Source organism: Vigna unguiculata, chromosome 3 (assembly GCF_004118075.2).
Source record: "Vigna unguiculata cultivar IT97K-499-35 chromosome 3, ASM411807v1, whole genome shotgun sequence".
In the NCBI taxonomy this organism is placed as follows: domain Eukaryota; kingdom Viridiplantae; phylum Streptophyta; class Magnoliopsida; order Fabales; family Fabaceae; genus Vigna; species Vigna unguiculata.
In genome coordinates, this window is record NC_040281.1 from 38473104 (window position 1) to 38545192 (window position 72089).

At 31.1% G+C, this 72089-nt stretch overlaps 7 protein-coding genes across 8 annotated transcripts; 3 read left to right on the plus strand and 4 right to left on the minus strand.

The window, feature by feature from the left end:
• Positions 1-1405: 1405 nt before the first annotated feature.
• Positions 1406-7987, minus strand: LOC114179131 (GLABRA2 expression modulator-like). The gene is made up of 4 exons (XM_028065355.1): positions 7528-7987; positions 7344-7445; positions 6296-6567; positions 1406-1879 (listed from the first exon to the last, which is right to left on the minus strand). Exons 1-4 carry the CDS (start codon positions 7787-7789, stop codon positions 1685-1687), a joined length of 831 nt encoding a protein of 276 aa, XP_027921156.1. The 5' UTR covers positions 7790-7987; the 3' UTR covers positions 1406-1684.
• Positions 7988-14504: 6517 nt separating this feature from the next.
• On the plus strand, positions 14505-15204 carry LOC114176921 (classical arabinogalactan protein 4-like). Its single transcript, XM_028062124.1, has one exon. The coding sequence runs from the start codon at positions 14577-14579 to the stop codon at positions 15015-15017; it is 441 nt and encodes a 146-aa protein (XP_027917925.1). The 5' UTR covers positions 14505-14576; the 3' UTR covers positions 15018-15204.
• A 2511-nt stretch (positions 15205-17715) lies between these two features.
• Positions 17716-19666, plus strand: LOC114175420 (protein MAIN-LIKE 1-like). Its single transcript, XM_028060185.1, has 4 exons — positions 17716-18003; positions 18080-18736; positions 18839-19411; positions 19484-19666. The coding sequence occupies exons 1-4, from the start codon at positions 17716-17718 to the stop codon at positions 19664-19666; spliced, it is 1701 nt and encodes a 566-aa protein (XP_027915986.1).
• Positions 19667-19869: 203 nt separating this feature from the next.
• On the minus strand, positions 19870-21040 carry LOC114175421. Its single transcript, XM_028060186.1, has 3 exons — positions 20426-21040; positions 20145-20336; positions 19870-20034 (listed from the first exon to the last, which is right to left on the minus strand). Exons 1-3 carry the CDS (start codon positions 21038-21040, stop codon positions 19870-19872), a joined length of 972 nt encoding a protein of 323 aa, XP_027915987.1.
• Positions 21041-21585: 545 nt separating this feature from the next.
• LOC114175422 (PKS-NRPS hybrid synthetase CHGG_01239-like) lies at positions 21586-22800 on the minus strand. The gene has a single exon (XM_028060187.1). It carries the CDS (start codon positions 22798-22800, stop codon positions 21586-21588), a length of 1215 nt encoding a protein of 404 aa, XP_027915988.1.
• Positions 22801-41090: 18290 nt separating this feature from the next.
• On the plus strand, positions 41091-44397 carry LOC114179518 (BTB/POZ domain-containing protein At1g67900). The gene is made up of 4 exons (XM_028065885.1): positions 41091-41482; positions 41584-41653; positions 41807-43078; positions 43703-44397. The coding sequence occupies exons 1-4, from the start codon at positions 41424-41426 to the stop codon at positions 44198-44200; spliced, it is 1899 nt and encodes a 632-aa protein (XP_027921686.1). The 5' UTR covers positions 41091-41423; the 3' UTR covers positions 44201-44397.
• Positions 44398-46261: 1864 nt separating this feature from the next.
• LOC114178991 lies at positions 46262-47100 on the minus strand. Of its 2 annotated transcripts, none has more exons than XM_028065168.1 (2): positions 46872-47100; positions 46262-46772 (listed from the first exon to the last, which is right to left on the minus strand). In XM_028065168.1, exon 2 carries the CDS (start codon positions 46744-46746, stop codon positions 46450-46452), a length of 297 nt encoding a protein of 98 aa, XP_027920969.1. In that variant the 5' UTR covers positions 46747-46772; positions 46872-47100; the 3' UTR covers positions 46262-46449. The 2 variants fall into 2 exon arrangements, with proteins under 2 accessions (XP_027920969.1, XP_027920967.1); XM_028065166.1 differs by having other exon boundaries at positions 46858-47095.
• Between the last annotated feature and the right edge of the window lie 24989 nt (positions 47101-72089).

Consider the following 72089-nt stretch of genomic DNA (forward strand, 5'->3'; position numbering starts at 1 on the left):
ACAAGTTCACAAAATTAAACAAAGATTTTGGAAAGTTGAATGATAAATTGATAAATATAATGTTTTCATCATATTCATATTTATACTCTGACATGAACGATGAATTCTTCAAATTTTAGCATATTCAAAAATAAATAACACTTGTTTTTCAACTCATACAGGAATTTGGAATGTCAATGCAAAAATATAGAAGAAAAGTAATCATCATACACAAGTGAAAGTTTTATTTATTTATTTTTCTGCATGTGCAGGCCAACCTGTCCCATCCCGCCTTTGGCCCGCATGGATTGCGAGTTATGCAGACAGAAATTTGCAGGCCAGCATGCTCAATATGTTGACCCACCTCGCATATTTTTTTGACATACCTACGAGCTGGCTCGTTGGACCAAACCAACATTGTCACCGTGCAATAAATCTTATTGCGAGATATTGTGAAAAAAAAATTGAAATAATTAAAAACTAATTATGCATTACACATTTTAAAAAAAATTATTCGGAATATATATAGATATATTTATAATACTTTTGAATACATTTTTTATAACATTTTCAGGAAAAAAAAAACAAATTATGAAATGTTGGTCCTGGAAAAAAAAATTTAAAATCTTCTGGAATGCTTTTTTCCAATCTAGTTTGAGTCTTTAACTAAATGCCCTATGATGGAGATTGTTCCTCTTCATTTGTTCAAATCATAACGTGTGGTTTGATACTCCAAATTGTTTTCGTCCAAGTTTTGACAATGGTAAACACTTAAGGTACCTTAATTGAAAATATTTTTTATTATTACATTGATTCCATTAACCCTTGTAATTTTTTTCTTTTAATAACTAACAACAACTGTTAATTTATTTTTCACTTTCGAAAGATAATCAAAATAACATAATGTAAGTGTGTTTTTATTAACTGTTTCTGAAATAACTTTTTATTAGTTGTACTGGTTTTTTAACAGTTTCTTGAAATTGTTTTTACTCATTTTTTCTCAAGGCCAATTCTGTAATTTAATTAGATAGGATATTAAATATTCGTAGATTATCTCTTTACCTTCACCCCCTCGATATAAAAATGTATTTACCATTAAAAATCCATTATTAATCTTTCACTACATAATGTCTTGCTTGTTGATCAATTAATTTGTTTCGAGCTGGATGTTTTGAACCATTAAATTTGTAAATTTTTGTTGAACTACATCAAAGAGGGAAATGTTCATACACATTTGTACTTCCAAACTGAACAAAATGTTTTGGAAAAACGTTCAGGATAAAGTATTTCCAGATAGCCAAATATAAGAACATCAGATGCCATGTTCTGGAAACTTTCACAAAAAAACTCAAGTATTGAGATAAACAATAGGTATTAGTAAAGAGAAAAAGATCGATGCAGTAAGTAAAAGTTTAACAGTTAAAGGTAATATGCAGTGTACGTCTTGATTTTAAAGTATTTGTTCATTAGAGTTGCAAACTAGTTTCCCTGAATAACTCTTTTGCACTATTCTAATGGATCCCCTACTGTAAATTCATATCCACAAAATAGCCAAAAGTTGGCTGAATATTTATCAACAGTTCCAAGACCATATCTATCACATCTACAAACAAACCTTTTGTGGAAGGGAAAAATATAATTGGGGGTTTGAAACTCTAACGTATGAACAGACTATACTTCTTTTTCTTTAGATCCATTGGACAGACTATGCTTCTGATTGTATATGTCTGCCAGCTTCAAGAGCTTCTTGCAGGCACTCCAGAGCACCCTCATAGTTCAAGAAGCCCATAAACCAAAATTCATGATTGTCAACGGAAATCACCTGGACGTACTTTTCAGCAGGATTGGTTGTGTTTGATGAAGGATGCACTGCTTTTAGCTCGTGTAATGGGATGATCACCTACACGCAGCATAATTTCCCATATCAAGGACAAATATAACAATTGGATACAATATTATTCAAGATCAGACAACTTAATTAAATAAGGTAAGAGAACAGGAGAAAAAAAGAGCTAAGAAGTGAAAACGGAAAGTACGATTTGAAAGATTCACAAAGAAAAGAATGGCGTTAAAGCAACTATTTTGCAGACAAGAAATTGCAGAAAAGAGAATAGTTTAAGCAAATTGGAATATTGAATTCCATAAATGCAAAACTAAAGCTGACATGGCAATGTTATTTGCCTTTCGTTCCTTATACAAAAGATAATTATTTAGTTTAATTCAAGTCTCACACTTGAGCTGGTCACATGCTTTGCGTAGCAAAATGTTCTCAATTAAAGATGTAGCAAAAATATTAGTACCCACTCTCTAGCAGCTTGTAGGCGTATACATCAGTTAACAGAAATGAACCAACCTAATTTTAGTCAAAATAACTATCCCTTTCTAGAACATATCTACTCGCTAACTACATGAAAGTGGATGCAATCCCTTTACAAAATGCACCATACAGCCTACCCCAGAGTTAATTCAATACGAGATCAGATATAGTAATACTCAATGTTAGGATCTAGTTGCAAAGTATGGGACTGGAGCACCACATTAGTTATGAGATTGTAGTGTGGGATTTGTAAGGATTTGGACTCTCCAACTACAATAGCTAGGTTTTGTGGTGTTGCTCTCCAAAGAGTTCTTCAATTGGTATTATAGCCTTCCATCATGTCTCGGTTGCAAACAAGCAGCATGGGTGGTCTGTCAGCATTGTAATATTTGCTCATAACTGGTCAAAGGGCTAGTGCACAGCCACACGGCTGAGGCTTGGGACGTGATGGGACGTTAGGATCAAATTGCAAGGAATGGGACTCGTTCCACATAGGACGTATGTCAATGTCATTCTAATGTGGAATTTCTAAAGCTTTGAGCTCTCCAACTCCAACTGTTATTTTTTGTGCTGTGGTTCTCCCAAAGTTACTATCCAGCTGTTTTTTCTTCCCCTAGAGAAGTTTTTCATTTGAATAAACAAAAAGCTGGCTTTAACAGGCATATGTGAAAACTATGGTAATTATCTTATAGAGAAAGATAAAAATATGCATTCTCAAACTTCCTCAGTGCGATCAAATATGTTAATTATTTATAGAGAATAATGCACTCTTCAAGTGAATTAAAAACCACGGCAGTTGGACCCCAGAAATATACGTAGCTGATCTTACAGCATATATAGAACGATTATGAACACATGTGGACCACTGCTGAGAAAGTTATCTAGAGGTGGATAGTAGATCCTTCAGAAACCCCAGACCGGAGTGAAATGGATCGGAGGCCTACTACTGTAAATTGATGATAGGATGTTACACACCCAACTTCATACACATGCTCACAATAGAGGCAAAAAGGCTAGAGTGCATAAGGATGCTCAAGTCAAGCAAGGTGTCAGGTAATCTGCAAGCAGTGCTTCAAGTGAAGACTCTAGTGAAGTTGATGGGGTCGATGGAAGTGAGGAAGAAGTCTCAAAGCATGGGTCTTCTAGAGAAGAAGTGGGCCGTTCCACAAACTTAGAGGGAGGATTGGGATATTTGATTTGAGGGCAACAATCCAATTCACAACAGCTCAGGTAGCTTCAGTTACTTTGAGGGTTAGTCAGGAGTTGCCAGTCACGTGTTTGGGCGGTGAGCAAATTGCCATGGCAAGATCCTTGTGCCCCTTGGCATTCACTAACATCTTGATCACATATTTTAGGTTTAAGTTCATGCTAACAGACATTAAGCACTCATCAAAGATGAGTCGTGTCAACATGTTGCACTTGTGACCCAAGTTGGACTTGCTCATGCTCTCCCAAATATTGTCTACCCCAACACCAAGGTCCTTCCGGTGAATGAGGTCATATGGGGACACCTCCAACATCTCGCTTGTACCCTCCCATGCCCAATTGCCATGGATCTTTGTCGAGGGGATTGTGTCTATCTTTACTCCTAAACTGACAGGGACACTCCACTTGTACCTTAAGGGCAAGGTGGCCTGTGTATGCATGACCTTATCTACAACCTAAGGATTTGGGTCCTCAACTTTTCCTAAAACTCTAACATGACTTTCTGGTCCACAGTATTCTCTTTAACAATTTGTGTTATCTAGTTCACCTTCGTAGTAGATGAGGACACGTCCAAGGCAGGCAATCCTTTTGTCCAACTAGACAACCACACAAGCACGATCATGAATAGAGCGTAGCATGGGACAGGTGGCATGGAGGCACTTGTCCAACATGATTGGTCAGGAGATCAAGATTTGTACAACTAGAGTTGTCAAGCTAACAAGACCTCAAAGGGTGTCAACATGATGACACTTTATTATAGCTTTGACATTTCAAGGTGGCCTTTGAAGATGCCAACCAAGCCATAACGCATCAATCATGCCATTTGAGCAGAGCTCTATGAGGGGCACCTATACACCAGAGCAACTGAGTTCAATGAAAGGGCACACATCTACTTATTGTTAGACACTTATTGGGAGTGGTACAAGAACACTCACTTAATCCTTTAAGGGTTAATGGCAAGGAGATGACCATGACTATCATTGGAATGCTCTCTTTGTCTGTGAGAAGGTGGAGAGCCAAGGTGGTTCTGCTAAAGAAAATGTCAAAGGTACACACTAGAAAAGTAACATGGAGAGGCCACACTAGTAGGTCATGTTTGTGGCATCAACCATGGTCAGGGTTTGCGTAAGAATGAGTGAGCATGACCAAGCAAAAGGTCAACATAGGTTGTATGGTTGAGTCGAGTAGGCGCATGGCACATGGGGACAAGGTCTAGTGTGCAAGGGGTATCAGAGACCATACATTACCAACCTAGCTAGACTGGTCAGGCCATTATCACTCAGGAGTTTCGATAGTTGGTCAAGGAGGTATAGGAGAAGACAACGCCAAGGATCTTGGTTGTGGCAGGCTTTTTGTCTTTACCTTGGGGGCAAGTACATTGCAAGCTCACTAAATGCATCTATGGTCTTCAAGATTTTCCCTACTATCAACATGTCCCTAGCCACCATGATGATGGACATGATAGCACAAATTGGCAACGGAAATGTTGTGGACACGAAAAATCATGCTACGTTTAAGAAAAAGTTGAGAACTGAAATCATTAATACGTACACAAGGTCATACACAGGTCACCTTGCCCTTAGGGAAGGAGTGGAGGTCTTACTTGGTTAGGAGCTTATCCTAAAGGACAGATGGACGGGGTCCCGTCAGTAGAGAACCATGCTAATTTGTCAAGTTGGCATGGGATTATACAACAGACCCCGTTCACTAGAAAGACTCTGGTATAAGGGCAGATAATATCTACGAGAGCACGAGCAAACCCAACCTGGGTCACAAGAGCAACATGTTGGCGTAATTCATCTCTGACAAGTTGTGCCCAATGCCTAGTAGCATGGACCTAAACCTAGAACATGTGATGAAGATGTTCATGGAGGTTGAGGGACACAAGGACCTTCGATCCAAAAACCTTAAGACAATGATTTTATGGGTCATCTTCTTTATATGTTGTTCAACTTACTTAATTTTTACTCAATGTGGGACTCAAACACACACTTGGTTTTATAACAAGATGAAGTCAAGCTTAGGTTACAAGTTGAAATCGTTCTCTTTACGGTTTAAAATCTCATTGAGCAAAATCTAGTATTGTTGAGCTAGAATTTGGTATGACTCAAGGGAAATCTAATCATTTAGTTTTCTGCCAGCATACCATGTGTTGGTCACTTTATTTGGTAGTTTATATGGATGATATAATTAAGGATGAAGAAATGTTAGTTTATTCATTGCCAAATCAAAGACTTATATGGTTCACGTATGGGTAGGCAATCTACTTAGGGATACAAGATTTATTTTTAGTAATCTTGTATCCCTAGAAGCCAATATTTGGTTGCCTAGTCTAATGCAGATGATAACTATCAGGCTAGGGAATGGTTACTTGTGAACTTGTGGGGGCAAAACAATTACTTGGGGAGTTGAAATTTGCAAGTGTTGATAAGATAAAAATGTAGTGATAATAAAGTTGCTTTTTGTATCGCATCAAACACAATACTTCATGAGAAAACCAAGCAAAGAGAACCATTTATCACTTTATTAGAGAAAAAGTCCTCTCCAGGGAAACTACCATTGAGTTTGTTAATTATTGAACTTCAGGTCCATATTAACAAGCTTGGTGAATATGATTTGTATGCTTCAACATGAGGGAGAGTGTTGGAAAGTATTTCTTATTTTGGGAGAATATAACCGAGTTAGGAGCTGTCAATTTCTCAGTTCATTAGTAATTGCAAATTTTATATATAATAATGCTGAGGTTATTTTCCACTAGCAATTCAGTAAACAAGTTCTAATTAGAATAAGTACCTTATAATAGCTCCATTCTGTTTGGTTGTTATTTTTATAGGAAATAGGATTGTCACTAGAATATGCAATCTTTGCAGTGGATATATACAAAACTCCCATCACTGGACCAGCTGATGTGGACAAATAACATGCAAAAGAATTTTGAAGCCGTTCCTCTGGTCCTGTTTCAAACGTGTTCAGGAAAATCTTCTCATATCCGCCTTCGGCCAGAACTTTTGTTCCCTGGGCAATTCTCCCCATAGCAGCTTCAGCAAAGCTAGGACTTGTTTTCACTTAAGCACAATGTAACAAAAGAAGTAAATTTTAATTGCGGAATGTAAAAGGTTCATTGTCATTAGCATGATCCAAGGGGAGAAAATAACAAGAAACAGAAGATCCATCAAATCATCAAGTACACTAATCATTATAACACAATGAACAAATCCATGATGTTTGATAGTCCAACAACCAGTTGACATGATGATGATGAAACACAGGAAATGCTTAATAAAGTATACATATCAGAAAAAGAGCATCCAAGGTACATGCCAGACACACCAAGGGTTAGTTTGGTAGACCCTGTTGCTAAACCAACTTAAATAGATAATAAAGCCTTTATGGGACATTTAAGAGAGAACCGTTAGCGACACACACTATAACACACTTTCTATTCTTGGTTGAAAGGTATCAGAAACAATGAATTTTTGGTGGGTTACATTTTCTCATTTAATGAATCTCTTCATACAGTATGCATCACACTGTCCTATTTTATCCAACGTAAATGTGTTATGGCAATGGCACCATTTCAATCGTTAGTTTAATTTAATGGCTTATAATCCTGCAAAGTAACTGAATCCATTCCCATGTCTGACAAATACATAACAATCGAATTCCCACTTAATTTTATACAACTCTAGCACCAGTTTCCTTAAAAACAAAATTCCTATTAAATTCCCATATCTGGTAACTCAAGGCACCACCAGCACCACTCCATGTGCACCCACTTTAGAGTTGTAACCGATACACGACAATAAAAGAAAAGAAAAGAAAAGAAAAACAGAAAACTTACAGTGCTGCCACGTGTTTCCAGCGAGACTCTCAGCCTTCCTTGTAGCCTCTCCCACCTTCCTACCCCATCTCCCCAGCACATTGCGAACGGTAACCATCGTCTCTGGACACAGACAAAACCAAAAAAATACGCATGAAATGGAAAAGAGGAATTTGAAAGATAGAAAATCGAAAATAAAACTAACCCATGAAATTGGGAGCAGGTTGTTGAGAGTAGGAGGAGGAAAAATATGGATTGGAGTGCGATTCATTAGGGGAAGAGGCGAAGGTGGATTCGGTGACCAATTCGGGGCTCCAGTGGACGGATTTTTTGGTGGTACCGGTGGATGACGTGGTGCGTTTCTCCTTGGGAACCTGCTGTTCCGATCCCGATCCGTTAGGGGTGGTGGTGGAGTGGCCGTTGGAGACATGGGATTGGGATTCCGCTTCGGGCTTGGGGGGTTCCATTGTGGGGGTTGGTTGGTTTGGATTTTGGGATTAGGTTGGGAGCTAGGATTGTGAAACGGAATTTTGGAGGCGAAGGGAACGAGAGGGTGGTAATTTGGTTGAATGCGATCGCTTTTTTTAGCGCGCGGACCATGGAGGGCGCTTTTCCTCCACCAAGTTCAACCTTTCGATGGTCGAGGACAGGGGAGGAATTTTCATAAAAGTTCCGGGATGTTCATAGGAATTTCACATCTTCTGCTCTCTCTTTTTTCTTTTTCTTTTTCCTTTTTTTTTCTCCATTTTTTATTAATTTACAACATTGTAATAAAAATAATGAAGATTTAACATCCTAATGAAATGTTTATTTTCAAATTGTTCGATTATAAAAGAAAACTACTCAAGTTATGAAATGTCACATTAATATGAGATGAGGTAGTCATTTTTTAAAAGTTTACAAGTTTATCATATTTTTTTATTTTTAAAAAGACAGTTAACTCTTTGTGTTTCATTTTCATAGAATGAATATTTGCATGATAGAAATATAATATTAATATTTTAATTTATCTGTAACTTAATAAATTAATTGACACAATTGAGTTGATAATAGTTTTCAATTCGGCTGTTCAAATAACATCATCTCTCAATTTTATTTGAGATTTTTATAGTTATATAAAATCGAATTAATTTAAAAATATATTAGTCCTGGACAAAAGATAAATTTAACTTGTAAGTACTATTTGAATTCACCATAATTTTAAAAGAGATATATATGTTATATCTACTTATTTATATAGTTTTTTGGTAAATTGTTAAAATATCATTAGTTATTAGATCACTTACAAAATTTATTTTTAATTATTACCTTTTTGTCTCCTATTTTATTTTATTTGAAGAACTATACATTTTCTCAATTCCCTCTTTAATTGTTCTACTTGTTTGATTTACACCAAATTCACTTCAACTCATACGGAATTTGTATCTCATAATAATCTCATTTGCATTCCATTAAAAGATATATTGTATTTGAAGAAACATAAACTTGAATTTTTATCATATTGAATTGTTCATAGGTGTTAAACGTATGAAAATAACACGTCTTCAAAAATCTTACATCGTCTAGAATAATTTAGACGTGGATGTTAGCAATTATATAATAGGTTCTAAGTTTATGATATTTCTTGTCTCAACTAAAATACACTTTGAGCTAATATTTGACTTTTATTATATTATTGTAGTGTTAGGTGTATTTAAATACTTGTTCTAAAGAGTGTGTGTGGTTGGAATCAAAGAGTTGAAAGTGTTTTCTGTATGTTATATAAATTTACAATTAGTGTTATTCTATGTGATTGTGATTTTTTTTCGTATTGAAATTTCCAGGTTATATTCTTGTATATTGTATTCATCTTGTTTTTATTTTATTTATATGTTAATAGGGTAATTATTAGAAATAAAAACTGTGATACTTTTAATTGAATATGCGTGTTTCCCGAGCATAGGTCCATATGTAAATATTGTTTATCTTTTGTAATATGAGAATGTATGAATCTTAAGTATTTATTTGTATAATGTTACACGAACTAAAACAATATTTTTTTCTTATTAATTTCATATGAGTTATAATTTGTATTTTTTATGAAGGATTCAGCTAGTTCAATATTATACCAAATTTAAGTTATGAGATATTTTTTTGTCTCATTTATAAAAATAACAATAACAGATACTATAATTGTCATAAAATTTTAATTATGTATCATTTTTTACTTTATTTTATACTTATTTAATATTTACATAATTATATTATTTTCTTAAGATCTAACATCAAAGAAAAAAGATATTATTTTTATTTAAAATTATTCATAATATCATTTTTTCTCTTTATAATAATTTTTATTTTTATTTTTAAATTATTTAATTAATAGTAAAATAAAACACAAACATATATATTTCCCGTTCGATAAAAAAAGAAGTGGTATAATATAAATTTTATACCTTACCAAATTAGAGACGATAACAATGATAAGATTGATTTTTCATTTTAAAGGTAAGAATAACTATAATCAGGCATGATACGTAAGAACTAGGAAATATGGACCATAAACTCTAATACCATCAATCATGTTTTGAAAGCTCTTCAATGTAATAAGATAGAATAACAAGCCTAATTTATACTGAAATAAACAATATGTTAATGAACTAAAACATTCAAATTTTTGTCACTTGTCTTTTTTATATTAACTCTTTTTTTTTTTTCTCTTCTCTTAAACAAGAACGAGATTCCTACCAAACATACTTATTTGCCTTTTTTTCCACCATTCTTTCTATTACTAGCGATTAAAAATTCAATCTGATCTTCATTATTATTAGTATTCCAAGCTTCCTAAATCATCAATAGAATTTATTGAAGTGGTTGCCTTCTACCTAAATATTTTCAAACTTTTTCTTCTACTCAAAAATATGTTTTTCGCTATTGTTGTTCTGTGGCGACATTTTGTCATGCGAAAATCGTTTCGAAGGCACCTTGTTGTGGCAATTGGCAACAAACCTGCCACTGAATTATGCAATATGCATAATTTAAACAAAATCAAAAATCAATTAAATATACAAATTAATATTCACTTCACAGTTATAACAAATAATCACACAATTCATTAAAAATAGAAGAATAAAAAAAGAAAGAGTATTTTTTTTTCATTTTGTTTTTTAGCTTAACAAAAATTGACCTGTTTGAGCGAAAATTTCCTAACTTGAGTGAGAATATAACTAAACCAAATGTTAAGTTGTGGTACTACTTTCGCCTCAGCGAAAATAGGACCAAAAACATGGTTTGAAACTTTGCTCTATTTTTTCATAAGCAAAAATCTTTCACTTGAGTGAAAATGTTAAAAAATTAACCTCTTATAGAGCAAATCAATTTTCAAAAATTTTATTCAAAGCCCTTTTAACAAATGCAACTTTCAAACAATTCAAAATGATCATTGTAATCTATAATTTGCTCAAACATCATTCTTCATCCATTTCAATTTAACCTTGACCATTCAAATCCAATGTGTTTGTGTGCATGTATATTCATCAACGTCAACTAATATGTGGAAGATGGTTAAATATGTTTTTGGTCCCTTAACTTTCAGTGAAAATTTGAATTATTTCATATTGGAAACTTTTACCCAATTTAGTCACCTAACTTTATAAATTCGTGAATTCAGTCATTTTAACCGAATTTTGTTAAGTTTTATTGATGTTTCAACTGTGTTTCATAATAGTATTTGAGTTGTTTAAATTGTTTGACACATTTATACTTCGATCTTAGTTGAAAAACGCATTTGAAATGTTAATAAATTTAACAAATTTCGGTTAAAAGGACTAAATTTACACATTTTTAAAATTTGGGGATAAAATTGTCCAAAATTTTAAGGAGGGATTAATTCCACTTTTCACTTGAAGTTAAGATACCAAAAACCTATTTAGTCCTTTGAAAAACAATATAAAATTAACTTTATTAGTTCAAAACTTAGACTAATAATTTACATATTTTAACACGAATGATTCATCTAGTCAATCAATTGTTTATTGAGAGTGTTCAATTCGAACATTCTAGAATCAATAATCTATTAGCTCAAAATATATAACATCTAATTTAAAACATGGTTTTCAAACAATATACCATCATTGCATAAAAGTCAAAATCTTGTTACTAATTCACCTTCGCATTCAAATCATATATCCTCCTAAGGTTCTATAAAAAAAAAAAAAAAAAAAAAAAGCATAAATAACTCCCTTTACTTATAGTTTCTACTTTCAGAAAAAGTTATAGTCCAAAGATAAACTTTCTCAAAATTTGGGAACCTAGGACAAAGTATCCACACAACCAAATTTTAGTATGACTTTAAATAATTTGAGATATTTACTTTTTTCAACTAATCCGTCAATATTAATGACAAAATCATGAGGAAAAGAAAAGAATAATTTTTTTAAATAATTAAAAATTATTCTGTTCAAAAATCTAATAGGTCATAATTTGTGTTTAAGGAAATTGAGAAACTATATATTTATTTAATTTTAATTTTAGAAAATGGTTACGCTTGAACTGTTTTAATTATAAAATGTCGCTTTGTAAAAATATTTAATATATTTTACAAGATAATTACATTAGTGTATAAACACAAACGGTATCAGAACTACAACGAAGCTTGCACAAATAAGATCATAAAAAATATTTGCCAGCTTTTGACAGCTCTTTTACGAACTCTAATTCAATCCAAAAGAACAAAGATTACATTTAATTAATGGATTATATTTATATTTATTTTGACTTTACCATCTAATCCAAAATAATAATGATTATATTTACTTGTCCTTTGCCAACTCGATCCTCCTTAAACTGCTACAGAGTGGTGGTTTCCTATTGTCTAGACATTACTGTCACTGCAATTAAGAAAATGAATATACTAAACATTTTTTTTATTCTCTGAATTCTTTTTGAACTATTATTAATTTGTATATTTTTCTTTGTTCATTATTTAGTCTTTTTGCTTAAGTGACAACAATTATAGATATTAAGAACAATTGATAATAGATACAACAATTGAATAAAAGTGTACAATCTTTATACAACTATTATTTTAGTTTAAAAAATTGTAGATATTAAATAACTTACAATAAATAAAATGAAAGTTACAATTTTAAAGAAATTGAATCATCAAATTCTCCACATATATAAAAGATTAAGTGATCTTATTAATGGAGAAAAATAAAAGGACTTAAAAAAATGTTCATAAACTTTAGGATAGTAAAAGGGTATTATCTATATTATTATATGAAGAAAATATAGATTTAAACATGTCTTAAGTTTATGTGAATATTCTTGTATCTTGGTTTAGTCTTATCAAACTATTTTACTGCTATTTTAAATTTCCAACAGTTTTTTAGTATTTGTTTTTGTCCTTATTTTTAGTTTGGTGCTAAATTAGAGAATATGAACCAATATATAATAAGTAATTCTTAAATTAAGACAAATGCATTATTTTTAAGTTTTTTTTATTAAATTAATAATTATTGAATACTTTTCTAATTAATTTATTGAGTAATTTTTTACATTGATGAACATTGAAAAAAATGTTGTTTTAAATAGGAAGACTTTGTTCATTTAAAAATTAACAGTAGAGAGAACCGATTCCGGTCTATAAAGTTCTTTCCTCAATCATTTTGTTGCACGTCACGAACATGCGATACACTACATACTTTTTCTTTAATAACAAACTTGATGATTTAGTGTACTTTTAAGAATATGTTATTTATTCAAAATAATTTGACCAAAATAGGAACAATTGAAAAGTGTTATTTTTTTTTTTGTGCTAAAAAATATTTTTCCTATTAATCTTTATAAAATTATACACAGCACTTAAAATCTCTATCAATTTCTTACATATAATGGAACTAAAAAATTAAGTAAATTTTTTTCTTTTTTTTTTGGTTAAAACTAGCATTAGTATAGTACCTTCCATATTTTATTAATACTTTTTTAAGAAAAGTAAAAAGATGAAATGTAAAAGATGTTGTACTTTAAATATTAAATAAAGCATTCAAAAAGAAGACTCAATTTGGTAATTTAAAATAGAATAAAATGTCATGTGAGAAACATTCTACTTTATTAATAACTTATTTTATCATTTTTTTATAATTTAAAAGATAAAAAAATCACAGTAAGAGGTAAAACTTTTATACACCATAATGATAGCCGAATGTATTCAAGTTTTGAAAGGTTATCTGATCACATTTAAAACAACTTAACTCAAATTATGCCCCAGCTCAGAGGTAAATTTTAGAAAATAAACTATAGATGATGACAATTTAACTAATAAAAAAATTGTTAAATATATTTTTGGTCCAAACTTTAGTGAAATTTAGAATTATTTTCTCTTCAAAGTTCTTGATTAATTTAGTCATTCATTTTTAAAAATGTATAGAGTTAGTTCTTTTAATCAAATTTTGTTAAGTTTACTTAACATTTTAAATATATTTTATAATAATTTTTGAGTTAAGATTAAAATGAAAATAGGTGAAGTAACGTAAACAATTCAAATACTATCTTAAAGTACGCTTAAAACGTCAGATGATATTAATAAAATCTAATAAAAATAACTAAATTTATACATTTATAAAGATAAAAAATTAAATAGGTGAAAAATTTCAAAGAGAAAATAACTTTAAATTTTACTTAAAATTGATTAACCAAAAATATATTTAATCCACGAAAAAATTGTTTTTTGTGTTGAGCTAATAAGAATTTGAAATTGTGTGGCAATTACAATCGGAGAAGTTTCATTGAGAAGGAGAAGTTTGGGTGTTTGACCCGATCCATAAAACCAAAGGAATGAATCAATGATTGGAACTTGAGAGGGTTACGTTGAAAAATTGTAATAAAACAGTTGTGGAAATTCGAGAGCAGAAAGGTTAAGAACGCGTAAAGACAGTCTGGGAATTGAGAAACAGTAGTTGGAAGTAGGCTGGAAAACCGCCACACACAGACAGTGATGCCTCCCTCAACCTCTAACCGACAAATGTACTTAACAACAACAACCTCTGACCTATTATTCAATATTTTTTATTACCAAATCATACATTTATTTCTTATTTTCCCTCTATTTTCTTATTTCTTCTCATTATTGTTCCCATAACTTAAAATACGCGTCCCACACCGTCCAAGCCAATATACATTTGTTCTCTCTATAAATACATGTTATTATTAGGTCACTCCTACACAACATAAGCAACAACAAACAATCCTCTTTCTTGTGCTCATAAACATAGAATGGGTTATACCGCAGTTAAAGTTTTTGTCGTGTTTGGGCTTTTGGCCACCGCATGCTTAGCGCAAGCCCCTGGACCTGCACCCACCCAACCACCATCAGCAACCCCATCACCACCCACGTCAGCACCTGCTCCATCACCCACCGCCAACGCGCCTCCTCCTGCGGCTGTACCTACACCAGCACCAGCCACACCCACACCAACACCAACACCAACACCAACGCCACCTCCTTCAACTCCTCCACCAACTCCTTCTTCTCCCGCACAGGCCCCCGGCCCAAACACCTCATCCCCTCCCGCACCAAGCCCATCAGGCCCAACACCAGGCCCAGCTCCAGAGCAACCAGCTTCTGAGCCTCCCTCCGCAGCATTCTCCATAAGCAAGGCTTACATTGCTGCCACCGCTCTTGTGGGAACCTTCCTTGCCGTGACTTTGGCTTAATTACAACTTTTAATTATGATTAAGAGAAAATATTTTATTTATTTCGGCTTTGGTAGCTGTTGAGTTTCTCTGCTTCATTATGTTTTTTCGTTTGTGTTTTCTTTCTTCATTGCTACATGATTCGGTGATTCTTCTCATTCCTGTATCTAGATCAATGTAAAAACGCTTCATTCTTTTGCTCTCATAATTCTCTCTTCTTTCCTGCAAGAAATCGCTCAAAATCATTATTTTCAATTCCAGTTGATTGCGTTCATTAATTGTTATTAAATACCTTTTAAAATTCTGTTTATTAAAAAGATTCCTAAGAGATATACTACAATATAAATCTAATGCTAAGTAGTGGACAACTACTTTAGTTAAAATATGAAAGTCACAAATTAAAATAATTAAATTTATATATTTTTTTAGAAACAAAAATAGTCAATAGTATTTAATGCTTATATTTGCTTAAAAAAAAATACTTTAGAATTTCTAATCTATCAAGAATCAAGAAAAAATATTTTTTTGAGGCTTGAAGATCGTTTGAATATCATCTATGGATGGAAGCTTAAAATGTTAGAAATGTATGATCTTTATTTTTTATAAAAAATAACAAAATTTGAAACTTTTAGTCTTTTCCAAATTCTCCTGTAATAGAAAGATTGCACTTTTTTATGAAATTTTTTTCCCTTTCTTCATATTATTTTCTGTCATTTCTTTAAATTATTATTTTGTTTGTTTGTTTTGAATATGCATGAATGATAAATAGGATGATAATTTTTATTTCACTTTTTATATTACTTTTGTTTATGTCTAGCTGGATTGAAAAGAAAAAAAAATCACAAGTCTTAATTTTGAACTTTGAAGTTTGATTGGATATTTCGATTTTATCAATTATGTTGTATAACATTTATAAATACTTTAATTTTATAAATAGAATAAAACTGCAACAATAATAATTATGAAAGTCAAAATTTATTTATGGTCAAATTTAACTATGAACTGTTCTAAAATTTATTATTTATTAATTATTCTTAATCGTTACTATTTAGGTAGTGATAACAATTTCAATATTTTAATTAAAAAATAGTTAAAAATAATTATATTTTATCATTTATATTATTGCATAACCTTTTCTCATTGTATTCGTATTAGAAGATTTTTTTGTGTTCATTAGGTTAGTTTTGCTCTCAACACAAAGTCAAAGTTCAGAAATTGAATTGGGCTTGACTTTCATTTTAAGTCCACTAAGGTAAGCCCAAGTTGATCTTAAATGCTTGAGTTGGCAAACCACATGCTTCGGTGAAGGGGCTTCTCCCTACACCTCCAAGAATCTCGTCTGTACCCCCAAAACCAATTTTATTCCCATAATTGCCCATGGTTAAATATAAATTTACTGTGTGTTTTTTACCCCATACCCCTGCACCCCCAAACCCTGACGCTGCACCCCCTAATAAAACCCCAAGAACGCATACCCCTGCACCATTGCACCCCCAAAACAAACCCCAAGACAGAATCTGATTCCCTGCACCCATCATCAGGAATCTTTGACCTAGCCACTTCTCCCTCATTGTCCTCTTCTCCCACACAGCCTCCACACACTCTTCCTCAGTCTTCTCCGTTTGGTTTTCTCCCATTTGGTCTTCTCCCACTTTGGTCGCACACATCCTCCACCTCCACCACACAGTTCTTCTCTCGAGCGTGCACAACACAGTCTTCATCTCTGCTCCCTCCCTTTTCTGGTCTTCTCTTGCGTAACACCACAGACGCACCCGCATCTTCTCCAAGTAATGTTTTGAAATTTATAATTAATTTCAGGAATGTTGTCGGTTTATTTTAATTGATTTTTGCATCTTGGTTTCGTTTTAGGAGTGCACTTCCAGAATGGTGAAACGGAACACACTTGCTTTGTTTTTTTTTTCCAATTGTTTGTGAAACGGCTTTTGTAAGCCGTGTGGGAAGTGAGAAACGGAATACACATTCCGTTTGGGCATTTTTTTTTTAAAATTGTTTGTGAAACGACTTTTGTAAGCCGTGTGGGAAGGGAGAAACGGAATACACATTCCATTTGGCATTTTTTTTTTTTTAAATTTAACTGAAACGACTTTTGTAAACCGTGTGGGGAGTACATGAAACGGAATACACATTCCGTTTCATTTTTTTTTTCAATTTTATTGAAACGGCTTTTGAATGCCGTGTCGGATGCGTATGAAACGGAATACGCATTCCGTTTTTTGTTTTTTTTTTTTTATTTTGGTGAAACGGATTTTAGTATCCGTTTTGTGTTTTTTTTGGTGTTTTTTTCGTGAAATCTAGTTACTTGTTGAATGTAATTAAAGGCTGAGTCTTTGGAGATTATGTGTGTGTGAAATGGAAAAAGAAAGAATGGTTAGAGAGGTATAAAGAAGAGAACACACGGTAGCTGGCATTAAAATGAGGTGATTCATGGTTGGTACTAATAACTATATGATTAACTTTAAACTGGTCCGTCACCAATTTAAGCATTAAATTCAACAAACATTTCTTCCAAGTCTAGCATGTAAAATTTACAAACCAGTAGAGGAAATTGCCTTCATCAGCATCAATAATTTACCTTTCCTATTATTAGACAGAAATTGCATTTGGTAACGGAATTTAAAATCATGTTGTTTATTTCATTTAGTTATTTTTCCAGGAAATTTATATTGGATTCTAATGTTTCAAACTTTGAATTACAGATATGGTTAGAACACGAGGAAATTTAGCTAGACGCGGTTCAAATGATGCACCAGAGAGTTCTAGACAGGGTGATACACGGAAGAGACCCACAGCTTCGGCTCGTAGAAGGGGTCAACATGAAGCTAATGTGATTGAGGATGATATTGTTCAGAATGAGGTTTCTGACGTTCCTCGGGAGGACGAGCACGGCATTGATAACGATGGTGGAGGATTTCCTGGGGGTCCATATGATACATCTTTATTGACCCGGTACCAGGATCATGTTGCACGCATGATATGGGATGGTCAGGTCAGTAAGAAGTTTTTATATAGGTTTAATTTTGTTGTTGTTAAGTATTTTTAGTCTTTTTTGTTTCTTTTGTTAGGATCGAGTTGTGAAAGTGGTCTCTCATATTAAAAAGGTGAAGAAATTAGGACGTCCTCATCCTTCTGTTGCACCTTTTGTGTTAGCTTCTGGATTATCGCCTCTGTGCGATATTTTATATGAATATATCGATCTTGGGTTAGTATTGGGTTTCATGGAGAGATGGCATCCCGAGACTAATACTTTTCATCTACCCATTGGGGAGATGACCATCACTTTGGATGACGTATGGTCACTTCTCCATCTTTCCATCAGTGGAAACTTTTGCTCCACTGAAAATCTTGAATATGAAGAGTCTGTTGAGATTTTGACGAAACTTCTTGGTGTTGACCGGGCCATGGCTTGTGCGGAGCTTAATCAAAGTCGGGGTGCACAGGTCCGACTTAGCTGGTTGAGAGAGTTGTATGACAGCTGTTGTGAAAACGAGCTATGGGAGTTTGCTGCACGTGCATATCTTTTGCACCTTGTAGGGTGCACGATATTTGCTAACAAAAGCGCGACCTATGTTCGTACACATTATCTCGAGCTATTTAGAGATCTCTCCAGATGTCGTACATATGGTTGGGGAGTTGCTGCTCTTATCCACTTATATGAGCAGCTAGGAGATGCCAGCTTTGCAAATACAAAGCAATTAGCTGGATATCTACCTCTTCTGCAGGTACCCATTTATATAACATTTTATTCTTTATTTCACTTGTTTTTAGTTTTATATGACAATGGTTAAATGAAATGTTATTTGATACATGCTTGGATATACGAGCACTTCCCTACATTGGGAAGGAAGCAAGTACGGGATACATATGTGGAGACCGAACCCCGTGCTCTACGTTATGTCACTGGACGCGCCATTTCCGCTATAGCTGATGTTAGAGTCCAGTTGGATGGCTTGACATATGATGGGATGATTTGGAACCCATATGTAGCACATAGAGCTGCTCGACAACTTGTAACACATGGCATGTTTTCTGGCTTCCTGAGGGTTGGTACCCTCGTACACCATCATATGTCGGAGCGTGTGTTGCGACAATTTGGCTTCATGCAGCCTATTCCACCGCCGCCCAGTTCGCTTCCCATGATGGACTTTGAGGCTATTGATGATCGATGGAAGAAGCACGAGCAGTTTGTTGTACATCAAGTGGTCCAAGCACCAGCTCCTTTTTCATGTGCAGATGGATATTTGCAGTGGTTTAGGAGAGTCTCCCATCCATACATTTTACGTGGAGCTGAGGCGGACCGACCTAGCCTTGTCATTGTGCCCCGACTTCGTCGGAATTTGCCAGATGACATACCAGTTCAGAGGACGTCACCGTCATCATCTTCCAGTGGTTTATTGGTATGTTATAAATTTAGTTGTTCGTTTTATTAATAACTTTTAATATTTGACATTAACTTGTTATTATCACAGGGTCTCGTAAAACGCATTGTAGGCGGTCTTCAGCGGATGATAGACTATAGAGACGTTACTGAGGGCACAGTTGCTTGGGATCGCACTCGTGAGTTATTACAGATGGCTCAAGAAGGCGTTGAAGAGGAAGAGAGTAGAGGAGGACGTAGAGTTCGAGGCCGACGACCATCTACGTCTGGATAGTCCATTTACTATTTATTTGTATTTGATGTTAGAATTTTTATATTAAGATATTTCATCTATATATTGTTTTTTATATTAAGTTATTTAATGTTAGCAATGAGGCCAAAATATATCCGTCCCTTGGCCAAAGGAGTTAGAATTTAATATATTGGTAAAATAATTACAAACAACAACAGTCAAATACTTAATACAATCAACAAATATCAGTCTTCCATGAGATCTACATAACTACGATCCACTACGTGTAAATCTAGGAATGCCTGCATCCTATCTCTATAAAATGATGCCCAGCCTTTTGCCTTTGGGTAACAGTTGCTAGATGATATGATATCCACTGTTGGTAATGGACAACCTTCTTGTAGACGAACCTGTAAATACGTAATTAGTGAATAGAGATATAAAGTTCTTTATCAAAATAATATATATATATATATATATATATATATATATATATATATATATATATAAACGTATATACCTGCACAAAATGAGAACTGTAAACATGTCCAATACAAATTAGTTGATGTTGACTTTGCGAAATAGGTGGGGATGTACGAAGTGGAAATATCGTCAAATTCTGAACTGACGACAAGCAGACAAGGATTACATTATACCGATTAGCAATCGCATACCCCATGTCTGGTATAGTCATCCACTTGTCTCGATTAGCCTGCATATAATTTAATTAGATTATACTAAAACAATATGATAAACAACTTTTAATACATAAATTTCAACATTGGTGTGTAGAAGTCATACCCCTGATGGTGAGTGAACTAGCAAAGACTTTCTCAGTTCTTCCAGACGATCATAGCCTCCAACTAATGTTGCGTATTCATCTCGCCATTGACTAAGTTCTTTGTATAGGTCATGTCTGATTAGAGGCCACGACTCCTCACCCATACCCAACAATGCAGCAATGCATCTATATCCACAATGACCGTCCGCAACAACATCGACAACATCGAGTATATAAGGATGGAAAACAGGATTGAACTGTTCTAGCATGGGTATTACTTTCTCTTCAATTACACGTTTGCTCTTCAGCTTGTTTTCTGTTTTTGCAACACATGTGTCTTGTCTTGAGGACTCAATGAAGGCGTCCACATGCTCAAAATAGGAGGGATCACGTTTGGTTGACTTCTTTGATCTATGACTTTTAGCTGCACCTTTCGTCTTAACTTTACTTGGTGGTGGTAACATCGATGTCATGGAAGGGCAAACTATGTCGAGTAATTTATGTTTTATGCTCACTTTTCCTGCAATATCAACTTCTTTGAAAAGATTAAGCAGTAGATCAACTTCCCTTTGAATAGATAATTGCCCTTCAGATTGTGAAGACGAGACATTGGAGAAGCTCAACCTAGTCCACATCACATGAATTTCTTGGAGAAGAATAATCCCAGGATCATATCGTGCTAATTCACACGCACATGGTAGACCATAAGTTTGTCTGAGAATGCAGCCACAAAGACTACTATCGAATCCAATCTTTTTTACTCTTTCCAACTCTGGAGCAAGGAGTTCTAAGGCACATCTAAAAATATTTCCCACTAATCTTCTATAACTCAATGCCTTGTAAGAGTCACTGATCAGATTTAAACTTCTTTCAAAAGACGCCTTAATTTCGTTGTGTTGCAAGATAATAACGTTGTGAATTCCATCCCAACACGAACAAAGGTCTCCCATACTACTTCCAAGAACTTTCTTCAGACTCTAGTGAGCAGACTCAACCCTAGTACAATTTATACAAGGAAATCATATAAACCGTTAAAAAAAAATTTAATTAATACCAAAATACAAACATACCTGTTTGATGTTGTATTCCCCAAATGCATAACTTTGTTCGTCCATGCCTTCACAAAGAATTTCTTATAAGGAATGATCCACGAGTCGTTAACATATTCAAAGAATACAGGTCATGGCTGGCAAACAAGCTCAAGACGATGAACACACTCGTTGAACTTTAATTCATCTTCACAGTCCATGACATTCTCCCAGGCTTGCAATACAACATCCCATGCATCAACAAAATTTACTAACATTTTGCACTTTGCCTGCACATTTTTTTGAATGTGGAAACGACATAAAAGATGATAACACTGAGGGAACACCATGCCAACAGCATTCATTAGAGCAAGATCCCTATCAGTTACAATGACTTGTGGACCACCCTCGGACGTCATAAATAGACCTCTTAGCCTTTCAAGAGCCCAAATGAAATTATTTTGCTTTTCACTATATAAAAATGCAAAAGCGGCCGAGAAAGTTAATCCCGTTGAGGTCACACCAACAATCTCAAGTAATGGCAACCGATATTTGTTGGTTTTATAGGTATTATCCATTAAGAACACAATATTGAATGAATTTAACAACTTCACAGCATCAGGATGGGTCCAGAACAAATCGCTTACCACATCAGATTCATCAAGACATCTACTAAAATGGATGTAGTGATCACGTTCCAACATCAACATTAACTGTTGTAACTCAGTTCTTGAACCTCTTATTGAACGTTTGTACCTATATCTCGCATTATACACTTGCTTCAGAGTTGTAACATTACAATCATCTTTTTCTTTCAAAGTGAGAAGTATATTTGCAGGTTTGACTTGACTTTTGGTCATATCAACAAGCAACGACTGTTCAGTAGACTTCAACCTACCCGCATAGGGGTGACCAACTAGAGTAGAAGAGACATCGTGATTATGGTAACCACATTTTACGTTCAACACCCATCCCTCCCCTTGAGAGATGGGTCTCCCTCTCAATCTAAAGGGACAATCACATTTTCTTGTCCCAGATAAACTGGGTTCTGCATCACACTTGTATTTTCTATCTTTTCCACCTCTTTCACAACCTAATAATACATGGGTCTTTCTTCCTGGTTGTCCATTGTATTTATCCGATCTTAGAATAATAACGACAAACCCAAGATTATAAGCAACCCCTCTAACCCATTTAATTAAATCTTCACGTGTTGAGAAAATATCATCGGTTGTAAAATGAGATGTATAATCTTGTTCGCAGATATCATGAACAAAATCAGAAAACTCTGACATCAGACTACAATTTTGTTGAGAATCCGCTTGAGAATCCAAGAAACTCAAATAACTAAAATGATGCTCTTCCATAATGAACTATAATAAAAAAAGAAATTTTAATAAGTAAATAACCCATCTAAATGCATAAAGAATGCAACACGTATCACAGAAAACGAGTGAATGCAACACGTATCAAAACTAATTGCATGTTGATATTCAAAAATTGAAAACTAATTGCATTCATTGCATAATTTACGTTACAAAATTCACCAATCACAGAGACTCACATTAAAAATTCACCAATAACACAATATACACACCAACACACAAAATCAAAGTATGAAACGGAATACTATGAAACGGAATAAGGAGCGGAAATTTCAACGAAATAAGTTATTCAATTCTACCATGATACATATGCAATGATACGAAAATCATAATTTATAGGAAACGGAATACAGAATCCGTTTCAAAACTGTATGAAACGGATTCTGTATTCCGTTTCTAAAAAAATTTGCAAATCTTTTTATGAAACGGAATACAGAATCCGTTTCATACAGTTTTGAAACGGATTCTGTATTCCGTTTCATAAAAATTTGCAAATTTTTTTATGAAACGGAATATAGAATCCGTTTCATACAGTTTTGAAACGGATTCTATATTCCGTTTCCTATAAATTATGAATTCCAAACAATCCCTTCAAACAAATTCCATTTACAAACTTATGGGTATCAAGGCTAACCTGGATTGACGGAAATACCACTTGGAGAAGCTAACGCAGTTACTCAGAACAACTTCCTTCAAAGAATCAACCTTCAATCACAATAATAATCACAATAATCCATACTTAGTGTCACACAATAAACAAAACAATAATCAAATGCATAGACAGAATAAATCAAAGTCATACAATACAAACCTCTTCGAGGGACCACTACAGATAGAATGAACGAACGAAGACAGAGGGACCACTGCAGAGAATGAAGGACTCTGAAGAAGCACGAATGAGAGGGACCACTGCAGAGAAGGACTGAAGAAGCACAAATGAATGGATGATGGAGAACAGACGGAGTACAAGGAACGTATAGTAACGTTTTGGGGGGTGTAGGGACGTTGACGCAGTAAATGAAATTTACTGCGTCCGTACCCACTTTCACCCATTCTCACATGATATTAAATAAGGGCAGAAACGTAAATTTTGGGGGTACAGGAGATTTCTTGGAGGTGCAGGGAGAAGGCGCCTTCGGTGAAATGGAGCATTTGCAATAGAAACCCACACTGGATATGCTCAAAGAGGACCAAAAGTAATGTTCCTTTTATAAACTAATTTTTTAAGAATTAATTAAATTTAAATTGATTTTCTAAGATCAATAAACAAAAAAAATTAATTAAATTACCAATTCATATTATCAAATAGTTATTTTACTTTTATAAGGTTATCAAAATATTATTTTCAAATCCCACGTCGGGTTTTATTAGCAAAATACCCTTTGGTTAATCACAAATGGGGTCCTTCTAAACAAATTCTCACACTGAATAGCAAGTTAACTTTTCTTGAAAATAAGTGTATATAAATATTAAAATTAAGATTGTGGTCAATTTTTTTATTGTACCTTGTATACAATAGCTGATTATGCCTTATTTATTATGAGATAAAAGAAGATTTATTTAATCTTATTTGGATATTCTTTTATCATAATTTCTCCTTATTTTACCGGGTTAGAAATTGATCTTCTAATAATATTTTTATTTTTAAAATATTTATACTAGTAGTAGTAGTGTATTTACTACTAGCATGACGAGTTTTTATATAAAACAAAAAATCAAATAAGAAATCATATAAATCGTCTTCGCAAGTGAAGACACAGTATTTAAATATTATCCGTTGTGTTATTTAAAAAACATAACCGATATATGACAATAATGTATTATTTATTTAATCATACCATCTTTTGTCGATTTATTGAAACTTTTCATTTATAGAAACAATAATTATATTTGATGGGGAGTTACTATTCCATTCATTGAAATTTCTTATTCATAAAGACAATAATTATGTTTATTTGGGTTTCTATTTGATATGTTTTAAATATCACGTTAATAAACAAAATAATATTTCAACTTTTAGCTTAAGTGAATATTTTTAATAGTAATCTTAAAATTATATTATCATATTCTTTAGAATATTAAACATTTTGATTGAATACTTAATTAAATAGAATTTTTAAATTTTATAAGTCAATTTGTAAATTATAATTAAAAAAAAACTCTTCGTCAGGGACGTATAAATGAGAATTGAATAGAATAGAAGTTCATTTGCAATTAAGACCTAGAAGCTTAATGATAAAAAAGAAGAGTATAATGTAAAATATAAGAGTGAGTATGAATTGAAATGATACATCTATATTGAAGATGCAACTTTAAAACTCTGGATTTTAAAAAATAGTTATATGAAAAATAATAAAATATTTTTTTTTCCGTAAATTTGTTATGATAAACATTATATTAGAGATATAATAAGATAATTGACTTTATCTTTTATATGATCACCGTTAAATTGTTTATGATGATTATAACATAGAACTGCACAACGAAAACAAAACTTTCTCATTGTATATATTAGATATATGATGGTGAAATTACAAGAAAAGATAATTTCGGTCGAAATCTCAATATGATGGTGAAAAAAAAGAAATAGGAAAAAAATGGTTGAAGTTGTTACCATTATTTATTTTTTGAAAAAATTATGGAAAATATTAAAATAAGTCATGATTTGCGAAAATTGAATTGTGAGTTAGGAAAAATTATGAAAAGTTTTAAAATAAAACATGATATGCGAAAATATTGGGTTGGAGAATGGATTACACAAAAAGTATGTTAGCATTTTACAACATCCTCCCAACAATTGTACTTTCAATTAAATGTACGATTAATATAATTTTCTAAAATGTTTAATTTTTCTTGAAAATAATAAGAAAAGAATACTCAAAAGAAACAAAATATTTTTTTTTTTGTTTTTTGGGTTCAACAAAATATATATTTTATTTGAATTTCAGAAAAAATAAAAGGTATCAAATACTAGAACTATGTGAAGAGTTATACGATCATTCATACATTTATTATGGGACTATATTGTTAGGATCGAGCGTTTATCACTAGGCCAAAAGCTATAACCATTAACTAGGACGTAACTCTTTTTCCTTAAGAGTGTAACAACTTAAGTGCCACAGTTCGATGGTGACCCAACCCGCTTGACCTCTGCCACGAGACAATTGATCTCACCTAGAACACATACAAGCATTCAAAAGAAACATATTTTTCAATTATTTTGAAAGAAAAGTATCAATTACTAGATGACATAGACAATCACACAAGTACATCGATGGCGGTATAAAAATCTAGAAAAAAGAAATGAAAACGTATTTTTGAGTTGTTTTGAAAAAGTAAAGAAAGGAATTAAGTACTAGGACGATATCATACATTTATACTTTTAAAAATGTATTTTAATTATTTGGAAAAAATAAAAGTCTTAGAATGATGTAAAAGACATTAAGTATTATTAAGACAACGCAATTATCAGAGGAGTACTCATACATTCTTTAAAAAATGCAAAAAGTTATTTTCCCATTTATTTTTATATTTTTATATTATGAAAATAGAGGCTTAGCCCAAAAACAAATGTGCTGGTGTGCGAGATGAATATAGGGATGCAAACAGGAAATTAAAACAGCCCAAAACAAAAGAAACTAACAAGCGTGGTGCAATAAGCAAATTGTGAGAAGTGTTACACACGAACCAACCCAAACAATAAACAGTAGGGTGCGAACGAAAGATGTGAAGAAAATGAGAGCAGTGTAGGCACGAATGAGAATGGAAAACTAACGAAGGTTGATGATGATGAAAAAACGTGATCCCCTGCCTTTGAATGTGTGTACAATGAAATAAGTGAGGAATGAACGAAGAAGATGATACAGAGGTCAATTCGGAAGAAGGAATTCAATCCCAAAACATCTTTCGTGTTCACCTCTCCGAGAATATATTTTTGAATTAAAAATGTCTTCTAAATTATTTACTTCAATTTTTTTATTTTCCAAAAATAAAGTGTTTGCAAAAATATTTTTGAATCCGATTTCCTGAAATATTTATTTTGAACTTTTTTTTTATATTTCAGAATAAAGTGTTTTGAAAAATATTTTTAATTTAAAAATATTTTTCTAAAATATTTATTTTGAATTTTCTCATATTCCAAAATATTTTTCTAATCCAAAAATACCTAATCTTTTAGCTCATTTATGTAACCGGAATAACTAATGAACAAATTTATAAGAAAGGTGTTCATCCTAGCCGAATTCGCATTGTATGCATTGCAACATCAAACATGAGATCATAATAATGGTGAGATATAACCCAATAAATCGCTCTATGAATTTGTGAATTATCTCCTCACTTAAGATTATGTAATGTCGTCTATATATTATATCATGCGACAGGACAAGAGTTTAATTTAAATTAGCTTGACTAAAGATAAAAAACTTGAATTTGTTTATATGTTTTCAATATTTTAGAATAAATAACATAAAAATCAAATTCGTTCACAACTTAATTCAAAAGATTAAGCTTACATATAAGAGTGAAATAGTAACATGAATACAAACCAATGCAAAAAAACTATATATATAAAACAAAGAATTATTATGAACATGAACAAATATTTTACTTTTCAAAAAGAAAATTTCAATAAAATTGGTTTGATGTTTTTGTTATTTCTTTAGGACAATATAGATAACTATATAAATTTATAGCAATCTTATTCATGTTCATGAAAAATTTATTTATATTTTTGTCATATTTATTTAGTTTAAAAATATATAAAGATTTCAATACTTCTCTTATAGTTTTACTTGAACATATTTGATAAATTTTTTAATCGAAATTTGCATTAAAAATAATTTGTTTTATTCATATAATCGATTTTATCTATATTTTCTGTTAATTCGTCTCACATGGTTATATAGGTGTAATCACAACTCTCTAGGTTAATCTACTATGCAAATTATTTTATTAATGGTGTCTCTTCCATTCATTAAACACATAAATAACTCTATTTTTAAGAAAAATTCTTGGAACTAAATTGATTAGTCTCAACCATCTCCAAATTGAAAGTTATAGAAAATTAATGATTTTGATAATTATGACAAATATATAGACTTTTTCTTTTCTATTATATTAAGACGTGTTTAACTTTTGCATGCTTAAAAAATACAAGTGGTTGTTTCAGCTAATAATCTTTTATATTAGTCAATCTCTAAACTATATGTTTCACTAATCATATTTCATATCAGTCATTTTCCTAAGCTATGCTGTATACATATGGATATGATATATGTTGAATGTTGGAGTCCAATCATGGGAGTAGACAAATATGCGAAATTTTGATTTTGTTTTTCTATTGAATTAAAACAATAAAAGAGAATATAATGGTAAATTCTACATTTTTACATGTAAATTTGATGGTTGTGTTATAGATTTGTGGAGAGTGATGATGTAGGTAGAAGGATATTGGAGTGTGATGAGGTTGTGGCAGAGTCGGTGGAGAGTGATTATTGCAATGGCTGGCTAAGTACTTTCCATGATGAATGCATAGAGATATGCAAAAAAGTTTGATGCCAAACAACATTTTCAGTCATTTCAAAAAGAAAAAGAAGCCTGCATTGCATCATACTTACATTTTGTACATTAATCAAGTAATCATAAACAGATCCCACGTCACCAATTTATTTTCTCATACGGGTTGTTGGGGATGTTGATGTGGGTCGGGTAGATTCAATTTAACTCGTTTTATTTATTTTTTAATTAAAATTTTTATAATTTAGTTTCATCTATAATAAGTTGACGAGGCATTGAATTACTTACTTAAAAATATTTTTGTTTTTTCAATTTATTTTATACATTTATTATTTTACAATCGAAATAAATTATTTTGACTGTTGGTTTATAATAATACAATCAAAAGCTTCACTTATTTTTATTATTATTATAAAAACAATAATTAAAATTTAAAATATCAATTTGATAAACAAATAAATTAAATATCTAAACTAGTTAAACATTGTTAAGAAATATTTTAATATTTAAAAGTATCAAATTATCGATCAATATAGATAAAAGTAGTTAATAATTATAATAAAATTATTTAGAAAAATGATAAAAAAAACTAATAAATGGTTATTGTTGGTGGATTACCGGTTAATCCACCTTCAATCTGGCTCAAATCTACCTTCAAATCGACTTAAACCCATTTAACTTTGAAATTAATTGAATCGGATCCAATTTGATTCATATTTAAAAAAAATTAAATATTTTTCAACTAAATCACCTCAAACATGTGATGAGCCGACTGACTCACATGTTCATTTAACATTTTTATGAGTTGTAAAACTAAGTATAAGTTTAAAATTCAATAAAAATGAAAAAAATGAGTATTGTATAAAAATAAAATTTACACATTTATTCTCTTAAAATTATAAATGATATTCATCTCTCATATATGAATTGAACTAATGTCTCGTTAGTATTGTATTTTTCGGATAATTCTTCCAAAATAGTCATTAATACGTCAACCCTAACAAGCAAGCACAGAGAAGAAAAAAATTAATGTGAACATTGACGTAAGCGTCACAGGTGAATCTTTGGAAATGGCTAGATTGGGTTCTTGGGGAAGAAGTTCTTGATATATTCCTCATCATTTACCAACCGATAATTAGCTAGCCAGTGATTTTCAACCTTTTCTGCTTCTTTAATTTTGACCATTTGTCTCAAGCCACTCTTGTCTTTTAGCCACCCATCCAAAAAAAAGTAACACCGATTTACAAGACCTGCGCAGCCAAAAGAAGCAAAAATGTAGTAGTAATAGTTTTATATTTTTTTCATGATTGAATCAACATATTTATGATTGGGACTCATTTATTGAATTAGGGAAAACAAGTTTTGGACGTGAGAGATTACCTTTGTTCTTGGCCCCAATTAGCTTTATGTTAGTTCACATATATATATTCTCGTGGGGTTGGGGTACCTACTAAACAACACAATTCAATAAATAAACCTCATGGAGGTTACACATGATAATTAATTTATCTCTACTAATTAACTTTATCATCACCATTAATTAATTGTAGTTAATCATCTAAGACTGCTTTCATTTTTAATATCACCTATAAAGTCTCCTTCTCGCCCTAAAAAACTACTCACACTCTTTATTTTTAAACATCTAAATAAAATCTATAATTTCTTCTTATTTCTCATGTATAATATATTTTTTTCTTTCATTGGGGTCATCTAGTATTTGAGGTTTATTTATATGAAAGAAATTCAATTTCCTTGCTTCAAATTATATAACAATGGGAATGCAATCGATGCTCATACAATCAATTAATTATTGTAATTATTTTGATCTAGTTTATGTGGGGAAACTCGTTAGTTGGGAGCAATTACATAATTATGAACGGAATTTATGAAAATAAAAAACTATTATACTTATAAATCACTACAAGAAAATTAATTTACAGAAGCAATTGTTTCCTAGTAATTTTACCAAAATGACATTATATTAATAAAATTAAATTAATATTGTATTTTCAGTTGAAAAGTGACCATATATTGTTATACGTACTCTTTAGATTTTTTTTTTTTCACTATCTTCTTTTGCTTTTAAATAGACCGCCAACTATTTTTTCTTTTATCGTTGACATTATCACAAAAAAAGATATGGTTCTCTTTTCTCGTGATTACTACAATTACTTAGGAGTTGTTTTCTTCTTTTCATGAATGTTAATTGTGAGAACCCAATAAATATATAAATGATTGTTTTTAAATTTTATTAAAAAGTTAAAATTTATAAAAGTAGACTTCTTTAAGAAATAGAACATCTCTCTATCCATTTTCTTTCATGAGTTCCTTCTCTTCTCTGCTCTGCTCCTCCTAGAATCCAACCCTACATGGTTTTTTGAAGATTGAAACAGTGAAAACAAGATTTTTGTAAGTGTTTTAATTTGGATATGGAAGGATTGACCGATGAGATTAAAAATATGGTAAATTGTGGGTGGTTGTGAAAAAAACAAATTTGTGAATGTTATATGTGAATCTATATGCAAATAAGTTGTTATGCATAATTGAGAAAGAGTTTGTAATGATGAGAAAGAATGTGTATGGTTCAAATATGGGTTGTGGTGTTTCTAATGCTTGAAGTAGATTTTGTGAAATTTTATACTAAAGAGCAGTATTTCGTCATAGGTTTCATAGGAGTGAGTTGTGTGCATGTAATGTAGATACATATATTTGAGTGAATATGATATCTTGTAACAACAAGTGATAGCCTTCCGATATGAAATTGTTTTAAAATTGGTTTAGCGAATGGATACTGTTGGGCGCCCCTGCCCCTGTAGTTGAGCGTTGTTAAATAAATTTTAGAAGAACAGTCTCCCTCTTACTCCTACTAGGCGACATTTTTGAGTCTAAACTTTTATTAAATGATTAAAAGTTAGATTTGCTTGAAGTAGTGATGTGTGGTTGAGTCCGGTAGTTATTTTCATGAAAAAATACTACTACCTCTTTAAGATGTCAAAGTGTATTGAAAGGGGATTCCGAGAGTGAGACTATCTTGACTCAACTAGTATCTTACTTACATAGAGCATGACATCTAGGTGGTGTGAATCGAACGAGACTTCACATGACAGACGATATGATGTGAAAGAGGATTTTACTTAGGGAGTTAGTGAGGTTAACCCTATCATGACTAAGTGAGGGACATTGGTTGGGAGTGTTGGAACATCATTAGAAAATTATGCCGATGTCGAATGATTCGAATTGACTTAAGTCGAACCAGCTGAGATCGAGTTAAATTAAGTTAGATTTCAACGTATTATTGTGTTGGACGTAAAATAGAAAACAAATTGTTTTATCCAAATAAAAAAATTAAAATGTAAAATATTTCAATTACTCTATCCAAACTAATTATTTAATAAAAAATAAAAATAATTTAATTACAAAAAATTTAATTATTTTAAAATTGTTGAAATCTTTCGTCGAAACCGCAATATCCTTTCGGTACTCCACATGGTATTCTAACATTTGAAAAGCCTTAACTTCATTTACCTTTCCCACTGGAACGGATGTAAATTGCATTTCTTTGTCACCTTTTTTCGGAGTTAAGCATAGTGTGATTGATAGTTGGACGATTTGACTTATAAAGCTATCTATTTGTTAGATATTCCATTATCTCGGTTTAAAGTCCAAACACACATATTTGCTTGTTAGTTTTATTTATGTTTCGTTGTATCGTGATTAATTATCTTGTTGATTTTTCACTTGAATGTTTCTATGATGATGACTAAGACATGAAGTTGAAGATTGTTTGTTAACTGTGTGTCATATTGCATTGTTTACTTCTTGGGCTTTGTTTTTAAATCTTCAATGTCCCATAAAAGATGCAAAATCTTGTAGACAATGGTAGTGTTAAATTGTGGGCGATGTTTGGTTTAATTTTGATTGTGTAAACGAGTACCAAAATGATTGAACAATTCATAGAACTTCTTTGAAGAATCAAGTTGATCTCCTTTTCAGAGCTAAACTAATGACATAGTTATTTGATATGGGTTCTCTTAGCGTGTTTGTCTTCTTTTTTTTACTTCCGATCAAACTTAAAATGGAGGTATGTATCGAGTATTTTTGTTTTTTTTTATCAGATTACTTTTATTTGATTTTGAAAACATAAAAATGGTGTAAATTTTTTTGTGAAAAAAGAATAAAGTTTGACAAATTATGCTATGTTGATACGACTTGTTATGTTAGCACAACTTTATGTCGGTCTAAAATGATTTCGTTAGATTTTATTTAAAATTGTAGTAACATAACACAACTTCTTTGATTTTATGAAAAAAAAAAATTTGATAGATAAAATTCAAGTTAAATTTAATAAAATTGTGTTATGTTAGCACAATTTTTTTATATGAAATCATAATATGATACGACATATTCAATTTTGAATTTTTATCAAAAAGTTGTACCATTTTTGTAAATTTAGAAGCTAATTACCCTGTATGGATTGAAAAACCAAAGTATTTTCTTATCCTAATAAACTTTTATATATATATATATATATATATATATATATATATATATATATATATATATATATATATATATATATATATATGAAAAGATATGACAGAAATAATTTTAGTTTGGAAAATTATTTTTTTGACAAAGTTTTATTAACACCTCAATAAATAAAAGAAATGTTTGATGAGACTTGAAAAAACAATGTTTGGTGTGTGATAAAAAATAAATTTTGTCAAATTTTGTAGAAAAGAAAGATTATCAAAATATCATGGTCTTAATTAAATAGATACGAACACATAATGCAACATGGTAAGAGTTAGTGACTCTCACCAAGTCTAAGGTTAGAATATGTTGCAATGAAGCCTTTTACATGTATTTACGATAAAAAAAAACGTAAAATAAATTTAACTTTTTCAGAAGTTATAGTAATATCCATGAAAAAGTTTATCGCAGGGAAAATAGTATCCTACATAAAATTCAGTTTTTAAACACGAGTACTAGTTTGGAGGAGAGACAAAACAAAGAAGAAATGGGTTGAATGATGAAAAAGAGTTAAAATATTTAAAAAAGAAATACAGAAAGAGTGGCATAAATGAGGAGCACTAAGAAACAAAAGTGAAAAAGTAAGAAAGAAAAGAGAAAGCAAGGGGTAAGTGTAGTGTACGTTAATGGGTGTCTCCAAGTTGGAGAGGAGGAACACAGTACCCCACAGAGGGAGAAGAGATGCAGAAGTTGGCATATATGTGCATGGAGAAAAAAGGTGAAAGAGACTCTTAATGGGTGGTTGCTCCCTCTATGCAGCGATAGCATGGTCCTTTAGTGGCTCAGGATTGCTACAGTTCATAGGATGGAATAAAGGGTTTTGGCTGTGGTGACCAGAAGAAGACGCAGGTAGCACATGCACCATCAACCATGCACCACGCATCTCACGCCATCGCTCTTTACCTTTCTTCCTGTCCTCTAATGCTTACAAAATTTAAAGCACCGCAAAAGGGATTTTATGAGACAAAACACCCTATAATCTTCTCAACCACCTACTACATTACAACCTATTCCCTGGTTTTAGTTTTTGGCAATTTCCTAACTAAAGCTTCTGTCGGATGTACGGACCACCGTGCTCGGATAACTCGAAACTTTTAAGATGTAAATTTTAAGTCTTACTCAATTTTACACAATTTATATTTCATTTATATATTATAAAATTGTCTTTTCTCTAATCATATAATATCTCTAACAAATAAATATAGATACACTTTGATGAAATTAGTAATAAGACAACACGACCCGGCAAACAGAACTTTATCTCTATCCTCGCTAGAAAAAAGGTTGCCGAACCTCCCCCACCCTATTAGCATTGGCCAGTGCTGTGACCTTATAATGTTTTAATGTCTTTTCTTGCAAATGATGTTTGTTAAACATTGCATTTACCTCTTGACACTGTCTCTTTCATCTCTCTCATATTATTAATAGTATGTTTTTATATTCTTGGGATGATTTCTTTTCAAGCCATAGAACGGATCGCCTATCTTTATCGTGCTTTGTGTTTTTTTCGTTTTGTTCTCCTTTATCATTGTAGTTCATTATCGAAATCCGAACCAATATTGTACACAAGATCAAAAGATTGATTGTTCCATCTCTTCTATTCATTTGCCGCTTTTCTTTTTATTTTTCTACCCACTTCTCATCTTTTACGTTAATTTTTATCAATTTATTTCTCTTCCTTTATTTACTCTTTTTAAGGTCAAATTCCATATATTTCTATTATTTTTAAAAGTGAGAAATAAGGAAAATGTGAAATAACATATAAGAAAAGTATTTTATAACAAGGTTGTAAAGCATATATAGAAACAAAATAATTCCATTAGAAAGTCTAGACCTTGATGAATTTCACGTTGGAAAGTTTCAATTGTCTAAGTATGTTTTTTCCTCCACCACCTTAGGAATGATTTACCTTACCAAACTGAGTATAAAGAATATTTATAAAACTGGTTATAAAATTGATGTGTTATACATTTATTGACGCTATATATTAATATCTTATACTAATAAAATTATTTATATTATTTGTATATTGACGATATATATCAACAAACTCATAATGCAGGTACAAATAACTTATTTTATCAGGGAAAGTCCATATATACTAATAGGGACCAATACAATAAGGAATAAATGATTTTTTATAGTGCTTCTAGGCATAAGAAATTTTAAGATAATCATATTTACAGCTTTCTTAATTGTAATTTCCATTATAAAGGGTTCTATGTGTTGTTTTCTAAACATATTGAAAAGACTAATTGAAGTGATGCTAAGTAATAAACATAAAAGATCACTATAAATATCTATCGTACTTATACTCCACTTTAAATTTATTAAAGGAACATACACCTACTTGTTCTATAAATAAGATTACATAGTCTTTTTTATATAAATTATTTATACTGCCTTCTTTTTTTATATTCACGCTTGGAAGTGATCAAACACAAAATTTAACCCGTTACAAGTTCAAGAACTACAATGAGTTTAAACTGAACTTGAGCATATAAAAGGAAGTCCAAACTTCGTAAAGGTGTTTAACTAACTAATACATATTTAACAATTTAATAAAATAAATATTAATTAATTTGTATTATCAATATAATAACTATTTTTCTTCCTATTATAATTGGATGTTTTATACTTGTTAAATTTGCCTTTAAAATTTATCAAAGAATTAATTAAGAGAGAAAACAGTAATTAAAACTAAAATTAAAACACTTACATTTCATTTCTTAATTTTAACAAGTGTGAAGTAGTTATCAACATTTGTCTTTAGCAAACAATAAGACTTCATAGCCACAACATTTTAGGAATATCTGTCATTGATCATTAATAAACGGTCTCTGTTAATGGCATTAGTTTGAGTAGAAAATACTCAAATTTCCTAGACATGTGATTCTGACTTTGATTACGAAACAGAAAAAAAAAAAAAATCCTTAGACTCTCACTTTCAATTCAACTAAGACAAAGTAAAATATACTTACACAAACGTAAACAACAAAAAAAAAATGCAGAACAATTTCATACCATGAGTTCTGTTTGAAAGTGATATAAACCTGGCATGATCTAATAATCAGAAATCAACACAGGTTTGAAAGACAAATAATAATAAATTTATTAGGAAAATATTAACTACAGAACTCAGTGTTTTATGTTAAGGAAATTTGATGGATGAATTTTGGATATAGAAGAAAGGTGGAATTTTTGTTTGCAATAAATGTGAGGGGAAAATGGTTCCCTCTATCCTGAATTATAGAAAAGTTATTAGTTTGATTGTGTTGTGTGTACGCAGTTGGAGAGGGTCCCGTTACGGATTAAGAAAGGAGCAATTGAGGGTCCCAACGGTCGGTTGGTTACCCCGTTGGGTGACACCGATGAAGACCCCTTCACAGCGCCGTTTGTGGCTATTCTCTCACTTCTCACCATCACACTTTCTTCCTCTCTTACTTCTCTCTCTGATTACTATTTTACCCTTCGCCTTTCCCTTTAATCTCGCAAATGCCATTCACCCACCCAGCACTGCCAGACACACTGAATGAGGCAACACGTTTTGTGCGTCTTTGCTTGTACTTGTTAGGGAGATATAACTCTAAACCCAGTCACATAAAAATTATTGATATCACTGTCAACTCAAAATCTCAAAATTTCAAAATTTGAAGACAATAAATTTATGGATCTTTATTTTTATATAATATTTTACTTTTTTATTTTTAACTAATATAAAATTTAGATTCACACTTAAATTTTTAACATAAAATTGTTAAATGTAGAATTGATGAAGCATATAATTAAATAGAAGGTGACCCCTGAGTCCACTGTTACTTTTTATAAAAGTTGTGGCAACAAAAAATGGTATAAGTGATTTTAACACTGAACAAATCATAGTGACACATCACTATATGAAACCAATCATGAATATCATACCCTCGTAACCCTGTTTCTCCTTTTCTGTTTCCTACCAATAAAGGCCCCACTTTCCTCAATACTTCATAATATCAACTTATGTCATCGACGTGAAACTAACTCAGAGAATTCAAGAAAAATAAAATAAAATAAAATCACACGTTATTCCCTCATTCATTACAATACTTAGCCAAACAAATCATAAACCATCAACTGCGAGATTAACACATTCTATAACCAATTCATTACTTACAGCCAAAATTCTCAACCAGAAAAAAAAAAAAAACACAACAAGCATAATTTTACCTAATAATTAAAAATGTGTATATGAATGAGTATTGCACAAATTAAAATTTTTCACAATTGACTTAATGATAAAGTTGGAAAAAAGAATCAGAGGGGTTATTGATTCAACGTTCTCATTAACATTTAGAAAATATAAAATTAATTTGATGAACTTTAAGAAAAGGTAAAAGAAGTTATGAATTCAAATTTTCTTACTAAAAAATACTACCGTTAAAAAAAAATTATTATGGTGAGTTTCAATCTCCTGGACCAATTGCAATGAATGAAAATGAAGGCTCATCTACGAGACAAAGAAACAGAGGGAAAAATGAATGGCAATTTGGTTATTTTTGTATTACATAGGGATAATTTTTACATTTGTTAATGAATTACACTAGTTGCATGAATGGAGGATATCCATTAGAATTTAGAAACCCTCATTTATTCATACACATACCTTTTGCTTTCCTTTAAACAATCCATAAAATGCCTCAACTATTATAAAACAATATTGGTTAGACAAAGCTGTATATTATTGTTTAAGGATAATGATATTTTGTTACTTTAATATGGTTATGTGTTCAACATTTTCTTTAATTTATTTTTTAAAAATTAATTTGTATAACTTATTTAATTTATTGATAACACCGATTGATTGATTTGTTGACGGAATGAACACGGGAACAAGAAATATCATGTGTAATATATGCAGGAAGTTTATTAACATAAATTTAATAGAACATATTATATTAATTTGTTTTTGTAAAAGTGTGACCAAATTGAAAATATTCAAAATGATGTAAGAAAATTGAAAAAATCATCACAATAAAAAGGTTATTAAAATATATTGTTAAAAATAAATTAAACTATAGTTAAAACTGAATTATTTTATATAATTTTTTTTTATTAAAAACTCAAATTAGACAGTATTATAAATGTTAACATTTAAGTTAACATTTCATATTTCAACAATCACATATGTCTTCATCATATGAAAGAATCCATTAAAAAGAATAAGAACAAAAATATGAATACCAAACACACTCTAAAAACATACAAAATAAATTCCCTTAAATAAAAAAAATAAAGAAAATTGATATCTGTTATAGAAAAAACTCTAAACTAATAATAAAAAGAAGAAAATTGAACCACTTAAAAATTTAATATATATTTTATCAATTTCAAAATTAACAAGTTTATCCACATAATAATTTTCTTGAAAAAGAGTGAAATATCTTAAATTTGACCACAATTCTTTATGCATTTCCTTCCTTTATTCCTAAGATTTCAGAGAATAATATGAGAAGAAGAAAAAGTTTGAGACACTAAAAGAGAATTACACACAACCCAAATCTATAATCATCAAAATAAAAGATCTCAATAACCAAAATAACACCTATAATATCTACTATATATATGAAAAAAATTAAATAAGAAGAGAAACTGTCAAAAGAATCAGCTTTCTCTCTTTAAAAGTATCTTCACAAACAACATGACTGGAACAACATCTGTTTTAGTTTTGATCATATCCAATATGAGGTATCTGCCAAATAACTTGAATAATAGTAGTTCCTTTTTTAGGAGTTAATTAACTACATTATTTAAATGGCTTGGTTAATATTTTAGTAACTCTAATTTTTTACATCGATTAGAGATAAAACAATCTTATAATATATAAGTGAGTGTAAACCTCATTATATACCTTATTAGTCAATTTCATAAGATTAAGTTAGTCTTAAACTCTTCTTACTAACATGGTATAAGACTCACGTACGATATATATATATATATATATATATATATATATATATATATATATATATATATATATATATATATATATATATATATATATATATATATATATATATATATATATATATATATATATATATATATATATATATATATATATATATATATATATATATATATCAGTATGATTTTGAAATTCTTACTTACAAATTGATTTTGTGAAATTGAATTAGAATTAAATTTCATTTATTTTGTGAGATTAAGTTAGATTTAAACTCCATTTCAAAACATATATCATAACTTCAAAACATATATCATAACTTTGTTGTGTGTTTCTTTCTCAATTTAGCTTAAGAAAACTATTTGAGAACCCTTCTTATATGTTATTATGGACAAACTGTTTTGTATGGAGAAAGTTGGAAAGTGTTGCAGATGAAAATAAAATAATGTTTGACTAAAATAATAGTGGGTGGTTCAAAGTAAAAAAAAAAAAAAAGAAAGGAAAAGAAAATTGGAATTTTGCAGTAGCAATGATGAGAAGGAAGGGCACTAGTGGGCGCAGGATAAGCACATGAAATTGGCTTTAAAATTGCACGCTGGCAATGGCTTGTCTCCATAGTAAAAAGTAAAACAGTGTTCCTTTTTATTATTATCTACATAACCCTATTCTTCTACCAAGTAACAAAACACAAAACAAAAAAAAAATTTAAATAATAGAGTTGCAGAATTTCCTAGGTCAAATTTCTCAATCAATGATTCAGTTTCATGCTCTTACCTCAGCTTGCAACATTCTCTGTCTCAATTCCATTCTTTCTTTTAGTTTTGGATTTCCGGATAATTAATAGTTTTTTTAATTATTCTAATCATTTGTTGATAAAGGAGAGGGAGAAGGATGAAAAATGAGAAAATTAATAGTATATTTGGTAGAAGAAGTAAGATTTAATATATATATATATTATTTTTCTTATTTTCATTTTTTATATAAAATCACTTTATTGTTAATGAAGCCAGTTGGTTAGAAAAAAAAAATACATGGTTAACTCTATAATGAGAGCTAAAAAAAATAGTCAAAATATACAATTTTTTTTTCTAGAAAATATATTTTTATTTTATCAAGAATACGTATAATTTTATTTCTTACCTATTTTTTCCTTGTTTATTTCCCTATTTATTTTTCTTCAAAATACGAGATAAATATTCAACTAAAAAGTACTTTATTTTCTTTTATGTTAAGTACTGAAGGGTGTTTTAGATTACATATTAAATATTTCTTTATTTAATAAATGAACAATTATGTTCTTGTTACAATTTTTTTTATAAATTTAATCCTATTTTCTAAAAAATATCAAACAAAAACCAAACACATTTTAATGAGAGTTTAGTTTATGATGGATTCTCCATAAAATTTAATATAAAATTCATGTTTACAACACTCTCTCAAGAATGTCTTAAAAATATAAAAACCATTTAATATGTTATAAAGGAATTGGAAGGATGTAATAAGAGGATTCAACATTTGGATGAAAGTAAAAGATGAGTGAAAAATATTTAAAGTAATTGAAAAATCTTAAGAATATAAATATTTTTTTTGGAATTTAAATATAAGTAACATTAGCAGTCTGTTTTTGCTAATTAAAAAAATGAGTTAATATCATTGAATTATACTAATCACAAGTAAAATTACCCTTCATTAGAACTTGATGTCAAGGATAAGAAAAAAAGATCATTAATAACAGAATTTCACTTAATTAAAGGGTAATTTTGAGATGATATCATTAATTGGAATAAAAGTATAACATTTGTTTACAGTTATTAAGTTCAAATTATTATTTTTCTTTATATTTGATATGAAAGAAGTAAACTTTACTCCTTTTTCTTTTTTATTATCATTTTTGTCTTGTTATATATAAATTTCATATCTTAGCCTAAATCAGGAGGAAATTGCATTTCTCTTTTATTCTTTCTTTAGAAAAGGTTGAATTCACGTATAAAAGTTTGTTTATTGTGTTAGATGCTCCTGGTTTGTGTGTTGATTAGTTATTGAAGAGCTTTAGAAAGACTCTTCTTAGCATAATCTTTCACATACACTTTCTATCAATGATTGAATATAATTTGTACGTACTCACCAAATTAAGTAGGTATCATCATTTTTTGACTAATTTCATATATTTTTTACAAATTTCAATCAATAACGAAAATTTTGCTTCTGAATGAATGTAAGAAAAGTTGTGTCCCTATTTACCATATTTGTAGTGACATCTACTTATTTAAACTGCTTTATATTATTTCTGCCCATAGCAAGCCTCTTGATTTTCCTTTTACATTGGAACTTCATACTCTCTCTCTCCTCCAACATAACTTCTTCATCTTCTCTTTTTTCTTTTTCTTTCTGTCTAAAGAGTTTTTCAAGTCTTCTATTCAGGCTCCTCACACTCTGAGTTTTGTTGGTTCATTTTCACTTGGGAAGTGGGAAAATCTATCAAAGGTGATTACAATGGAAGAGCATTTCATGTAGATGCTGTATTAACTTCTGGTGTTTTCTGCAGTTCTGAATTATGCAAGGAACTAGTCCAGAGTAATTAGTGGTTTAGCATAAAATAAATTGAGAAACAGTCATGAAGTTTATGAAACTGGGATCTCGTCCAGATACCTTTTACACTGCCGAGTCTGTAAGGTAAGGAAAATAGATTGATCAATTTGATTGTTTATATTCGTAGATGATGTAACAGCTTCAGGTGATGAGTAACACGAGTTCTTTCTTTTCTTTTTATGCAGGACAATCTCTTCTGAAGTTTCAAGTGACATCATAATTCAAGTTAAAGGAACGAGATATCTTCTTCACAAGGTTTGCTCCTTGAAACTCTGATGCTTAAGGGTACCAAATTGCCAATGTTAGAAACTCTCTGTCCATCTATGATTTTTAAGGAATTCTTTTTCTATCTTCTGTTGTTCATTTCTTTTAATGTTTAGTAACATATCGAATGTTGATATTGTTCAGTTTCCGCTGTTGTCGAAATGTTTGCGCCTGCAAAGGCTGTGCTCTGAGAGTTCTGATTCTCCTCAGCACCAAATAGTCCAACTCCCTGAATTTCCTGGTGGGGTGGAAGCATTTGAGGTGTGTGCCAAGTTCTGCTATGGCATAACCATCACTCTCAGCGCATACAACATTGTAAGTGCGCGTTGCGCCGCGGAATACTTGCAGATGATTGAGGATGTTGAGAAGGGGAATTTGATTTACAAGCTTGATGTTTTCTTCAATTCTTGCATCCTTAATGGCTGGAAGGATTCCATTGTGACTCTACAAACCACCAAAGCATTGCCTTTGTGGTCAGAGGACTTGGCAATTACCAGCAGATGCATTGAGGCCATTGCCTCGAAGGTCTTAAGCCACCCCTCAAAGGTGAGTTTATCACACAGTCATTCCCGGAGGGTAAGGGATGATGTGTCTTCCTGCAATGGAACCGAAAGTCTGAGACACAAATCATCAAGCAAGGGATGGTGGGCTGAGGATTTAGCAGATTTGAGTATAGACCTGTACTGGAGAACCATGATAGCTATCAAATCTGGTGGCAAGACACCCTCAAATCTCATTGGTGATGCATTGAAGATTTATGCATCTAGATGGCTACCGAATATCAGGAAGAATGTGCATGTCAAGAGGGAGACTGAATCTGACTCGGATGCAGATTCAGATTCTGCGAGTGAAGTAACTTCAAAGCATAGACTGCTTTTGGAATCAATCGTGAGCTTGCTTCCGGCAGAAAAAGGTGCTGTTTCTTGCAGCTTCCTTCTTAAACTGTTAAAGGCAGCCAATATTCTCAAAGCTTCGGCATCTTCGAAGGTGGAATTGGCCACAAGAGTAGGACTTCAACTGGAGGAGGCCTCGGTTAATGATCTTCTAATACGCTCGGTGTCTAAGACAAATAATATGATGTACGAAGTGGACTTGGTTATGACGATATTGGAACAGTTTATGTTGCAAGGTCAGAGTCCACCAACCAGCCCTCCAAGATCAAGGTTGACCATTGAAAGGAGAAGGTCTCGTTCGGCAGAGAACATCAACTTCGAGTTCCAAGAGAGTAGGAGGTCCTCCTCGGCTTCTCATAGCTCAAAACTGAAGGTGGCAAAGCTAGTGGATAGGTACCTTCAGGAGGTTGCCAGGGATGTGAATTTGCCTCTCTCAAAATTCATTGCTCTTGCTGAAACTATACCAGATTTTGCAAGACATGATCATGATGACCTGTACAGAGCAATTGACATTTATCTCAAGGTAAATTTAGAAAAACAACTTCTATTGTGTTTTCAGAATTACTGTTTTCTGTAAATGGTAGAAATAAATAATCACCAAGAGGGGGGGGGGGGGGGGGGCTCTGGTTGAAGTTGAAAATGTTTCATTGGTGGGACAGAATTGGTGGATAAACAACTCGACCTTGAAATCTTGTCTCACCCATCATTTTTTCGTGGTTTAGGTGTAGGCTGACCCACCAGAAATTTGGCCTGAATGTGGCCACTTTCTGACTCATACTAGCAGTTTCTAATTCCTATTCTGGCAGTTAGTCATTTCACTTGGTTAGAACAAGAAAGATAAGATTGCCAGTGAAAACTATGAAAGAACTTTTTTGTTTCTTTTGTACACAAGAGTTTTGTTTTATTGCCACTAGTTTCTTTTTGTTTTTTTGGCACCAACAAGTTTGAACTTAGCGTGTCGTACAGAATACATAAAACCTCCCTACTAGACTTACCTTAGTGAGTTTCTGTTGCAACCTGTTTGTTCATTAGACAGGGATTAAAGAAAATGAGACAAATGTTCTTTAGCCCTTCACATGATATAAGCGTTCATTTCACTAAGCTAGAATTTCACCAAATCTGTATTTTGCTTAACTGGAAAATGTAGGCACATCCAGAGCTGAATAAGAACGAAAGGAAGAGATTATGTCGAATTCTAGACTGCAAAAAGTTGTCTGTGGAAGCTTGCATGCATGCAGCACAGAATGAGTTACTTCCCCTAAGGGTGGTTGTGCAAGTTCTCTTCTTTGAGCAAGCACGAGCAGCAGCAGCTGGTGGCAAAGTGACTGACATGCCAAGCAACATCAAGGCATTACTCACCGCTCATGGCATTGACCCATCAAAACACACAGCACCATTGAGCACCACAACAAGTATCCATGCTGATGACAATTGGAGTGTTTCTGGATTCAAGTCACCAAAGTCAACAAAGAACACAACTCTCAGAATGAAGCTAGCTGAGGATGACTTGGATGCAAATGTTGTGCCTCGTGATGAAATCGGGAGAACTTCTAGATTTAAGGGTCTACTTGCTCTTCCTGCTCAGCCCAAACGCATGTTTAGCAAGTTGTGGCCTACCAACAGAACTGCCACGGAAAAGAATTGAGTAAATTTTTTCGATTTTTCATGATGGGGAGGGAAATTTAGGGGGTAACATATACTATATTTTTCTCTTTTGCATAAGGTCCTGTAAGTTATAACATGTAGGGAAAATCAGCGAATCCAAATGTGCATTGTTCGTGTAACCTTATAATAATAAGAAATGAGATTTTTCACATGAGGGGAAATCTCTTTGGTAGATCATCACATTTGTGAAAACTGGATGAGGAATATTTGGTGTTAGTGACGAATTGTAGGGCCAATGGTGCCGTGTCTCTCCACGAATCTGTAACACGTGGCTGTGTTCATCTTTGAAGGTTCACTTCAACGGGTCCTGATTTTTTTGACAAAAGTAATTATTGGCATTTTGAAGCATCTGACAAAAAGCAATTAATACTGTAATATCAGATTATGTTCCTCACATCTATTTGTATCCACGCGGATAATCTCGTCCTTATTGAAGAGTATCATAGATAGGAGGTGTGGGAAATAATTAAGGGTCGACATTTGGTGTTTTGTGAGCACAGATTTGTCATTAATGTATCGTGCGCTGGAACAATCTAGTGTGTTAGTACGATTAACAAAATGATGTGTAATGTGTAGCCGACCAAAAAGTAGCAGAAATAAACAAGAAAGAATAAGATCCAGCATCGCTAAGATATGTTTGCTTCCAAATGGTATTATTGAAACAACGACAACTGTTGAACTAAAAACCACTTGGTGTGTTTAATACCCATGACTCAGCTTTGTTCCATCCCTACGTAAACTCCGTGCATCCACATTTACTATTCGAAGCAAAAAATCAACGAGAGCAGACGAAGGGTATTCCATTTAAAGCGAAACCTTTTCAGCATAACTCAGAAATATGTCTAACAAGTTTTTTCATATACTTCTTTAACATCAGCTATTGAGTTGACTTGTAAGTTGCTGTAGATGGTTTTGATGGAAGTCACTTTCAACCGCCTTTATTCTCAGATTTGTAATTATTACGAGTAATTTGGATTTTGTAGGATTGATAGGATGAGTTGTGTCCCTAGAGAACTAACCACTTACTTCAATTCAATCTCAGAAACTGATATGGACCTCTCACTGTTTTGGAGGCGGTGAAAGAATTATAATTTTATAGTTTCAAAAGAAGTCATAAAGCATATGGGAATCATTTAGTGGCGGAGTGTTTGTGGTGGTCATCATCATTGTTGCAATCATGATCACTAGTCATCATAGTTTCTTTGACCTTGACTAACTATTTTAAGAGCATGCCTACATGAATATTCCTGACACCAATCACTCACACTACTACCTATGATTAGCATTACCAAAATATTTTGCTACAATTTACTTCACCCATTACTGTTTCATGCATTCCTTTTCATTTTCTTTGCTTCTTCCCTGCTTCAAATAACACACCTCAACACCATTAGTCTCTCTGTACAAGCAATTCAATATTTTACTGGTTCCTACATTGATCAACTGCAAGTGACAGATATATGTTTGTATGTGGTTGTTTCATTGATTCACAATGTTGTATCTTCTATGTAGTTATAACTCAAATTTCATATATCATCACGATCTCAGGGTAAAACTTGTGTTGCTAGACTGCGGTACATGTTTAACTCAATTGGCTACATCTGTTACATGTCCATAGATTAAATTTTTGTATTAAGGATTTTTAATGGTGTCCATAACGTCATTAACCTGTGATTTGCTGCATAAAAAAATTCACTGGCATGAAAATCAGTACTAATTGTTGAGGGGAAAAGAAACTTCAATTTTAATTACAAAATTTCAGTTTCAGAATCAATAAAGTGATTCTCGTTGATGAAGGACCAGTTGAGAAACTATACCATCCCCTGTTGTCATCGATTAGCGAAGCGTGTGGATCTTCGCAAGGCTATCATGCTTTATAAATAGCAGAAAGACAAGAGAAATGACAGAATTCAAATAATCTTCAGTTACTGCACTTCCTAAAAGTCTAAAGTCTAAACTTGATGATTAAAGTAAGAAAGGTGACTGACAAAGGGTATTTCAACTTAGAAGAATAGCATGAACTTGAAAGGACATTGAAGCATGAACGAAAATGATCCCAACTCGTTGACATGACATTTAAATAGAGTAAAATTAATTATACATTTCCACGACAAACATCTTTACATTGGCGATCATAAATAGATAGCGTGGCAAAATACATGACTCAGGTAAACACAAACAAACAAGTAACTATATATATGTATATAACAGATTAATAATATTGAACAGTCAATGAAGTGGATCCTTGTTAGCATCAGCAACAGAATGAACCGCGGATGCCTCTGATTCCATGCTTTTGGTCCTGGGAAGACTAGGGGTGCGGTGAAGTCTGCAACGAAAGGAACCGGCATGTGTGGTTGGAGAACATAGACAATTGGTCTTGGTCATGCTAGGTTGTCTCTGAAGGCCAGCTTGTCCGAAATTAGAAGCGCCTTGAAGCTCCACCGCAGCACCTGACACGACCTCAATCCTAGATGGTGGCGTTTGAACTCTCATGTCCTTGGTTGTCACCTGGTCACTTTCCATGCTCTTCAATTTCCTTCACTACGTACCTAACATAAAAAAAAGGTACAATATTTGTTGTTACAGACCAAGTTGGTGACTGTTCCAATTAGTGAGATAAGATGTAGCAAATACATGTATTTGGTTACCACAGCTTGAGAAGGATGTTGAAGAGATCGCAGGGGAAGTCTGAGGAAGAAATTTCTGAGAAAGGAGTAGATGTGATATAAAATATGGATGAATATGCAACGCTTTTGTTTGTATATCACGGGTTTGTTAATTAATTGCATTAATGACCCCACCTACATTTCGATCTCTTTAGGATTTGGTATAGTTATGTGCTTGAAGCAGTGGCAACATGAGATCATGTAAGAGAGATGCACCGTCATGGAGTTTCTCTTTTTATTGGGGAGTTGCATTGAATGGTGACGCGAAATTAGGCCTTTAAACAATGCACACCAGTGGTTTCTGGTCCCACACATGATGGCAGACATTCGAGTGGAGGTGGATTATCTTACCTTCGATGTGGGACTCAACTTGCATTTTAGAATGCATGTTAAGTATTCACAACTTGATAGATAAGATGCATTGTCTCTACAATATTCATTATTCAACGTTGGCAATGAAGACATAAGCAACCACACTTTTCCCTCAAACGGTTATCATTTATTTCAAATAATATAAAATGGTTACAAAACTAATTTCAAATAATATATTCTAAGATTAAAACTCATAATTTATTCACTTAAGACCATGCTCTGTTTTGCAGTTTAGTGATTCCATTTAGTCTCTTTTAATTTATTTATCTTTTCTAATTTCAATGTAATTATAATATTATTCTTGGATCATTTTTTTTTCTAGTTTAGTATATATCTAGGTGTTATTACATTTTCTCATTATGTTAATATGACTGATATTTCTTTTTCATATTAATTAAATTAAGGGTATTATTGAAAAAGAAAACATTTCCCGAAACATAAACAATAACATATACAAATAAATATTTTTTTATTAAAACCCAACAATTACAATAGAGTAAAACTAATTTAATGAAATGGTGTCCAACAAATTCATTAAAGAGTATTTTTTTCCCTTAATTTATTGAAATTGAAATACAATTCTTTGAAAATATTATTTTTGTATTTTAATGAGTTTTATCTGAATATACCAATCAACTAAAAATAGGTTAACCGACCAATTAATGATGGGTATAAATCTTGACCCACTCCACATGAGCCATATTGCCTGGTTCGCCGGCTAAAATGAAAGAAAAAGAATCAAATTTCTTACTTACAAAATCAATCTAAATTTATAAATTTAATTAAAAAACCTAAATTAAGTCTAAAATTGATTGGAATATAATTTTTGTATTAGTATTAAAGAAACTGAGTTTATAAACTTACAGTAACGATGAACGTCTATTGTAATTTTATTAACTAAATTCATTAAGGCTAGAGATGATAAGTTATATTTAGTAATTAAAAGTCCTAATAACTCTTTCTCTGCTGTTATCATATTTTATTAAACTTTTTTTTTACAATTTTGAACATTCTTAACTTAGTTTCACTATTTTTAAAAAACGATTCAACAAAGTTTCTCGTATCAAATTTACCATGGTAAAGATATTGTCACAGTAATGTATGTTGTTAAGAGCAAATAACACATCATTATTAAAATTATCACATACATGTCACTTGTTATTATATTAGCGTTGTCATGATCAATTTGATAAAAATAACTTTCTAACTTGTTTTAAAAAAAATTATGAATGAAATTGAAAGTTGACAAATAGTATAATGAAGTTAAACAAAACTATAACTGAGTAAAAAAACACTATTAAGTCTAATTAAAAATAAAGGGTGTAAACAGAACACTGACCTTTAAATTACCAATATCTATCAAAGATGGGCCTCGTAGACCCAAAAGGGAATAACGGTAGGCTTTTTGTGATTGTTTTCTTCCTGCACCTTCATTATTTTTAACAGACACCCAATACTAATTGAAAAAGACTAAAATTCTTTCCTCGAGGGTTTCTTATGACTTTGGCAAGCATACCAGGTCGAGCAAAAAGTAACCGATAAGACCGAGATATCATTTTTCAAGAGACTTGTGTAATACTAATTAATCATACAATTAATAACTAATTTAAACTAAAGAATGAATTCATAATTTTGAGTTTCATATAAGAAAGTAAATTTGTGCATAAATGATTAAAGATAAACTTTGGAAGTTAAAGGTACTTAGACAATGGAAGAGATTAGAAATTATATGAATTGGTATTGTCGGGGGTTAGAATTCACCTACTTTGCTCTCATGCATATATAATTTTACATCTTCTACATCAATATGCTAATGTCAACCCACAAATCTACTCAAACCCTAATTCCATAGTGGAATGAGCCTAAGTTTACTTATTAAGAGTCAATCCTTGAACTCTTAATAAGTAAACCCGCTTTATGCGCTAGGGTTTAAGACAACCAATAGGTCAAGCCTCATTCATAGATACAAGCTTCATTGAGTTTTCTTGTTCCAAATCAAGGTTTCAAAAGATATTTTCACACCCAATGAACCAAATATCATGCAATGAATAGTCAAATCAATGCAAACATTAAATGAAGAAATAAGAGTACTAGCATTTAATGAAAGAGACATATATATATATATATATATATATATATATATATATATATATATATATATATATATATATATATATATATATATATATATATATATTCAAAACATTTGGAAATACACAAGAGTTTAGTGGCTACATCTAACCCCAACAAAAATGGGTTTAGCTCTCCATTGTCATGGACAACACAAGCTTACAAAGGGGAGAATGGAAGAGAAAGGAGATACAAAGAGGAAGAAGGAGTTGTTTCCAATTATCTTTCTTATGATCGTCTTTCTTATTCTTACAAACATTCATGTTTATCTATTTCTTGTGTCTCTGAACCCTCAACCTACCAAGAGGCCATTAAGTTTGATTGTTGGAAATAAGCAATTAGGATTGAATTACATCCTTTGGATAAGAATCGTACTTGAACGTTGGTGCACCTTCCTAGGGGAAAGAAAACCACAGGTTGTAAATGGGTGTTTAAAGTCAAACACAAAGCAGATGGGTCTATCAAAAGGCATAAGGACCATTTAGTTGAAAAGGGCTTTACTCAAACCAAAGACATTGATCTTTTTGATACTTTTAGTTTGGTTGTTAAGATGCCCACCATCATAACGCTTCTTTCAATTGCTTTTATTCAACATTGGCACCTAGAACAACTTGATGTCAATACAACTACTTTACATGGGGACTTGGATAAGGAAGTTTATATGAAACCACCAGTTGGGTTGCATCTTTCTGATCCTACCTTGGTTTGGAAATTAGGCAAATCCTTATATGGCCTTTGCCAAGCTAGTAGACAATAAAGTTTCAATCTTTCTTAAACCCTTGTTGTCGCTGGTTTTATTTAATAAAAGTTTGATTATTTCTTATTCACCAAGAAATCTCTCAATGGCTTTACTATTGTGCTTGATTGATGATTTATGAAATTACTCAAGTCAAATCTTTGTTGAATCAACATTTTGGCATTAAGGATCTTCATTCTCTACAGTTCTTCTTAGGATTTGAAATATCTGGGTCTTCTAGAGGTATTTTACTTAATCAAAGAAAATATTCTTTAGATCTCTTGCAAGATGCTGGAGTATTGGCATCCAAACATTTTTCAACACCAATTAAATATTCCCTTAAGGTGTCCAAATCTACTGAGAAACCTCTTCCTATGCTTTTGGTTATAGAAGACTGATTGGCAGGCTGATTTATCTAACAAATTTCAGAACTGACATTAGCCTTGTCGTAAACAAGCTTAGTCAGTTTCCCAACCATCTTACCTCTATTCACTTGCAAGCAACTCTTCGCACTCTTCATTACATCAAAGGCAATCCTGCAAAACAGTTTTTTCTTTCTACCCAATCTTCATTTCATCTATACTATTTTTCTAATTCAAATTGGGGAGCATGTCTTGATACACGAATATCTGTCACTAAAGATCAAAGTGTAAATTTATTCACTAAATCACTCGCATGGGACCTTTTCAATATCTAGTTGATGATACGATCCTATCTAGAAAAGAGTATGATCGTTTTTGAATTTGAATACTCAATAGGCACGACACGAATAAATCAGAGAAGAACGCAAAATAAGACAAAGATGGAAGACGCCACAATCTAACAGGTTGATAAGTAAAGTGAAGATTCGCCACAAAGATGTTAATCTTTGATAAGAACCTGGAAGCCTAAGCCAAGAACAAAGAGAATCCTCTCTTTATTGAAATCAAATTCAATATATGACTAAAAGTCCCTACATTGTTTTTGGTACCTCTATATATAGGCACAAAAGTTTAAGGGAAACCTGAGAACCCTACTAGATGGCCCAAGCCCAAAACATCAAAACATAAACTAATTTATAAAAGAAAGCCCAAAGCCCAAAAACATAGAACATAACTAATTTCTAAGAGGAAACACAAAGTCTAAAAACATAAACTAATTTTCCTAAAAACTATCTTCAAATGTGCTTTAAGCCATGATCTTCATATTATTTGAATTTCAGATTGCTTGTAGCATTAGGAGCCTTGAATAGTTTTGATCTTTCAATCTCTTGCCCCTTGCCCTTGTCATAGGTCCTTTAAATTGTAAAGGTTCATCTTCAAGTTCTTCTTGTATGAAATCTTGGGATAGTCCTCTATCATTCCCTCCTTCTTGAAGAGAATTTGTCCTCAAATTTGTCTCACTTGAAGATTCTTTATCATTCTCTCCTGTTTGGAAAGAATTTGACCCGAATTCTAGAAGGTCCTATGCACAAACACAAACATAAATCAAAGACACAAATCGAAAATAAAATAATAGAAATTCTACTAAAATGATATTTGGATCCTGAAAGAGGTCAATCTCTTATTATAAGAGATTTTGGAGTTCTGCCTCCAAGATCAAATACCCACTTGCACCAATCATCAAACAATTTTAAATTAAAGATAAAATGCTCAAAGAAAAGAAAAAGAATATTGCTCAAACAAACAACCCAATTATAGGTATGACTTTGATCACCTATAGGTTTATTAGAAATGGGTAAGCAAGCTAATTCATGAGCATATATTTCTAAACTTGTGTATTTTTTTATCATCATTTCGTCTTCCCATTGTTCATCTCCTTGTTGCTTGATGAATAAGTCTTCCCTAAGTATCCTTTCATCTTTCCATTATTGATGCCATTGCTTTTTGATGAATAAATCGTCCATAGGCAATAAAACAATAAGAGGAATGTTAGTACCTTTTTTATTGACAATTCATAATACTCTCTTATTTCTTTTTCTTTTTCTCTCTTTTCTTCCTTCTCTCTTTTTATACTCTCTTCTTTTTTTACTTTTTCTCGCTCTTATTTCTCTTTTCTCTCTCCTTCTTTCTCATCTCTCTCGCTTTTTTCTTTCTATTCTTTTTCTCTCTTTTCTTCCTTCTCTATTTTTCTACTCTCTTCTTTCTTTACTTTCTCTCGCTCTTCTTTCTCTTTTCTCTCTCCTTCTTCTTTCTCCTCTCTCTCGCTCTTTTCTTTCTCTTCTTTTTCTCTATTTTCTTTCTCGTCTCTTTCTCTCTTTTCCTATACTTCATTTTCTATAAGTGTTTCCTTCTCATGGGCTCTTTTTAGTTTTCGCTCTTGCATTCTTTTCAATATATCTAATTTTTGCATTGTCCTTTCTTCCTCCTCTCTCAAGTATGAAATGTAGTTCTTGAGGTCTTCATGAGTCATGGGACTTCCATCCCCATTAGGACATTGATGAGTTTCATGCCCATAGCCTTCACATTTAAAACATCTTAGTGTACTTGTCTTTGACAATGATTTTCTATCAAGATTATTCTTCCGTTTAATACTAGCAATCTTGCCATTTAGCTTTATAATTATGGATTCCAAGGCATTAACGTCTGCTACCAAGACCTCATAAACACTAGGTGTATCTCTACATGCCACTCTCTTGGTACGTTCAAGTCCTTAAACCAAATGATCTTGGTTAGGAGTAGGATAATTTAAACCATATGTTAAACCAGTTCCAGAAGGATGCTTCTGTGACAACATGTTTCATTACTCAATATTTGTTAATTCCTACAAGAAAATGTTAGTATAATAAAATATATTTAGGACCTCACCACTCCGCTAAGTGTTTCACTCAATTTTCCACTCGTGTATCACACTTAGAGGCTTTTTCTTGAATGTACTCTCTTACCTTTTATCACTCAAATTCCCTTTAGGGCTTGACAAAGAACTCTAGTAACTTAAGCAAATAGTGAACAAACCATGTGAAAAATGTTGCGAGATCTAAATCTTGACTTTAGAGGATAAAGAAAATTCAAAACTCTACAAAATTTCAAGGAATTTTAAAGACACAAAACAAAAAAATTAAAATTAGAAAATAATAGGATTACCAAAGAGATTTAAAGGAGACAACACGGAGACTCTAAGAGAAAGACTGATTGCAAGTAGATATCAATAAACCACAAATAAAATTGTAACAAAAAGTTGTGTTGAACTCCCCCCCTGTTTTTTATCCTTTTTTTTTTCAATATATATTGTTTTCTTTTGACTTTGATCCACAATATTTTTTGTATATATATATATATATATATTCCACTTCAACACAAAAACAAACTAAACAATTTTATCCTTCAAACCCTCATACTCATGTAAATCAAGGTAAGTGCACTTGCAAATCCCAAACACAAAAACAAATAATTTCCATGAATCAAATGTACAAATATACAATTTAAACAGAGAACATAAAAGAAAAAAAAATACGCCAAATAAAAAAAATCAACCAAATTGGAAACAACCTTAGGGGTTTTAATCCTTACAAATGAAACAAACAAAATTTAAAACAAAACACAAAACAAGCAGACATTGAAAAATTGTAGGTTTTTTCTTTTTAATATGACAGAAAAATAACATAGTAAAAGAAATTCAAACCAGAACCTTGCTCTAGATACTAGATGATATGATCCTATCCAGGAAAAAGTATGATCGTTTCTGAATTTGAATCCTCAATAGGTACGACACGAATAAATCAGAGAAGAGCGCGGGATAAGACAGATATGGAGGACGCCACAATCTAGAAAATTGATAAGTCAAGTGAAGATTCGCCACAAAGATGTTAATCTTTGATAAGAACCCGGAAGCCTAAGCCAAGAACAAAGAGAATCCTCTCTTTAATGAAATCAAATTCAATATATGACTAAAAGTCTCTACATTGTTTTTGGTACCTCTATATATAAACATATAAGTTTAAGGAAACCTGAGAACCCTACAAGATGGCCCAAGCCCAAAACATCAAAACATAAACTAATTTATAAAAGAAAGCCCAAAGCCCAAAAATATAGAACATAACTAATTTCTAAGAGGAAACCCAAAGTCTAAAAACATAAACAATTTTCCTAAAAACTATATTCAAATGTGCTTCAAGCCATGATCTTTATATTCTTTGAATTTCAGATTGTTTATAGCATTAGGAGCCTTGAATAGTTTTGATCTTTCAATCTCTTGCTCCCTACCCTTGTTATAGGTCCTTTAAATTGTAAAAGTTCATTTTAAAGTTCTTCTTGTATGGAATCTTAGGATAGTCCTCCATCAGTTCACAAGCTTAGAATAATTAACATTCATTCCGGTATGTCGGGGAATGTTAACCATTGTATATTTTACTCATCACTTTCTTATCTTTACTGATAGTTTGTTAACCAGGATTTGTTTAGTCGATCAGGTTACTTTTCACGATCTATAAAAGACTTTGTAATTAATTACAAAAATAATAACAAAGAATGATATTTTTCCCATGTTCATTTGTTTTTTTGTTTCTTTAGAGATTTCACATTAGATAGTATCTTAAAAATGTACGAATGTTATAATCATTTGCATATAAATTTATAAAAAAAATTACTGAATCTATATATATATATATATATATATATATATATATATATATATATATATATATATATATATATATATATATTATTTGTCACATAGTACTTGTTTACTTTATTTTGCGTGTTTATATTTTATTTATTTTCTTTCTTTTGAAGTTACATGTTTACGTTTTAGTTTTCCTTTTCTTTCGAAGTTACATGTTTATGTTTTTTTTTAATTACATAAATATAATATGATTTTACACGAAGAGCATATAATATTTAAAAACTTAAAAAAATAATATAAATATTTATTTATCTTATATTAATTAGTAGTAATGTAATTTTGAGTGAAATGTTACACCAATCTATAGATTTTGGTAGATGATTTAACAGAAGGATCGAATGTTTTCTTCGTGGAGGAGTAAACAATATTTTTCCACTCTGCTTTTTTTTTGGAGTGGAGCTTCTGTATTGGCTTTGGTTAGCCTATTTCATTTTCCCTTTCTTTTATTCTTTTCAATTATTGCGCCCGAAGAAATTTATTATTTATATTTTATTTTTAAGAAAAATCGATAATAAATAAATTATGTTGACACAAAATTGGGTATTAATCCGGAATGTATTACCATTTAATTGTTGAATTCGAAAGTTTATTTTCTTTGATTCGAAATATTTGTTTAGTCCGGATTAACGAAATGGTTCAATACAAGTGCATGTTGAATCTTTGTTTAATAGGAATGGTTAAACCATTGATGCATCTACAAGCAAGAAGCCAAAAAAGCGCAAGAGATATATATACATTGCAAAGACAAAATGATTATTTCATGTAAAGGGAGATGTAGAGGAAAATATGGAGGTGCAGAAAGTAATTACTTACTTATATTTGAGCATCAACCCATCTGAAATTTATGATGTCACAAACATTTTAATTAGTAACTTATTTAAAGCATAAACAACTATTCAGGTAATCAAACTATGACTTCAAAACGGATATGTTAAGCTTTTGGCGACGTAATGCAAGCTTCAAGACATCAATAAATAAATAAATAAATAAATATATATATATATATATATATATATATATATATATATATATATATTTATTTATTGAAACCTCATTATTTCTATAAAAAAATAATGCGTCCTATGACACTTTTGTTGGATGTGTACTTATGATCATTACAGTCTCCAACAACACTATTACGAATAAATTCAAAAAAGTTAAATAAATGATTTAAGTGTTATGAATATATTAAACGGTATAAATAATTTAAATATTATCATAAAAAATATTTAAAATATCAAATAAATTAAATTTGATTAAAAATAATTAATAAATTTAATTGGAAAAAAAAACTAATTCCTAAAATTAAAAAAAAAGAAATATATTTATACCCATCTAAATAATAACGAGACTTTTGTTTTAATAAAAAAGGATAGAGCATCTTAATTTAATTAATATCAGTAGCCCCTGTGTCTAATAATTTTTCTGGTCCATTTTTGTTTACAAAATTGATAAAAAAATGTAATAATGTAAATTTGAATGAAGATGAGTCCGTACTCTTGAAATAGGTATAATGTGTCCCATCGCATTAAGTAATTACAAAACATGCTCATATACCTTTTCATCACTTTAACTCTGCCACTTCAAAATGGGTGAAGCACGAAGTTAACACTTGTTTTGTGTTCAAACTCTGAAACCACAAACCAATCAACTCAACTATCAACACAGCCTACTTCTTTCTTTCAGACTCTCTATTTCTTCTTCCTTCTATACAATCAACTATCTTTCAAATCCCTTCATGTTTAGGTTAATATTTTATGTTTCTAATTTCTATGGCTGATTCTATTTTAATTTTAGTTTTTCAATGGATAAATACTATATATTAGTTAGACACTTTTAATATATTTTCTAAAACACTTTTTCATTTTATATTATTCATTAATGTCAAAGTTTAAAATCCAGAATTTATTTATGATCGGAATTAAATTAAGTTAAAAGTATACCGAAAAAATACAAGTAATAATTTATTTATATTCTTAAATGTTAAAATTTTAAAGGATATGTATAATAGATAAAGTGCTGTTTACTCTTCAGAACCACTTCCCCATTACATCTATTTGAATAATATTATTATGTCAATAAGACATACAAATCTGAAGGATAATAATAAAACTTAGAGGAACATCACTCTTACAAGTTATCATGTCATTTTAAGCTAATTTTTAATCTCTATTATTTACCTACTTATACTAGACAGTTAAAATTTATATTTATATTTCATAATTCTAACAATAACTGAGATCACCAATCTTAGGAAACTTATGTTTTTAAGCTGAACCATCTAAAGCATTGCCAACCTAGGTTATGCCTATATTCAGAATATTGAAAGAAAATTAACATTAAAGGCGTGTGAATCAAACACATGCTTATAACTAATTGTATCATTTGTATGCACAGTTTTTATTAGTTTCTTTTTTCAGAAAAAATAAAAATAAAAGATCTCCCACACTGCATCTACATTGATTGTATTATAGCATATGTGGCACATTTGTATGGTTGGAGAGGCATTTCACTAGGGTACGTGTATGGCAGAATATTTTTGGTAGCGATGAATATGAGCTGGAAAAGTAGCAGAAGGTGCACGTACATGCAAAAGCAAGTCCATCATTCACATTTGATGAGACTGGTTTTATATTGTAGTACATGCGATATTATACTATACTATACTATAGTATACCAGTAATACCAGTCTCTTCTCAAAGATTTTTGTTTTCTATCAAATCCGACACTCTTGGTTTTATATGCACCGAACAACATCAGAAGGAAACCATTTGACAAGGTTAAAACATAAAAAGTTTAGGATGCTTTTCACGATTTTCGATGAAGAACAGGTGCATTAGAAATGGAATGATGTAGGTGCATAGGTAGTGGAGTTACGTGGAGAGAAAGAAGATGCATCGTAGAGAATAGCAGAAGAAGGTGGATGTCACCTCATGGGATCACAGATAAACATAAAGATAATGATAATGAAAGGGAAATGCAGAGTGCACAGTGATAGTACGACCACGCGTTGCACAAGGCAGTGAAGACCGGAACAGGGAAGAAGGGACTTGCTGGTGATGGGTTGGCGGCAGAATGGTTTAGAGTGATAGGGTTTGCCTGGGTTTTTTTGGATCTCGAAGAGGTAAAGGACACGTACAAAACCTCTCTTCTCTTACAGTTTCAACCGTTAAGCTTTTATTATATCTCTATTTTTTATCTATTTCTGTGCTCACTCATTATATTATAAATCTTCATAATAATTCATTATTACTACCACACTATCACTCCCTCTTTCTTTAGTTTTATTTCATCAATTCAAAACTAAAAGCTTGTATGTCTTTCTTTATGTCAAAACATAAATCATTATCTAACTACAATTTATTATATTCTTCACATTTTTTTATATTCTTTATTTTTATTTAGATAGCTATGCTGTTTTTTTTGTTCACTTTATGTGCATTTGCCTATAGTCAACTCAAGATTACCTTTTTGAATGAGGTGCAATTGAAGATTTAGGATCAACATATTTTTAAATAAAAATAATAGTTAATTTTATTTATAAATTAGATGAAGTATTAAAACAAAAGTAGTATTCTATTATGTTTGGTTGAATGTTGATAGAAAGAAAATATAAAAATTAAGAAAAAAATAGAGAAAAAATCATTAAAAAATAGGAGACATTCTTATTATTTTTATTTTTTTATTTTGTTTCTCCTTTTACTTACCATCAAATAGATCTACTTATATAATCCTTAGATTTTATTTTTCAATTTTGAACATATTTTTACTATTTTGTTTCCTCTTAAATACAAGTACAACACCGTATTAACAATATTCTTTCCGATGACTTATAATTACACAATATTAATAAAATCTACTTTGGTAACTAATTTGACATAACTTTTATTTAATATGAATGTAAAACAAATGAAATCCATACATTATGCAAGTTTTGCAAAGTAATTCAAATATAAAATGAATTATAGTAGTATTTTTTTCCTATTAATATATATAATATTTAATATTCTAACTTTATTTTTACATTCCTTATATACTTAATTTAAATTTAAAAATGAAAATATCAAATCTAATAGAGTCTTTTGAGAATCAAATTTTAAAGATTGGTAAAGATAAAAACTTAATTTTTTTTTATAGGATTTTGACTTTATTCCATATATTTTCTTCTACCAAAGCTACAATTGGACATATGGTAATTGGTTGAGCAAATAGAAGATGTTTGATGATAATAATATTATTATACATCAAACAGGTAGATAAGGAAACTCAAATGATGTTGAGTAGGTTAAAGTTTTCATTTGAATCATTTTTGGAGTTACATTTCTACTTTACTTTCATTTTAAGCGAGTTGATCGATCTAACTCATATGAAAATTAATAAAATAAAATAAAATAAATAAGATATTATAAATATTATATATAATTGATTATTTAGTTTTTAAATATTTTTTATATTATATATAATTATTTATTATGGTTTTTTTTATTTTGTCTAGTTTGTTAGTATGTTTTGTTATTATGTATAACTATCATTTTTATGTAAATAATATATCTCAATTTAATGAATTGTTTTATTTTTTTTTCTCTCCTAATATGATATTAAGATTTTTTTTCTCATTCATTCTAATAATTTTTTATTTTCTTTCATGGATGTCATGAAAACTCTAATACTCATTGTTTTTGGTAACAGTGGTATGATTATGTTTATTCTAAATACTAGTATTTTTTTTTTCTAGTCCTTGGACTTTTTCTACTATTTTCATCAATTACATCTTTAAAGGTTAATGGAATTGATTACTGTGTGAGGACTCATATCACTCTATGTTATGTTTTCAATCTTTTATATATATATATATATATATATATATATATATATATATATATATATATATATATATATATATATATATATATATATATATATATTACTGATAAAACATTTCTGATATCCGATCATTTTGTTATTTTTTGTTGGAGATCCCACATTGATTAGGATTAGAGATAAAGTGAATTTATAATATATAAGTGGATTGCAAATTTTATATTATAAGTTGATTTTGTGAAATTGAATTAGACTTAATCCAATTCTTAACATTTATAATAGTTATTGGCCTTGTATAAATTTCTCTTACTCCAATGTTCATTGGTCTACTGTGATTTATTGATCACTTTTCTTAAACATCAATTTTTTATATAAAAGATGTTTCACTTGAAGATTGTTGGTGGTAATCTTATTAAAGAATTTTGTTTGTTGTATCCTTTGACTTTTTTATAAAATAAATAATTGTAATTTTATTACATCTTATAATAGCACAAATACTACATCTAAAAATACTTATTCTTGTAAGAAAGCACGTTTATGACATTCAAGAAAAAAAATACTAACATTATTTTTACATTACTTAAATTTAAATTTAAAAAAATGAAAATATCAAATATAATAGAGTCATTGAGAATCAAATTTTAAAGATGAGAAAAGATGGTTTCTTTAAAAGAAATGCCAACTAAAAAATTTAAAATATGTTTAATATATATATATATATATATATATATATATATATATATATATATATATATAACAATATTCTTTTACTACAAATCACAACTTATTTGCATTTATTCATATATGTATGTTACTATTTGTTTAAAAACAAATATTTTAAGTTTAACTTATTTTCTTTATTTCATATGTCAATCACCAATGCAGTAAGGGCTTCTTGCCCCGGTTATTTTTTTCATTTTGTCTCGGGTCTGGAACCGAGGCATATTGGGGTGAGGTCAAAAGGTACCTTTTGGCCTCGGTTGTTACCCGAAGTCATAGAGTCCATTTTATGCCTCAGTTCTAAATGAACCGGAGCCATAGGGTAAAAATATTTTTTTTAATTAAATTTTTTGCGGCACCACTCATGGCAGCAGCACCATGACACGCCTTGGCTTCCCTCTTCCCTCACCGCTGCTGCTTTTCTCCAGAAGCTTCTACTCAACAGCTTCCTCGAGAGGCTTCTACAGAGAAATGGGAGGAGAAATGGCTTACGCTGCCTCCCGTGGTTGCGAGCGCCACCGTGGAGGTGAAGGGAAAGAGAAAGGGAACGGGAAACAAACTCTCCTCCACTTTCACCACCGCGCCAGAATTTTGTTATCCCTAGTACCCTTTTCAAGGGAGCACATTACAACTTCTGGATCCACGTGGTTCAAAATCTCAGACAAATCCCCTTTGAGGAACCACAAGTACCCTGCGAAGTTACTCCGAATGGTGCGAATAACCGTGTGGGCATTTCGACCAGGTCGAAAAGCGTGCGATTTGGGGGAGAACCGGGGTTCAAAAACCGGTTCGAGAATCATGAGTAGCACCTCCTGAACAACGCGGTCCTGGAAGCAGGACGCGTCGGATTTGATAGCGGCTTGGAGTCTGCGTTTAGAGAGGGGCTTTGAAAGGGTAATGTCATTGGGGGCACGAAGGAAAAAGGGTTCGTTTTGTTGTTCCATTCGAAACGGTTGCGGATTACGGCATTACGGAGGGAGAGCAGGGAGTGGAGAACGGGGGTGCCGACGGCGTTACGCAGAGGGAAAGTGCCGGTGGCGTGGGCACATGAGCGTGTCGTTCCACTCACCTGTTCAAGGAAGAAACAATGAAAAAATAGTAACCAACTAAATAACTCAACAGAACAGCTCTTGGAAGTTGAAGTTAACCTTTGTTTCATCTCTGGTGCCGGAGAAGTAGCCCATAGCTCTTTTAGCAGCATCAGCAGCAGAGTCCTTCAACTCCCCAACCTTCCCCGTTGCAGTGTCCTTCCCTTCCTTAGCCTTCTCAGCAGTATAATCCTTGTACTCCGAAGCTTTCTGCAACGTAGCATCTTTAGCCCTAATTAAACTATATGGCCTCAGTTCAATTTAGAACCGAGGCATATAACCCCTTTTGGCCCCGGTTCCCTAACACCCGAGGCCTAAAACCCCTTTTGGCATTGGCTTTTCCCCAACCGAAGCCTATAAGTCTGAACGTCAATGACATTTTTGAAATTTCTGGCAACCTTTTTGGCTTCGGGCCTCCTTAACCGAGGCCTATAACTTCTTTTGGCACTGGTTTTTTTGAACCGAGGCCTATAACCGCTTTTGGCTTCGGGTTTTATGTGAACCGAGACATAAAAGTTGCCTATAATTGCAAAATTGTCACGCCATTATATGCTTCGGTTCCTCGCCAACCGAGACCTATAAGGCGAGGTAAAAATGCATTTCTACACTAGTAAATACATGTGAATATTCCTTTATCTTTCAAGTTGTATATATTGAATTGTGTTTCTATTTAAAAATATTTTAACATCAATTTCATACATTTATTTTTTACATGATCATATCATAATTTAATTTCATACATTTATTTTCTACATGATCAAATTACATAATTTACTTGCATGCTTTCATTTTAATATGATATATATCTTAAAAATTTAATTATAAATTTTAATCATATAACACTATTATTTTTCTATACATTTATATAAATTATATAATGACACAAACAAATACATATCCAAAAACATAATTAAAAAAAATACACATATACCCGTGCGTAGGCACGGGTCTCATTACCAGTTATTACTTCAATTTTAGTTATTCAATTCAATCCAAAACTTTAGAATTTTCTTAATTTTTTTATTAAAAATTTGATAGGATTTTGACTTTATTTCACATATTTTCTTCTGCCAAAAGCTACAATTGAACATATGGTAATTGGTTAAGAGAATAGAAGATGTTTGATGATAATATTATATGTCAAACAAGTACAAAAGGAAACTCAAATGATGTTGAGTTTATTTTCGTTCAAGTGGGTGATTTAGTTTTTAAATATAATAAGTTATTTAGTTTTTAAATATTTTAGATATTATAAATGTTATATATAATTATTTATTATGTTTTTTTTTCTGTTTAGTTTATTAATATGTTTTGCTATTATATATAACTATATTTTGTGTAAATAATATATATATATATATATATATATATATATATATATATATATATATATATATATCAATTTGATGAATTATTTTTTTTCTCATAGTATGGATGATATCAAGAGTGATTTTTTTCGTACTTTTGTAGTAATCTTTTGTTTTCTCTCATGGGTGTTATGAATGAAAACTTTAATGTTTCATACTCCTTGTTTATTTATTTTCTTTAACAGCAATAATAAATAAACTAAAGAGACAATACAAGTATCCCAATCCATATACAAAAGTCAAAAGAAGGAAAAAGAAAAGTTAAGAAAAAGAAAAAGAAGGTAAAAAAACCAACATTTTCATGGAAACCTTTCCTACAAAGTCAATAAAAATAAAATCCCGAGAGAGATATTGCCTGTATATACCTCCATAAGCAAATACAGAACCTAAATTCTGACAAACCTAACAAAATTATGAATACAATTAAATAAGATAATACGAAAATAAGTATGAAGGCGTTGTCTTAGTGTATCCTTTTCTCATCAAATATTCTTCCACTTCCACTAAAAGCCTGTAATAGGTGAACAATTGCATAAAGCAAAAAAAAAAGTGTTGTTTTGTGACAACCTATGAGTATTAGTGAAAACCAAAAAAAATAATTTGATAAAGCACCATAAGCTATGTTTTGCCTGTTTTAAATGCACAATATACATGAAAAAGGACATAAACACCAATTTGAATAAGAAAAAGTTATTGGGTAATTATTTGTGATCCAGCCTCATGTTCTAATATGGGCTAACATAAAATCCTTCTTTGTGCCAAAATAACATATTTTTGTGTGTCAAAATACCTAAAATGATAGCCACCTACATAGGATTATTACGTTAGTTACTAATCCTATTAAGTCAAAATTGCTAAAATGTATTTCTGCACTATTGTGATAAATAGATGATCGTCCTATCCATGAGTCACAAATATGCAAATGTGTGTTGCTGCCTTGCAATTAAAAAAGAGATGACTTGTAGGTTCAATAATATTATCACATAAAATACATGTATTACTTCCAAAGAGTATTTCCCTACTAAATAAATTATCTCTAGTGACCACTTTATTAATGAGTAGTTTGCACGCCGAAAACTAAGCAGATGGTAATGTTTTAGTTTTCCAACACTTCATATTTAAATTCACCAAGAACACAATTTTGAAAGTTTAGTTTTCTGTAAACCGATTTAACTGTGTATTCTTGTGTTTCAACATCCCTCCAAACCCAATCATCTTCCTTTCCTTTGCATAAATTTATCATTACAAACTCTTTTGTCAACTCAGTGACCATAGATTTCTCTCATTCAAATCACTCTCTTCTCTAAAGTATAGACCACTGCCACTGGTCATCTTTCCAAATACCAAAATCACCTAATGTGTCTTCCTTTAAGATTGTATTTGAATATAACCTTAGCTATTTCTCCTTTAACGCCATTTCACCTATCCACACATCTTTCGAAACCTTAGTTTATTACCTTCGCCTATGCTTAATTTCAAATTTCTACCAAACCAATTATCACTTTGTCCCCTTTCCCCCTCCCCAACACACACATATTCTCCTAATATATCTCCACCACCAAAACTCATGATTTGATTCCTTTATCTCTCATCTAAGACTCTCCAGGATCTATACTTTGAATCAAGAATTTCTTTCCATAACCCCCTATCATCCTTTCCAAGTCTCCACTTCCATTTCCCAATGCAACCATGTTAAACAATCTCAAATATTTTACTCCAAAACCACCCTCTTCCTTGGTTTTATAGCTAGAATCTCATTTCAACCATGCAATCTTCCTTCCTTCTTGACCCTATCGTCGTAAGAAGTCCTTTTTTATTTTCTTAATTGTTTTTTCCACACTAACAGGCAACTTGAACAAAGATAAGTAATGTAGTGGAATGGTAGATAAAACTGATTTCATGAGAATAACTCTACCAGTAAAAAATATATGCTTACCTATCCATAAAGATAGTCTCTTTCTAATTTTGGTGATGATATCTTGCCAAAAATCTATCCTTCTACGATTTGTCCCCTCAGGTAAACCCAAATATTTGAAGGCTACTTTCATTATACCACAATTCAAAATAATTTTGGATATTATTTTGTACATGGTCCCTACTAAAGATATTGGTTTGTACACTTCTAGGCCTTGTAGATTATCAACCTTAGGGATGAAATTAACAAAAGAAGCATTACATCCTTTTGGCCACCTTCCACAACTATGAAAATAATTTGTAATCATTAGTACATCAATTTTGATGACATCCAAAGATAAAACATGATATTTTAATTTTGTTAAAGACTTTGACACAATACCTTGTTTGACAAACTTCTAGGAGATTGAAGAATCACCAAGGAAAACACAAAAATCAGTGATTGATTTTCTAGTATCTAAACAATTTCCCCAGTCTCCATCAATATATGCTCAAAGATGAAGTTTGTTGTTGGCCAGGAAAAAAATCTCAGCCTAAAGTGGATTTCAAGTACTATAATAAGTGATGAACTACAACTAAATGAGTTGTTAATGGATTATGCATATATTAACTAAGCTTGTGAGTTGCAAAGGTAATGTTTAGTCTAGAACCGATTAAATACATAAGTCTTTCAATTAATCTTCTAGACGTAGAGGGATCATCAATAGGATTACCATCATTGAAGCTAAGTTTTAAATTGGCATCCATAAGTAATGTAGTTGGTTTGCTACCTAAAAAACCAACATCTCAAGCAAAATACCCTTGTTGGATTTGAAATTTTCAAAGCCTATGAAGCATTTAAGAGAACCAAGATTCTTTAGTCTAAATGAATAACTCAATGACAATTGTACCTTATCAGCATAAGAAGAATTGAAGCTTGCTAGGATGATGTTGTCACATAGACCAACAAAATGACCAATGCAGAATCACAACAATAAGTAAATAGAGAGCAATAAGATTAAAAAGAACTTACAAAATCATTGTTTAGAAACTTGTCTTAGTCCGTATATATAACTATTCAACTTTTAAACTAATCCTTTTGTTTTTGTTTTGTAATCCCGAGAATACTCATGTATACTTTTGTTTTAGTGACTTCCTTTTCTAATTTCCGTATAGCTTATGCTTACTCAAGTATGCCTTTATTTTGTCAACCCTCAAACTGATATTTTCATTAGTTAGCTTCAACAATTTAGGTCCTTGCAAAAACTTTTCTCCATCCATCATAGTGAAGTTATACAATTATGTCAATCTTCAAAAGCCATCAAGCCATTACTTACTTGATAATTGTTATTGTAGATATTATCTCATCCCAGCTTCCCCAATGGTCCAAAAGATATATAAGTTCTCAATAAATCTTCTAAACATTGAATAGTTCTTTTATATTGTTCATCAGTTTGGGATGATAAGTTAAACTAATTTTTATCTTAGTTCCCAACACTTACATATAACTAGGCCAACTTTTCCTTTTATATTATCATATTCATAAAGTGTGCACTCGTGGTCAATCTATCAATTATTACTCACATTGCATCATGCTCTTTCATAAATCTTGGTAAATGGATAAAAATATCCATATGGAAACACCATACCATTTCCATTCTGCCACTTCAACATACCATTTGGCTTCTCTTTCTAACAAGTTAAATATGATGTCACAAACTGAACTACAGTTATTCTCGTGCTAGGCTACCACTAAGTGTTTTAGATCATGATACATCTAATTCTTGCATGGATGAATATTAAACTTACTTATACGTCTTTCCTCTAAAATTGCCCTTTTTTTTATTTAAATGAATTAAAGTAATTTTAAATATAAAAGAAAATTAAGAATATAACATAAGTTGACTATGATAATAGTTTTATTATCACTTTTATAAAACATATTTAAGCCTTAAAATACATAGAAACAGAAAAGTTCACACATCTTATTAAAATGATGGGAATAAAAAGATAATAAATAATTTATAAACTATATTTTGACGAAGAAAGCATATCTTGAAAATAGATTCTAAATTTTTTTCCGGAAAAAAATATTCAAGAAATTAAACAAACTAGAAAGGTAAATTAGATGAAAAAAAATAGAAAACACAAACCAATTGATGAAAAAGAACTGATCATCACTTTTTAAAAATTACAATAAATCGTTAAATGTAAACTACTTTGGTAAGTTATTACCTTATGTAGTGATATTGTATTATACATTAGATATATAATATGATTAGAAATTTTGACGCTTTGTTAATTTGATATTATATATAGTTAAAGATGTTATTGAGAGATATCACGTATATAATGTATAAATAATTTTATGATTGATTCATTATGTATATACATGGTCTTTGCGATCATAATGTGTTAAAATGACGAATGTTTTAATTACCTCATTTTGATATGTATTTTTATTTGCGATGATCTAAAGAATATAAAAATAGACAATGTTGCATATAATAACGATAAAATACAATGAAAAAATGTTTTATATATTTAATTGAAATATATATTAATATTCGTTTGACAGAAATTCTCAAAAACATTAGAATAAAAGTTGTACTGTCACTCTTTTTGTTCTTGCTTACAGATTCAATTTTCTAATTTTTTGGTATTAAGAAAACTAGTCTATAACAAAAAATGTGTCATGAGACGTGAATTTTACCTAAAACAACGCACACTCCTAGTAATATGCATGAGATGGTGAATTATAATCCCAATTCGTCTATGGAAATGAAAAATCTTAACTATTATTTGAATACTTCATTATTCAATGAATTCCAGTAACTGTGTTGTGAAAAGAAAAACGTAATTATTTGATTTAATAATTTACGTTTGTATGGTAAATGTTGACGTAGAAGTTTAAAGGGTGAGGGTAATTAAAAATATACTTAGTTAAGAATGAAAAGTGAAATCGTATCTTTTATTCTTGAGCAATCAGCAAAAGGAAAGATGAAGCGGGATATGCTGCCTCTGTTACTTGTTACATGTCGTCAATGCCAAAGGCTTATGAAAGGAAAGATGTTGCAGATTTTCACAGAAAGGGTCAATCACTTAGCAGTCATGACATGCATCAGAAGAATGCACAGAGATTTTATTAAAAAGCTGATTCTTAGTCATGGAGATATATACTCATAGAGGTTACCCTCATCTTGCCCTTCGTGTAAACCTCTGCTCATACCATAGGAGAGAGAACAAAAAAACTGTTACGACATGACTCAATATTTCATTAACCAAACTCATTAATGATATTCTATCTTCAAAAGTTTGAAGATCTTTTATTTTTTTTTTCTCTTATGTATGGAAATAGTGAAAGAAGCTTAATTAGGAAAGAAAGGATGATTATGTTGTTATGTTAAAATTAGAGTTTAGGGATGTTGTTGTCTCCAGGTCTCGGAACCAAGCGGTTAAAAAGGTGGTTTGATATTGATGTTGTTGTCTCTGACTGAAGATTTGTTGTGTTGATAGAAATATCCTTGTTTCTGCTGCAACATCTGGTGTGTAGTACCAGATAACCGTCATTTTTAATTCCTTTTCCTGATCCGTTTTGATGGTGTTTTTGTGCGGAAAGGTTTCCATTGTCATGACAAGCAAGAAGCAGCAGCAAGCAACGTGATGGAGTTTCTGAGTCGCCATTCTTCGATACTGGTTTTATCATTGCACCTCTAAATGACCGGTTAATACCATTTCTTCAAATCTTTCACGCTCAAACTTTCGTATCAAATCATCCAATCAAACACACAAAACCACCTTTTTATCAAATTTCTTACGGAGGACTTTCATTCTCATCATGCATTCTTTATGTTGTTCATTACTACAACATAATCTATTCCCACTATTCATCATCATCAATCATTTTTAATAACATTCATTACCATTATGTCAACTCAATTTACAACTTGTTACTCTTTAGGGACAATATATTAATTTTAACTTTGACATCATTTGAAAACATATAACAATTTATAATTATACCATAATTAATTAATGAGAAGGATACACGAAAAAAAAATACCAAATGAAACAACCCCATCAGGATTAAATTGTTCAAATGTATCTAAACTACTTTTTATTTAAACTAAACATTGTAATCTCTTTATTTTCACTTTATTCCCATTTCTTTTTCCCTTCAATTAAATAATTTTGTTTCCTCTTTTTTTATCTTTAATCGATCTATCTACTCCCAATTCTGTTATTACCAAAAATCGTTCAAGCTTTAACATAACATTTATTCTCTTTAACACTGTTTTAATTAATTTGGATTTATTGCTGGTCTTTACTATTTTGTGAATGCTTAATTTTGATATTTAATATTTCAAAATGAAATCATTAAGATTCAGTAGTGATGTACTATCCAATTTCTAATGAAAAAATGTTGACATATTAATTAATAATAATGTTAATTAATTATTCACGTAGGATATTAACAAATAATGTTTAATAATATGTTTTAACATATCATCATTGAAAAAGTGTCAATATCTTTCAGATATATTCGGTGAGATATTAATGTTGAGAAAAAATATTGCTTAATTTTTTGAAAACTAAAGGATGAGATGTGTTATTAAAATTTTATAGGGATAAGAATTGCATATTAGAAACCGAAGGTAAATTTAGCCTTTCGTTATTGAATTGGATTTATATTAATTTGATTAGTTAATATAAGTTATTAAAAATGCTTTTAGAAAATTATAATTTAGTATTAGGGTGGTAATATTTGTGCAAATTGGGATGTACATTTTATGATAGTTGCTAGAAAACTAATGTGACAACAAACACTTTCTAGATAGTTTCTGAGCAGAATAATATAGAACATCCATACATGTAGATTAGTTATGTTGATAGTTGGTTTAAAGTTCTTTTTGTTAAATTTTAAATGTAACCAGTCTTGAATCTCCAACTTTTTTTTTTCGATCACAAACTGCCCAATATTTTTGTACTAGCTTCAATTTAACGAGAACGAAATCATTGAAAATGGTGTTATCTTCCTTTTTTTGACTTTGTTTTCTATCTAGAAGATGTTGAAATTGCGATGTTAGTAGTTGCTTTTCTATTTCGTTACTCTTTTCTGTGCTTTAAAGTAGTTTGCTATCACACACTTTTTTTTCATGGTTTTATGTTTTATCTATCATTTGTTGCTCTTCATGTTGTGATTACTTTTATGATCACTATAATTGTAATTTAGTTAGTTTGGCCATGTAACTTAACAAAAAAATAAAAACTTGTTACTTTTATGATCACTAATTGTAAATTTGGTGCTTAGTAATTAATAGCAGACAATAAAAATATAATTATATATAAATATAATATATTTATAATCCTCTAAGCTAATATATACGTCAAAACTTATTCAAATTAAAACTTAAACGAAGTGTGTTGGAAGGTTTACAAAATACAAAAATATACTCACATATTTTCAAATTAACTCGACAGCCTCATTGTTGCACTCGACTATCACCTGTATTATCCCCTATTATAGGTAGATAGCACAACTACAAAACACAGAGTAAATTAGTAAAAATTGAACAACACTATATATACGAACATCATCATTATTAAAATCGACAGTTTACTCAAACAAGCATAAGTACTTTACAAGCAACATCACCACGCCACCCATTTTATCAAACTCTCTGTCTGTGTCATAAATTAAATTTGATTAAAAATAAACAATCACTTTACGAAACAAACTCATCAATTTTAAATCAGCATTCAACAACAAAATAAAATGTCTATTATAATACAACTCACTCCTGCCTCTTAAATGTTATTGCTATCAATTTTACACAAATTTAATTTATGACACAAATAAATTCTTTGTATTTGTAAGGTTTAATTCTTTTCATATTGAAACTCTGGATCGGTCAATCTTTCTCAACTCTCATAAATAGATATATGATAATAGAGTGCAATAGTAACAATAGTAAGGTTGTTGAGTTATTTTGATGATATACGTGAGTAGATTGTATATATATATATGTGTATATTTATGAATTTTGTAAATCCTCCTGGACACTATATTTAGATTTTAATTCAAATATTTTTTTGGCATACTAGCTCAGAGGGTTGTAAATACACTGTACATATTTATAATTATATTTTTACTGTATATTATAAATTATGTGATAATGGAATCAGCACTATACTTCCTGGTAATTTGGTCATTTATGGCAGGTGAATATAATATGAGCATGAAATGTTGTGGCAAATGGTCTTCTAATTTGTTCATGATTGGTTAAAAAGTCAAAGTAGTTCAAGTTTCTCTCACATACTTCAAACCTATACATGAAAAGTTTATAATCCTTCAGGGATAAACTTTTTTGACTATGCAAAATGAACAGTTAAATAGAGGTAACAGTTTCACTGAACACAAATACTTGTGTTGAACAGACAGCAATAATAACACGCATCTATTTGGTGAAGTGAATATGGAAGAGAAAAAGTGTAGAAAATTAATGTAGAAATGTATTCTGGTTCTGATGAGTTGTAATGGTTTTAGTTGTGAGGGAAAGATTAGTTAAGGTGTGGTAGAAATTAGCAATGCGAAGTTTGAGGAAGGGTGTGTACATACATATACCCTAAACTCTTGGTTGTATTTGAGGTTCCCCACCCTTTTTTTCTCTGACTAAAAATAGTACAAAGTCCTAACAAGCTACATTAGCTTAGCACTTTCTAGCTTCGAACAGAACCTAATCTTTCACCCTCTTAAACTCACCCCTATATAATGAGACAAGTCCATGTGATCTTTAAATCCTTGGTTTTCACCCTCCACATCAGTTAAAAGCAACATAAACGAAATGCATAATCAAAATTAACTGAAAAGGAAAACCATCAGTGAAAAGTAGTGCCTACGAAACCAAAGTGGGAGGAACAATTTCTGAGCGCCGCCAGTGTAATCATTCAAAATGATAATCACAAGGGACCAGAATCTCTCCAACTTCCCATAAATTTCTACATTTTTTAAACTAAAACATGCTGCAACCTAAAAGCAGCTTTATCAACCCTCCTGCCGGGAGATCTTCCCTATTTATTACATGTTGGGTGGAGAACTATCCATCCAAAACCTTCATTTAAATCAATTTTATGTGCATTTCGACTTATCAGTTTTTTAGTATTTTCCGTTTCTTAAAATCCTCACCCAACACTGTACAAAATAGACCAAATAGGAACATGTGCAAAGATCCTAAACCCCTTTTTGACTTCCATCCAACTTCAATCATAACTTTTGCAAGAAACAAATTTAAATGTCTTTCTTCTTTATCAGGTTTGTAGTATTTTCCAAATTCTTAAAAATTCTCATGCAGGATTGTAAAAAGGAAACATGCAAAGATACTAAAAAACCCATTGTGACTTCAATCCATACTCATAAACTTTTTTACACAACTTTCGAACATTAAAGAAAAATAAAACTTTTCACAACCCAAAA

Bases quoted from the DNA above. Each gene is read 5' to 3' on its own strand.
- LOC114179131 (XM_028065355.1), bottom strand. From the start codon at position 7,789: ATGGAACCCCCCAAGCCCGAAGCGGAATCCCAATCCCATGTCTCCAAC. The intron at 7,446-7,527 runs GTTAGTTTTATT...GTCTGTGTCCAG, and splicing joins ACCTGCTCCCAATTTCATGG to AGACGATGGTTACCGTTCGC. The intron at 1,880-6,295 runs GTACTTATTCTA...TGCTGCGTGTAG, and splicing joins CAGAATGGAGCTATTATAAG to GTGATCATCCCATTACACGA.
- LOC114176921 (XM_028062124.1), top strand. From the start codon at position 14,577: ATGGGTTATACCGCAGTTAAAGTTTTTGTCGTGTTTGGGCTTTTGGCC.
- LOC114175420 (XM_028060185.1), top strand. From the start codon at position 17,716: ATGGTTAGAACACGAGGAAATTTAGCTAGACGCGGTTCAAATGATGCA. The intron at 18,737-18,838 runs GTACCCATTTAT...TGGATATACGAG, and splicing joins GATATCTACCTCTTCTGCAG to CACTTCCCTACATTGGGAAG. The intron at 19,412-19,483 runs GTATGTTATAAA...TTATTATCACAG, and splicing joins CATCTTCCAGTGGTTTATTG to GGTCTCGTAAAACGCATTGT.
- LOC114175421 (XM_028060186.1), bottom strand. From the start codon at position 21,040: ATGTGGACTAGGTTGAGCTTCTCCAATGTCTCGTCTTCACAATCTGAA. The intron at 20,337-20,425 runs GTATGACTTCTA...AATTATATGCAG, and splicing joins TAGTTCACTCACCATCAGGG to GCTAATCGAGACAAGTGGAT. The intron at 20,035-20,144 runs GTATATACGTTT...ACGTATTTACAG, and splicing joins ACAGTTCTCATTTTGTGCAG to GTTCGTCTACAAGAAGGTTG.
- LOC114175422 (XM_028060187.1), bottom strand. From the start codon at position 22,800: ATGGAAGAGCATCATTTTAGTTATTTGAGTTTCTTGGATTCTCAAGCG.
- LOC114179518 (XM_028065885.1), top strand. From the start codon at position 41,424: ATGAAGTTTATGAAACTGGGATCTCGTCCAGATACCTTTTACACTGCC. The intron at 41,483-41,583 runs GTAAGGAAAATA...CTTTTTATGCAG, and splicing joins TACACTGCCGAGTCTGTAAG to GACAATCTCTTCTGAAGTTT. The intron at 43,079-43,702 runs GTAAATTTAGAA...TGGAAAATGTAG, and splicing joins CAATTGACATTTATCTCAAG to GCACATCCAGAGCTGAATAA.
- LOC114178991 (XM_028065168.1), bottom strand. From the start codon at position 46,746: ATGGAAAGTGACCAGGTGACAACCAAGGACATGAGAGTTCAAACGCCA.